A 71,581-nucleotide genomic window follows, 5' to 3' on the forward strand; every position below is an offset into this window, starting at 1 on the left:
AATCACTGTCTCCATCATTGGCCACCTGAAGCGCTGTTTCCCATTTACAAGGTGATAGAAAAAAGCGAGCGCAAGAAAGACGAAGACGAGAAAGGTAACAGACACAGCTGTGTCTGTTACCTTCCTAATCCTCCTCTTTCTTGCACTGGCTATTTTTTATCACCATGAACCAATACGAACTCGGCCAGCTTGCCATCTTGGTGCTTCCCATTTACAAGAAAACTTCTCGTGCGGTATATTCGGTGTCGGTCTTCGATGTAAGTCATGGTATCCTTTGTTTGCTTTAGTCGAGTCCTGGTTGGAATCATTGCCTTTCGCTCCAGAAATGTATTGGTAGTGGTTCCTTCTTTGTATTCAGTCTCTTCGGGAGAATAGTGGTTAGTTTCCATTCGCGTTATATCTTGAAACTTAGTGTTTATTGCATGTCGGTCTTCATCGCTTTCTGCTCTATGAGTGTGATTTGCGATTGATTATTTGTTACTTTCCAAATGTCTGGCCCGATTCTCCCGAGCTTGCTTCGTTTCAATAATTTTAAGTTCGAGCTTGGATTTTGCCCCACAAACTAGGTCGTCAAAGTTGAATGCATCTTTAGACTCGGCCTCCACACTATCAAAGCTTACAGTATCTTCCACTTCTCGGTTAACCTTGCGTAGTACATCATAATTTTCGGTCAACCTATTAGCACGATCAGCCAATTCACTTATTGGTGGTCGTGTGGTCGGGAGAAGGTCTTCAACCTCGCCGATGATGGCCGTGATGCCTTGTCGGACGACGCGTCGCGTTTCGAGAAGGGTCTCCATGTTCCGGTCCAGCGTCGCGTCGATTGTAAGAGGTGGCGACCGAGCTCAGAAGGCAGTAGTCGGCGTCGTCTCCGCGTCGGTCTTGTCTCCTCCCACGGGCATCTCGTGCTGCGTCGGAAAGACATCTCTTACGGCTGGGCTGGCTCAGTCTTCTTCTTAGACTGCTCCGCTCTTCACCCAATCGGCTCCTTCCATGTGCGGCTTCATTACCGATCTCCAGATTTCAGAAGGCGGTCGAACAGAAGCGAAATCCGCTTTCTGTAGCCCACTTTTGGAGGTCCCTACAACCGGGTTCCGCGGCACCAAAATATGTGGAGAAAGGGACGAGCCGTGGAGACCGCTCCCGATGCTGTCTTTAATTGAACACACTTCTGATGATGATAGTGGGGCACGAGAGAAGGATATCTACTTCACAACAGGCGCAGCGGCAGCCACGTTTATACACACAGCTGCAATGCAGATACGAACTACCCGTTTACTTGGTCCCCAAATCAACGCAACGCCCCTTTGTTGGACAAACAAAGGTCTGCTCAAAATATTTTAGTCGCCCAGTGTGTTCTGGTTCAAATCGCAATGACGTAAGCGCGCATGCCGCAAATGTGCGGCATCAAGTGTAATGCAAACGTAAGATGTAATTAAGGGTCCTCTGTGCATACACGGAAGAAAGGGCATACAGCCGTTGCGGTGCGAATATGCATTTCAAGTGCCCATTTAAACGTGCGCGAAGTTAACAAATCGATAACAGAAATTGCGAATCAAGCGTACGTCAAGGGCGCGGTCACTAGATTAGCTGGCCTTAAATTTTTTTACCTAGCCGCAATTTTTTTCTCGTAACAGCCTCAAATTGCGCTGCACCGACCAAGCACATATTACGCATCAAATCACTCCAATGTCATAACAACGGGATTATAATACCACCAGGGTCGCTAATACAAAAAACATGACTTCACGCCACAAAGAGCTTACACGCACTCGGAACGCACACGCTACATTGTCTGACTTAGGCTGCCGTCGGCCAAAACAAGCGCGAATTCAGGTGAGCAAGTCTCGCGTCACGAAGACCTTACGACAACCGACTGAACATGCTACGCCGCTGATTAGAATGCTGGAAGTTAAGCGCGCACATGGCAAATACACGGCCTCTTATCGAAAGCAAAGCTTACGACGGGACGAACTCGCCGCTGCGCGCAATGCCCACTCAGAACAAAGAGCGGTCCACGGTCGCGGAGGGAATACGCATTTCTGTGTAAGTGACCGCTCAAGCTTGCGCAGAATTTAACACAGCAAGAAGAAGCATTCAGAAACTTACTTCGCAAAAGAGTGATGGCAGCGTCGGCCTGAAGTATATCTCTTCAAATCTATGCAACTAAACTTTTCTCCTTTCTGCGTCGCTTTTCCCGGACGAAATAACGAAGTCTTTTGCCCTCCCTGACGATATTCGCGCTGCCGGAGGCACAGCACATCGGCGCCAAGAAGCAACATAAAGCGACACCGATGCGACATTTGTTCGGAACGAGCAGCTAATTCTTACTTTGCTGTTAGCTGGCGCCTCCGATAAAGCCGGCTCTGAAGCTCCGTGGCTCGGCAGCCAGAAATGGCGCGCGCAGCGGTGGCGTTGCGCAATGTCCCAGCCGGCGGCAACGTTTATAGATACTTTAGGCCGGCGAGGCGACCCGGCGGCGGAGGCAGAAGAAAAATACCACGTGACTTTTCTGTTGGCCAATGGCGGGCGGTGCTGGCCGGAGAAAATGAAAATAGCAAAACACGGAGGAGGAAAGTAGCGCGGGTGAGGGCGAAAGGCGGCGAGATCATAGGATGGCGCTACCTTAGTAAATTTAGGGGCCTTAGTTGGCCCGCGATTGCAGCGCCATATTTCCCTCTAGTATATATTAGTATGAAACTCTGTGTGTACCACATTACTCTCTCCGCCTCCAACTGGGCAGCCGAGCATGCTGCTGCGGCGCTGTTGTTGGCCCCAGGAGGGCGTTCGAACCTCCTCTACCACTCCATTTGTAGAGCCCACACAAACTAAGTCGCAGATGACAGAAATAATTGCCTATGGCAAATTCGCTTCCATTTTGTAACGATCCCGTCATACGTACTGATTCTGGTTATGTAGGTGCACGTAAGATTTCGGCTCTAACATGGCTGCCTTCACAATTTAAGCAATGTAGTCAAACGACAAAACTTTTCTTTAGGACCACCTGCTCTGGTTTGCTACGGAAAAAATTGGCCGCGTATCTGCTCCTTTCGTTGCAAATGTCGTCAAAAGACTCTTTGTAGACATTTGCCAAGGAAATGCCCCCCTTTGCTTTACCGCTCATCTCTCATGCTGTTCCTGTATCGTCGCGCTCATCCCAAGGTAAACGCACTAAAGGTTTGCGCAAGGCGATTTGAATTTACCGCGTTCCACTGCTACAGACCGGGTTCCTGGATGCCAGCGCTGCAGTAGAGCGGAGACGCCAGTGAATGGAGGCGGCCGACTACAAGGTTTATAGAACCGCGTGGCCGTGCTCCACGTGCGTTCCAAGCAGAACGTAGAACCTAACTAGTGGAACCTTTCGTTGCTGTTGCCGCATGATTTTTCATATGCCGCCAAGAGGCGGCGGTTTTCTGCAGTAGATGCAGAATATCATGTGCTATCGAAAAACCAAGCATCCATGAATTTTTAATAAAAAAACACTGTAAATATCCCTTGTATACTGATTACCTGTCTTATATTTGCGTAATGTCTGGTTCTTGTTCAACAAAGTTGACAAGTATGAACACATAAACCGGGCTTAGACGTTTAAATTTGGCTGTGAGTATATAAGACTATTGCGCAATATCGATTTTACTTGGCCGGGTGGCTCAATAGAGTCACAGACAGACAGAGAGACATACAGGCAGACCAACATTTCTGAGTTTAAGTAGCCCAAGAAAGACTATCGTCTTTGCTTAACACAGGCACACATATCTGAACGGTGAAGCTATGCGAACTAGCCGAACTGTGCGTCCCAAGGGGTCGGTAAGCTTCGCCCCGCGTTGACACGGGCGTCCTCTTCACGTTGGAGGGTCCCAATAAATGTATTGTTACGAGAAGAAGAACAAGAACAAGGCATCCCGTAGCGCCATGTTCACCCATCACTGACGACGACGAAGGAGCGGGCGGCACGCAGCCTGGCCCAGACTGTTACAACCGTTGAACATAGATGGAGCTTGTAGACGCATCGCTTCATTATCCACCCTAGTGTGTTTTATTTATTCTGCCGCCACGTGATGACCGATGTACCCGCAGACGCAAAATGCACGTTTTAAAAATTTATTTATCGGTGAACCTTGCGCATGCATGCGCCTCTTTCGATTATTACTTTTGGAGATTGAAGCGGCTCGGCCTTGATGCTACCGTCAAGCAGCGGACGCTGAGTCAGAAGTTCGATAAGCCATGGAACCTGGGTCAAAGTGAAAGTCCAAGATCTACACTGCTTCGACCGTGTCGGAATGGTGCAATCCGATAGACGCCGACATCTTAACGAGAGGGACGCACGTTCGATTCCGCCAACGAAAAGTTTTTCTTTCTTGAGGCGCTTGATTCGCTAAACCATTGTTGACCGACACCACGGACGACCTTCCAGGGCTGCTGCAATCACCGGTACGCAGGTCACCACGCCTCCCCTAAGGGGCCTTTAAAGGCTCAATAAAATGATTGTCCTCCTCCTCCCAGGTGGTGGCCCTTCCGGAAGTGTTGGCGGAGGCATCGCGTTCACAGTTGCCGCTAGATGCCGCCGGCAGCGGTCGTCGGCGCTCGCGTCCGTAGTCGACTGTAGGCGCCCTTGTGAAGGGCGCCTGTCTTCAGGCGCCATTCACAAGGGCTTATACGAATCAAGCCGTGCAGTGGTAGCCCGATGCCACGGGCGCTCCTTCACGCCCGGGAGGTCCTTGCAGAAGGGCTAAAAGGGGCAGGGCTCCGTCCATCACTAGTGGTCCGCACAAGTGGAGTCCGGGCAAACCTCGCCTGCTGTATATCGGGAAAAATCCCCCGGATCAGTTGCTCAGAGGTGTTATGTACAATTATCCGGGTCCATGCGCACCCCTCTCCGCAGGATTGATCGTGCAGTGAATTCATGACATTCGCGATCTCGAAGACACGTCTGGCGGGACATTGCCGCATTGCCGTATATACACTTGCACGTTAACAATAGCAGGTGGGCAAGCTCGCAATGAGCAGCGTCACTGTTACGAGATGTTTGCAGGCCATATTCTTCTAGAGTAAAAACACTAGAGGGAAATCTGGCGCCACTGACTAGGGGAGCCGTGCTTCAGCGAGCGTTCCGTCATCTACCAGGCAGGCCATTTCCACTTCTCCTTGGCATGGCTGATGAACAGACTGAGAAGTCTTTTTGGGCTGCAAAAAAGCAACAACACTACTGTAAAAGATTATTAAATTTGTTTAGTTATTTTAAAAATAAAGCTCCAGAAACATTTATTTACCAGTGATGATTTAGAAAAAAAGAAAGAAAATGTTACCTTTTTTTTGTATTTTGGCTTTGAGACAAAAAAGAAGCGATGTGGCTAACCAAGCCAAGTAGGCGAGGAACGTCGCTATCTGCAATGGCGGCACCTACGACAGCACGCGATTGCAGCGCCAGATTCCTCTCTAGTATATATTAGCATGAAACTCTATGCATATTCAATCATCGATTCGTGTCCGTAAAATTTGTTCACGAGGGTCGTTGTCGTTATGGAGGGGACGCCGATCAAAAGGTTGTGCATTTTACCATTTAGGGAAATCATGACGCAAAACTAGCACCTTGTTACGCAGCGAATTTCAGAGCTGCTGTGCAACACTAGGGTAGAGTGAACTAGAAGTCTAGTTCACTCTAACTGGGGCCACGCTGGACAGGAGTGGTTGGCGGTAACGGGGACATGACTCCGTACTGCGGTGGATACGAATAAGCTGAGAATCTGTTGATGATGGCATGGTCAGGTACAGTTCTCAATTGGCACACCTCAAGCGGGAGCCATAAATGGCGCTGAATAAAGTAAGTATTTTATTACAAGTTTCTTATTTATTTATTTATTTATTTATTTATTTATTTATTTATTTATTTATTTATTTATTTATTTATTTATTTATTACACACGGCTCACCACAGCACGTGGTCCAAGCAGGATCGGTAATCACGAGTCACAATGAGCAAAACGGTGACCTTTGTGACAACATGAACGCAATAGATAACTAAGTGAGAACAATTAGGACATATATACAGTGCTACATAGAGGAATACTCAAAATAAGACAAATAAACATGCTGTGCAAGGCCATCACACCATGACAAGGAATTCCACTGAGACACTTTGTGTGGGGAAGAAAGAGAAAATTGATAGGTATCTGTTTTGTAAAATATGGTGTTTGAGACCATGGCTGGTGATGTGTAGTTCTTCTCGACAAAGGGGTTAAATACAATTAAAGGTGAATCGCAAATTAATGGTTAAGCAAAGAACTGAAGAAGTCCAAGCGGAGTTGCGTTCTTCAGGACTGAACTAGTGGAATGTTGTTAGCTGACATTTGTTCCGATGGAGAGTCCGTGCCAGGAAATTTAGAAATTTAGAAAATATAAAGCGGGGCATTATGGAGAGATTTCTTATGGAGCGAATTTTATCGATTAAAGTCATTTGGATGCCTTTATGAAAGTAAAAATGGTGATTAATGAACTGGAAGCCCAACATATGCATTTAGACAAATGCATCTGTATGTTTTGCTAGATGTCGCCAATTAGGTAATTTTCTGCTTAAATTTTAGCTGCGGACGTGCAGAAATCAGGTGATTAAAAAATGTTGTTTGGTAGACACCCTGTTAACTATAAATTGTATTTTAGTACCGATCAGTTGAAGCAGAGGCAAGTACATTTCTTCTGACATTTAGATGCCTTTTATCAAAGTAAAAATGGGGAACTAGAAGTCCAACATATGCATTTAGTAAAATACATATGTACGTTTTGCGAGATGTGGTCAATTAGGTAATTTTCTACTTAAATTTTAGCTGCGAACGTCCAAAAATCAGGTGATTAAAAATGTTTGGTAGACACGGTGTTAACAATAAATTGGATTTTAGTACCGATCAATTGAAGCAGAGGCATGCACATTTCTTCTCAAAATTTGGAGGTAGTCACACCCGATTTCACGCCTTGCGATATTGCAGAGGCGAGAGCTTTGAATGAATTCTACATGGCACCTGATTCCTTAATACTTCCATAAAAGGCCCGTTCTGAGAGTGTTTATGGGCGGGAAAACTGAAACACCTACATTTGATGCTTGGGCGATTTGGTTTTCCATATTGTGAGTTTGGAAGTACACAATACAGCAACAAGGATGAGATGTAGAGCGAGACACACAGGCTCTGATTCCCGCTCTGAGTCTTGCCCTTCCTTTTTTTTTTTTTGCACTGGAAATTTAAAAAAATTTTCCTAACTGCTATTGCTTCAGCCACCGGTCACCGTTTTCCTTTTCTTTCAAGGATGTCGCCAGAGCAGCCTGGAAGAAGCCGTCCCTGGGCACCACGCAGGTGTGCGTGGGCGTGTGCGCCCTGTTTCTGGTCGTCGTCTCCGCCCTGTTCGCGGGCACCCTGGCCTTCCACATTGTCAGGCGGGTGGGCACCGCCGGGCGCCTGATCCGCCAGATAATGGACAAGCCGAGGCAAGGGGCCGACCGCGCAGCCAACACCACCGGGACTGCAACGTCCAGTGCTTCCGCTAAACGATCGCACTCTTGGGCTTGGCCGCGAGCCGTAGTGGTTGATTCCGTCACGGCTGATGTGGCCGACTCGGTCCCCGGAGAGCTCGCCCTCGAGAATGGCACCCTGGTCTACCGTCGCCGCCGCCGCCGTGGGTCGTGAAAAATTATGGGCTGCTACGATCCTACAAACCATATTTGTTTCCTTTCTTGTGACAGGTACGGAAATAAGGTGTGTAGGCTGCATAATTGGTGCTTCATTTTGGCAATTTCGCCTTTTTCATTGCCATGTAAGCGTCGTCGTTCGCCATTGTCCACCTTCAGTATCACGGCTCGTGCGTCGCCGAGTACATATGCGAAAAAACAAAATGCTTTTGCCGGCTTGCTTTGGGGACCGAACCCGGGCCCCTGTGTTTCTCCAGCGGAAACCACAGCCACGGAGGCACGACTACCTGATCGGTTATCCTTCATAAGGTGTAGGTAATTTTTGGGCCTTGCATTCACGTTTTGAAGCCTGTCTGAGGAATTCAGGGGACTGGAGTGCGCAATAGAGCCTCTAGTCTCCAGAGCAATGCCATAATTACCACCTATAGTTGCTGTATCAATCCGACGGTCGCATACACAGGGGACGAGTCAATAAAATGTGCACATGGGACCGCTAATTTACAGTGTACCTTGTGCGGGATTGTCAAATTCTTATCATCAAATCACCAAATCAAGAGCCCAGAGACGATTTTCATACTCGGAATTGTTCTCTTGATTAAAAATTACACTACACGCTGAATGATATACTGTTTTAAATGATCGAAAGCTTTCGGATGTTGTTTGTGTAGACGATGTTTCTTGTGCTCCGAAATCGCGAATGAAATCCCTCATTCCTCTCCCCTGTTTCACTTCATTGTTTTATTGTTGCGAAGGGTCACGTCCCAAAGACATCCCGGGTGTTTGCAGCAAGAGAGGTACTTCCGCTTAGCCGAAGCAGCAGCAACAACTCGCGTGATTTCCCAGCAGGCCTTCGAACAGTGAGACACGTGGTTACTTAAGCTCCCCATAGATTGCTCCACAAAAATTAGTTTTAATTTAATACTGCCCTTGGGGAGGGGGGAGGGGGTCTACCAGGTTACTTGTAGAGCTCAACTTTTCGGGGCGCCTTGGGCCACATCTTGTGAGCCAGTATGTACCGTCAAGAACAGCGGCCATGTGCCACACCATGGGCCACTGCAGCAATGCAAGGCATCAACGCTGCGCTCGTAGACAGCTGCGGTCGGAGTAGAAAAAGGGGACCGGCAGGGACAGGACTACGCAGTGAATGTGAGGACGTAGGAGGCTTCAACACCCCTTGCTTATATTTAGCGGCATTATATTTATTCGCGGTTTATACATCTGTAACCTTAAAAAAACGCCTCCCTTTTATTTATTATGGGACCGAAGAGAACAGGGGGCCTACGCTACTCTTATCTGGAGCGTCGTTTAAAGTTATGGAAAAAAAATCGGCCGCTTACGTGCTCACTTCCCTGAAAATGTCGTCGAAAGACGGTAATCTTCCGCCGTCCATGAAAGGAAAATGTTTTCTCCTGTTCCCTCCCACTCACCCCTACGCGTCATTCCCCTCCCGTATCGCTCCTCCCATGATACGGACAACGGAGGTGTGCTCAAGTCAATTCAATTTTCCCGCGTTGAACTGCTCGCGTGCCACCGGTTGTAACCTTTCGTTACCGGTGGACTTGAAATGCCACCACGACGTGTAGGCTCGGACGCGAGCTCTTTCTGTATTCCCCGGTCAACATATTTTTTCAACGAATATTTTTTTTATTTGTATAGCAACAACATCTGGTAGACCGAGCGCGACAAGAGCCAATACCCAGGGCTTCCTGGACTAAAGAGGTCCCCCACCTAGCGGTCAACCCAACAACCTTGACTGAGCTATTAAACGTTTATTCCTCCTCCTGTTCCTATCGCAAATATCAAGTGCACATTCATTTTTAAATAAAAGCAGATCACTTAGTACCCGTGTTTTGCCTCAAATATGCCTAATATTTTCTTTTTGGTCACCTTTTCGGCGACATGTATGAAGTATAGTGCCAGATTTTGTTCGTTCGTCATCGCGCTGTGTGTGTGTGTAAAGCGAGGGTCAATGGATGCTACCTTAAAAGAGGACAGTTGCCCTCAGAGGTACAGAGTCTATTTGAAATGAGATTTTTGTGGTTTTCACAGATTTTGCCGTTATAAACTTTTCGTTTCAGGATTCTTTTATCTCTTGGCGGAGTGGCTGAATCGCGGGACAGACAGACCAAAATATTTGCGTTCAGTAGTCCAATGAAGGTTTCGTCTTCCAAAAAAAGCCCCCATATTATCGTCTGAAGGAGACGTAATTGCATGCAAAAACAGGTCGGGCCTCCCATTATGCGGAACTATTGCAGAATTTCGTTATTGCATCAAGCTCGCAATATCAATCAGGCAGCGAGTTGCTTTGCGTGAATGATGCGAACATTTATCAGATGTATCTTTGCGAGTAACGCCATCTGAAGTTGCAACCCAGCCATGGGCATGACCAGCAGCACGGGCAGCCGCATGTTTTATTGTGCTGTTCTTCTGTGCTCACTGTACAAGCGAGCGCCAGATGGGCGGGTGCTTCAGCGGCACGACACATCCGTGATACTCCTTCCTGCTGACGCCGTGTGTCCACTAGTGTCGCCACCGCCGGCTTAGCCACACGTTCTACGAATGCCAGGTGTTCTGTTAGCTCGCCTTAGAGCTGCAGAAAAGCAGGAGCTAGCGTTTAGCGTGCGGAATTGCTGCGCCCGCCATAGTGTGCACGCGCAGTGCGCAAAAGCAGTTGCGAGCGAGCGGGTGCCGCTGTACGGGCGAGACTTTATTGCACAAGAGGACCTCCCCCACTTTGGCGCCGGCGCGCGCGCGCCGCTCGTGCACCGACGATCGCGCGTTTCTAGCAGCTGTTTCCGGTCACACAGAAGACTTGACTGCATCGCTGTGCCAATCCGTGCCGAACACAACCGGTGCAAGGGATACCGCCGCCTGCGTTGGCTCGCGTTCGCACGGGACGTTGATTGGCTTGCCAGACTGTGCTTTCCAAATGCCTCTGGCGACTGTTCTGAGCTGTACGTCCTGGGTATACTTCGGCAGAGTTGCGCGTCTCATTTCCACGAGCCGCCGTGACGCCGGCTCCACCGTGACAGGACAGGCCGTTTTGAGTGCTGCGCACCAAACTGCTTTTTCAGTTGTGCGCAGGCCGCCGGTCGCGGCTATCCCGCGCAGCCATAGAATTTTATACTACAGTGTAACCCAGTTCATACGTTTTTCACCGAACCAGGAAAACAAAACGTAGCAATCAGGAAAACGCAGCAGTGAGGAAACCTTTGAAAATGAACGAAACCAGTGTAGCTTTGACTTTCAACCATGTATTTCTGCAACTGTGGCTTTCGACCGTTAAAAAAAAACTCGCGAATGCGCGATTACCTTTTTGTGCGATCGGTGAAAAACAAGCGCGACAATGCAACGTTCCTAGCGATGTCGACTCTGTCCCGCTCTGGCTGCTTGTCTACTGCGTTTAGTACGTATAGCCTTTCCTGAAGGGAAAGCGCCTCCCGTTTTCGCGACGCCATCAAGGTACGACAAAGTTCGCGGTTGCAAGTTATACGGTGTTCTCAAAGCTTGGAGCGCGCGATGACGAGCAGAGCGCTTGTTGTCCTTGCGGTGGTGCTTTATGGCACACACTCACGGCATCCCGAAGTGAAACTTCCGTTGTAAGCGCACTGATGATGGTGATAGCATAGAGTAACATAGGGTCATCTAGTGGTGACGAATCGCACCCGCGTGCGGCTTCATGCAGCCAGTTCCGTAGCCAAGCCTGGCCAAGGCTCATCAAACGTCAAAATGGCGGTCCGCGCGTGTTGGCCAGGCGGCTCCAGAGTGTCGGATGGCGACGAAGCATCCGGGAACGTACTCGAGCCGTCAGAAATAATTGGAGCGCGTGAGCTGTGGCCGAACCGCATGCGCCGTGTAGCAGCACCAGCGGTAAACTAAAGGACTAGAATACGCGTGCGTGCCTGCGGACGCCGATAGCCCCTCTGTACTTCTCAACCCACTTCTTTATTGAGGCTTCGAGCGTTGTTGCAGAAGTATACTGGTCTCGGCGCTAACGACAGCCACCTTTCGCTTCTGCCCGGTTTAGTTCTTTCCTGGGGAACGTTCCGCTCTGTGAGGCGCTTGAAAGGCACGTAGCTGAGCAGGGTTTCGAGCGCTCGTGCGCCTTATACAGTCGTCGTCGTCTTTTGTTAGGCGCAATTAGTCACAATCACGCACTTTTTTGTCCCATGTGCCGACGCCCGATTTCTTGCTATTGGGGCGCCTACTCATCTAACATTTCTCGCGATCACCAATATGGTATTCCATCTTGCGCACCACCATACATAAGGTTCAGGGTATGCCGTTCGTGTCCTTGTTTAACCAAGCGGGGTATCTCAGAGATCCTTCCGTTGAAGGTGAAGGCTGGCGATACTTAAGTATTCGGCATCGTATTTGCGCATATTTTTTGGCTTTCGTTTCTTTCTCTTCTGGCATGAACTACTTCGACTGGCTCGTTTTTGGTGTACAGTGTTTACGCTACAATCAGGGTTTTGCGCGGTCGGTGCGTACCTGTGATAGTGACGTGGTGTCACGTTCGAATGTCACACGGCACGCACTATTTCAGTTTTCGCATTGCCAATTGACAGTTTTGTGAATTTTATGAAGTGAGCACATTAGCCCCTCAAAGCTCCCAATTGCGTGCCAATTCTTTAATTGGGTATGTCGTACGAAGAAAGAAACGATAACTATCTGTTTTACGGACTGCAACATTGTGGTATAGCACAGTGGGTAGTGCATCGGGGAACCACTCTGGAGAACTGTGTTTAAATACCACCGGACCACTGACGTGTTTCTTTTATTATTACTCCTTACAACGGCGGCCATTGTCTCTACATAGCAACAACAACGCCGCTTTTTCGCGGAAAGGGACAGTTAAAAGTTTGTGCGCTAAAGAGAAATCATTCCGGCTGAACTATCTATTGGTGAATGGCATAACACGGTTTGTTACCCATGTACTGAAGGTTCTTTTTTTTAGTAACCTTTTACGCTGAATCTGTAAATTGGAGGAATAAAATCAACATAAAAATTCTGAAAAATTCGTGTCTATGTATCGAACCAATTCGTAAGAATAACGTCAAAACCAAATTTTTGCTTCGTCCAGTCATCGCCTGCAGAAATATTAAAGGCCAAAGGCCAGTAGTGAAGTTTCGGTTCAAGCGGAAAGATCCCTTCCCGCATTACTACAACGTGGTGACCAGTCAGTGCCGTTTTTCGCTATCATCGCGTTCTGTATCGTTGGCGGCGTCGACCAGATCCCGCGTGGGCAACATGTCCTCGGTTTGGAAGCGGCGTGGCCGCGTGGCCGTGTGGCCTTGGCCGCGTGGAAGCGGCGTGGCCGCGCTGGCCGTCTCGTTGTGGCCGCCCCTGCCCGCGTCCCGGACGATCTGACGCAGCAAGTTGCTGACGAGGTTCACGCGGTTCACGGTGTGGAAGGCCAGCGTGGTGGCGAACAGCGCCGACAGCAGGAAGATCGACACGGCGCACAGACCGCCGCACAACTGCGGCACGCTCCAGGCAGAGTGGCGGCCCTCGGCGGGGACGGCCACGACCTGCGGGTGAGGGAGCGGAGTTGGCGCGACATGGATGACTTTTGCAGCTTCAAATCATTTACGTATTTGCTTGCCGCTATGCCGACACTGTACGAAGCAGCTGCAGCGACATCTGCCGGCAATGATGTGCTAGTCGTCAGCCTCAAGGTGACCTGAAAGACCGTCGAAAAGCTGTCGAGCCAGTTCCACATTCACATCGGAATCCAGGCCTTGGCGCCGGGTATCCGAACCTCATTCCCACCCTGAGTGCTCTGCCTCGCCTACTTAAACCACACTCGTTGGTACAGCTATCTTCAGTGGCCACTGCTGGTAGCATTCCGCATCACTCTTTATTCAGGAAAGGGCGCGTATAGCACAAAAGATGTTGGGAAAGCGTTTCGAACTTTGTACGCGTGTCTGTCAGAAGCGTCATTCTTACTTATGTCCTCACTCAGAACGGACAACTTGTCAACATAGTTTCACTCATCCGCTCGTTGCAGTACTTGATTTCTTAGATGGTATGACTTCATTGCAGATTGGATGCATTAAAGCTTTAATTATGCCCGTATCTGTGCATTCGGCTGAGGTTTCTTTCGTTCTGACAATTTTCTTTCATTCTTTCAGTCTGCAAATCAAGCTGCGTGCGTACACTTTTTTAAACTAGCAGGAAATGTTTACCGAATCATTTTTACGCGCCTTGTACTAGTAGCGAGCGTCTTTCATTTCGCACCAATCGTTATCGGTTCTTATACTCCTGCCGTACGCTTTTGATGTCCTGTGTAATTATCGCGTGAAGCCTGCTTTGGGAACGCTCCCAAAGCAATTGCGGTTGTACTGAATGAAGCGCTTTTTTGTAACCTATAGATACCGTGTTCAGGTTACCATATATATAGATAGCATGCGCAACTAATTACCCATTTATTCAATTGATTATTCAACACAGCACGCAAATATTTTGTTCTTCATATAAAACCAATCCTGAGTGAAAGCTCAATCTGTGCTCTTCGAAACATTTCTATTCCCTGTTTAATTGCAGAAAGGTTATCCGTCGTTGAGCAACCGTTACCGAATAAAACCGGTCCCGTGGTTTATCAAAACGCACAGCACCGATCTTGTTATTCCGTATTCTTCTGCTAAACAACTTAGAACAAAATGTATACGTCAGCAATACCCAAGCTATATTTATAGGTAACGCGTCTTGCACACTAAAATTCCTATGGCATTTTGCAGGGTAGAATACCGGTTCTTGCGCTCGAAATTCCGACGTACATATTAACGACCTCTTGACACAATATGATTCCCACTTTTTAGCACATGTTCAGTAATCTGTTGTCGTTTGTTGCTTCTTCTCGCTCCATCCTGTGGAGCATCTCGCCACATTTAAAACCATTGATGCTATAACTATTCCTGTAAAGTTGTAGGATTCAGTTATGTCCGCTATCCCTGCATCGCTAGCTTATTACTCGCGATAGCCGGCCATAATTTTTTTTTACCCTATAATACAGGTTATTCCTTACTTTGCCCTGGTAACATCCAGCGCGGATATTTAGGCCCGCAAATGAGAAGTAAGCAAATGGCTTTGCCAATTCTGACTTTACCTAGAACTCAGAATGATTTTCCGGCCTCAGTCTTAAAGGGACACTGAAGTGAATTTGTCAAGCTCCCGTTTTTGCTTGCACTGCGTAGACTGGCTCAAATTAGCACACTTTTCATCGTTATTCGGCTGACAAATCGGTAATTATTTTACAAAGCGCGAAAGAAGAAAAACTACCATGCGCGGTTTGCGGCGGCCGCACCAACTAAAGCTGTGACGTTAGGAGGAGGGGGCGCCGTGATTGGACGATGCCCAAGGTGAGCAACCAAACAAGTTTCGGTTTCGGTTTCGGTTCTGTAAAACACAACCGTTGGCGTTGTTGGATGGGCATTCTCAATATCTCAGTAATCATCGTACCGCGCTTCTGCCATGTTGTCGGCTGTAAAATGCACAAGATAAGCCTCCCAGGACGGCTTGTAGTCGTAGCATTCACTAGCCGAAACCTACGCAGTGCATGAACGCCCTCCGCGTACCCGCAGACGCCCAAATGTGATGCGCTTTTCCCCCATATTCGGAGCTTGCCTCCCTCATGCCTGTGTCGTAAAAAGCGTGTTCGCACCAGGCCAAGGGTCTGTTCATTCTGGCCTGTGCCCACTGCCTGCAAGCAGTCGGTGCTTATGGCAACAGCACGCCAACGAGAACTCGCTAGCGCGCCAGTGCCAGCCTGCGCGCGTTTTGTGAACTAGTTCGTGGAGCCATGAACGTTGCGGCCCAAAAAAAGGTGAACTCAATATAGACAAAATCGGTGGAAAACGAAAAAGTTAACTTACAAAAAAAAAAAAAAACACGTACCCGCGGGGATTCGAACTCGTGACTTGCCAAATAGCAAAATACTCCCGGTTGCATACCTAGCAACCCAGACCGCTCGGCCACGGAGCGGGCTCCGCTGCTTGGTAATATAGGGTATATATTGTACAATCAGTTTACACTTTTATTTAGTTTTGGCATTTCAAGCAGTTTAGGTGACTATTTGTTGTATTGCGCTCGTGCAGTAAGCGTCCCCCGAGTTTCCACAATAGCTCACGTCTAGCAATTGCATTTCGTAGACGGAAAAGCGTTCGCAGATGCGTAGTCGTGCTGCTGACCGCTGTGCTTGTTCGCCCAGCTCAAAAAAGTGCTTCCCGCACCCTAGTTTTCCGCTGTACGGTAAAAATATCAGTTGATTTTATTTCCTTAGTACCTATATTGACTTCGCTGACTCTTCTCCCGCCTTCAAGAGGCCTTATATTTTCCTACTGGCATACCAGTCAGCGAAGCGTCGCGTGTGCGCTTGTGCAGCGCTTGTGTGAAGCGACCTTGACTTGGAGCTAGATACAGTGTACAAACTAACCAAGTAAAGAAAGGCAAATTCTACCATTCACAAACGTGTCCTGGCTTCGTTTCAACTGAGCGAACGAATTGCGACGACCCGTCGGCGGCCGGCGGACGAAACGCTGGGCCGACTCACCACAGACCACAGAACCACAGCCGTGCAGTAGCGCAGCCAATTGCCAGCTTATCCCCTCCTGACGTCACATGAAAACGCCGCAGAAAATGGGCGAGCGTAAAGAAAGGAGGACAGCATTTTCGAATTAATTTTTCTACTAAATAAAATCGCGTAAACGCGCCCAGGGTGGTCGAAACATGGCCTGGGGACTCCGGACTACAATTTGCGCGAGTAATCCTGCAATGTTTACATATCACTTCTGTGTCCCTTTAAAATTGGGTTTGAAGTCTATTTTGATAAAAAGAATAAAACCTCGGTGAACACCGTCAACCTCACTCTGTTAAATTTATTTCAAATTTTATTTCACCCGAGTTTCAATCGCATAGAAAGTCGGGCGTCGTCACAGCGAACGACTAAGCAGCACAAGACCAAGCGCACTGAAGTAAGAGCACAGCGACAAAGTGAGGGGCCACCAAAGGGCATGCATCAGGACAGGGCTTTGACGAAAAGGCAGAGCGACAAAAAAAAAAAAAAAAAAAACAAGAGCCACAAACACCGCACACTGGTGGGAGGTATCAGGGGCTCCCATCTGTAACATCCTAGCAAATTTCCGAACATTTTTAAATCTGCAAAATACTTGTTGCGAGATACTATCTGAGCTAGGCGCTGTTTCACTAACAAATCTGTTTTGATTTCCTTGCCTTCAGAGGACGCCGCCACGGGAGTGTTTGACGAGCTATTAAAGCAACAAACCTTTGGGCTTTTTCCTTATTAGTTCATACACGTCAGGTGTTCTACACTTTTGCTCGGAGCATAAAACACTGTTTTGTATTTTTGATGATGATGATGGTTGGATTTTTTTGGCGCAAGGCCAGCTGTGGAAAAGAGCGCCAAACAAAAGAGTTTCGAATTCTTGAGTGATCTGCCTAATCCGACACTTTTTTTGTCATTGATATTCAATGTAGTATCCAATATTTATAGTACTTTAAAGGGGTCCTGAAATACCTTCCGCCGATGCATGGATGTACATGTAACCAAATAAGACAATGTATTAGCAATCTCCTCCCGCAAGAATTTTGTTAAAGCGATGAGTATTAGCTGAGAAATCGTAAATCAAAAACCGCTCATTATCGTCGCGCCGCGTTTCCTCCTGTTTTCAACTGTTGACGGCGCGCCAGCACTCCCTCCCATGATGCTGCGCTAGTCAGCGGTGACGTACTTCCGCATTACGCTCCTCGGACTGCCGTCTGCTACGGGCAAGTTTTGTTGACACCATGAATTCCGCACTCCGCTCAAGGATGGATAAGCGAACGAAAAATCTGGCCGCATGTGTGCGGTGGCCTGGCCTTGCCCTTTCGCGGTGTGCGTTGCTGCAGTGCAGCACGTGACTTTTAATCGGCGGCGAACTCGCAGCCGCTGGGGAGGATCTTGCGCTCGGTCCCTTTCATGCACCGCGCACTGTTTATCCAAAAAGCGCCGTATCAGATGTGGCCCCGCTGGTGCCGGGTCTTATTTTGCGGTGGTGGTAATTCCTGCCGGTGGCATGTGAAAAACACATTTTAAATCGATACAGAACCCGTGCACAAAACGCTTCAATCATGTGACCAGTTCAGCTTGGGGCGACGGGTGGTGGAGAGCGGCAACGTTGGCAAAACATGCTCCGGCGCGGCTCTGAGCTTTCTAGCGCTGGAGCGAGAGCCTTTCTTTGACGATCTCAAACATCGGTTGCCTTGGCAACAAGGCACAAACCGCCCCAGAAGTCAGTTACGACTGCGTGATCCCGGTTCAGCTCTGGGCCCCACCTCGCGACATGTGGGCACAGCAGGCGTACCCCACTCACTCTCATTAGGAAGTGTGAGATCTGGTGAGATGCGTTTGGCATTACAGGAGGCGATGGTGTGTGTGTTGTGGACGCCTTTGTTTGGCGATGAAATGCGACGTTGTGCTTCTGCGGGTGGATAGTGCTTCCCATGGTCTGGATTATCTTTCTCAAGCGGCGTACGACTCAACCTCGCATGGCGTATGTGCAGTGTGCGTGGCTAAAAGCCATCTCGGCTTGTGCGCCAGAGTTAAGTCACTTGCTGTTCGTCCCCGCAAACCGCGCGCGAGGTGAGTGCCGAATTTACGAGGGGCAGGAGGAGGCAAATCATCGTCTGTCAATCGCGGTTCGGACTTGCAACGCATGTTGTGACGTTGTGTTCGTTCCAAACGCATCTCTGGATTGTTTGGAAGTTGAATAAAATGTACGCGTCAAACCCGGGCATTCGGCTCAGGGCGTTCTCTGCGATTGCAAGAAAGAAGTGCCACGGGGCTTCAACGCTTTCTTTATGGAACGTACTCCGGTAAGAGAATATCCATGTCGTGTTATGGCCGTGTTGCATTCAATACGAACGGTTAAGAGTTTGTTTACACTTGTTTCGTTTGTCGTAAAATGTTCAAGCACTCCGACACTCCCCTGGCAGATCAGCCGGCGAGTCGACGCTGAGCAGACGACTCATATCTTTGCCGGAAGTGCGTGAAAAAGCCGCCCAATAGCAGGATGTCTAGCTCATGACGAACATCTGGGAATCGATGATGTAGACATGTGAAGATGGCGGCGTCCAAAAACACGAAGGAAAGGGTGAGAAAAAAGCGACAAACTTTGCAACAAAAGTGTGAGCTTTCCGCTGCGCGTAGAAGAGTAATACTTGGCCCAGATGACCTTGACGACCCAATCTAACGATTGCGCTACTTCATTTAGTGTGCTCAAAATGCCTTTCAGGGCCCCTTTAAAGTAGTCTCATCAAATAGCTCATACGATTATGATGACGTTGATGATGTTTTTGACCTTTCACATCGTGCGTCTGAGAGCTATTTGCTCTAAAGTACGAAATACTGGAAAACAAATAAATAGGAATGTACAAGCTTCTTGTGTTTCAACGAGGATCAAAAACAAGTTGCCCTTGAAAACGAGCTGAAGTCGCCCATGTCATGAGAAACTTCCAACGGATAACTATGAGGCATTCAAGAAAACGCCATAATGGTTAGCATCATTCGTTTAGACACAGCGTCTGCACTGACCACACTGCAACACGTACTCGCAAGTGGGAACGCCTGAGCGACGCACTCAGGAGGGTCGTGTCCCCGACGAGTTCAGGCTCACTCTGCGGACACGCAAGATTGCCTGACGGGCCGGGCTCCTTAGCTAAGGGAGGAGTTCGGGCCGGTCTCTTGTCAGGTGCCAGCGCCAGCCTTGTGCCAGTGGACTGTAACAAGCGAACAAGGGTAAACCACGTTGATTGTGCCGTGTTATATGAGCAGGAGGTTTATATTCTGTTAAAGTGTGTTTGCAGGTGACGTACAAGAGAATGTGCCTGTGAAGACGTCCCATAAGTGTACTCCCGGAAGGAAACATAGGTGAGGGAAATTTACGCCGCAAAAGTAGTTTTTTTTTGTTGCTGTACCAAATTGAAGGAGAACACAGGGCGAGTAAACTTCACTGTTGTTTGGTGACTTCCGAACTGTGGATATAAATTACGCCCTGCATATCAAAACGTTGCATCTCTAAGCTTGCTATGCTGATGTCGAATTGAGACGTAGCAATGCTGCCGCTGCCACTGTACGGTTTACGTTGAACACACGCTAATGCGTTTGGTTTATTTTTTTTTTTGCTCATGGTTTACGGTTTACGTACGGTTTACGTTGAACACACGCTAACGCGTTTCATGTATTTTTTTTTTTTGCTCAGCATGTTTTTTTCTGATCAGCTCCGACCTGTCACACCAGCGACGATTGGTGGAGAGTGCATGGATGGCCAGCATAGCCCAAGGCATCCCGGAGTAAGGAAGCCTCCCACCGGGTGGGTGCCCTAATGTCAGCACATGGTCTCAAATAAAGTTTATTCATCATCATCATCATCATCATCAGCAGCAGCAGCAGCAGCAGCAGCAGAAGCAGCATATGCCTTACGCGCCGTGTTTCAAGCCTTGAAATATATTGTCACGTAGCCAAGGACGAAGCAGTTGTTTGGAAAAGAAACAAGTTTATTGGAGCGAACTTGTGCTCCCCTAACAACTGAAAAGAATACAGAGGCGGCGAAGCAGTGGTCAACAAAGTGACGTACGTGCGTCGGCGAGCGTCGCAGAATCGAATGCCCCGGCGTCCGCACTGCAGGCTTTTTATCTTTCGGCGCGCGTGGTTCTCGAAACGTCGATTCGCATCGAGAACATAGTAGATCCAAGAAGATTATTCTGGGCTGTTCACGTAAGATCGGAATGCTCTCCCTATCACAACAGATAACACATGCGGCACAGAAAGAAAGAATGGAACACGCGCTTCCCTTGGCGCAGAGATAACGCAGACCGGCGCAGCCGGGCGGTAAAAGCAAAACACAAATAAACAAACCCAATGTATGGTTCGCGGCATTACCCCCCCTCTAAGAGTGCATCGACCAGATGCTAACATAAGCGACAGTCCCAACCAATGAAAATAAAAGTTTGTCATCGTCCGTAGAAAGGTTTTAGGCGAACCACGTGGACGACTTCAGGCCGCCTGCGTTGTCGTGATGTGCCGGAGTCACCATCAGGGATCACTTCGTAGGTAAGTTGGCCAACACGTCGTAGAATCTGGTAGGGTCCGAAATAGCGTCGCAGGAGCTTCTCACTGAGTCCGCGTCGTCGAATGGGAGTCCAAACCCACACACGATCCCCTGGTTGGTACTCGGCGTCTCGGCGTCGGAGGTTGTAGCGGCCCGCATCCACCAGCTGCTGGTCCGTTATACGAACTCGAGCGAGCTGGCGGGCCTCCTCCGCACGTTGAAGATATTCGTGGACGTCGGCGTTGAGATCGTCGTCTTCTACGTGCGGAAGCATGGCGTCGAGCATCGTAGTCGGCTTTCTACCGTAGACAAGCTCGAACGGCGTCAGCTGCGTCGTCTCCTGGATAGCCGTGTTGTACGCAAACGTGACATACGGGAGCACTTCGTCCCAAGTCTTATGTTCAACGTCAACGTACATTGACAGCATATCTGCGATTGTCTTGTTCAGACGTTCTGTTAGTCCGTTCGTTTGGGGGTGGTACGCCGTCGTTCTTCGGTGATCCGTGTTGCTGTAGCGTAATACTCCTTGCATCAGCTCCGCAGTAAATGCCGTTCCGCGGTCTGTGATTAGGACTTCCGGGGCTCCATGTCGCAGCACAACTTGGCTTATAAAGAACTTCGCCACTTCTTGTGCAGTCCCCCTCGGAAGAGCGGCGGTCTCTGCGTAGCGCGTCATGTAGTCTGTCGCTACGACAATCCACTTGTTCTGTGATCGTGACGTAGGGAACGGGCCTAAAAGGTCCATTCCAATCTGTTGAAATGGTCTCGATGGGACGGCGATCGGTTGCAGAAGTCCGGCGGGTCTTGTCGGCGGCGTTTTTCGTCGCTGGCAGTCACGGCAGCTCCGGACGTAGTGGGTGACGTCAGAGGTAAGGCCGGGCCAGTAGTACCTCGCCTTGATTTTTCCAATAGTGCGGGCTGTGCCGAGATGTCCGGAAGACGGGTCGTCGTGGCACGCTTCCAAAATTTCGTCACGAAGGTCCGCGGGGATGACGAGAAGGTAATTCGCTCTTGTTCCGGGGCTGAAATTCTTCTTCACGAGGATGGAGTTTCTCAGGCTGAATGCTGGTAAGCTGCGCTTGAAGGCCCTAGGAACGGCAACGTTGCATCCCTCGAGGTACTCGATTATGACGCGTAAGTCGGGGTCGGCACGCTGCTGGGCGGCTAGGTCGCTCTCCGTCACGATCCCGAAGAACGCGCTGTCTTCATCAGAGTCTTGTGGTGGTGGGTCGACGGGGGCGCGGGACAGGCAGTCGGCGTCGGAGTGTTTCCTGCCGGATTTATAAACGACTGTAACGTCGAACTCCTGCAGGCGCAAGCTCCACCGCCCAAGACGGCCAGAGGGGTCCTTCAAATTGGCGAGCCAACACAGCGCATGGTGGTCTGTTACAACCTTGAATGGCCTTCCATACACGTATGGGCGAAATTTTGAAATCGCCCATATAATAGCCAGGCACTCTTTCTCAGAGGCAGAATAGTTTTTCTCCTCCTTCGACAGACCACGGCTGGCATAGGCGATTACCCTTTCGCAGCCGCTTTGCTTTTGGACAAGGACGGCACCCAAGCCTATATCACTGGCGTCCGTGTGCATTTCCGTTTGGGCATTTTCGTCGAAATGAGCGAGCACGGGCGGGCTTTGCAGGCGTTTTTGCAGCTCGCAGAATGCTTTTTCTTGGTCGTTTTCCCAGCTGAAAGGGGTGCTGTCTTTCGTCAAGCGCGTGAGTGGCTCTGCAATGCGTGCGAAGTTTGCGACGAAGCGCCGGTAGTATGCGCACAGCCCGAGAAATCTTCGCACGCCCTTCTTGTCTTTCGGCCTAGGGAAGTTCGCGATAGCTGAAGTTTTTGCCGGGTCAGGTAGGACTCCCGCGGCGTTGACGACGTGGCCCAAGAACTTGAGTTCCTCGTATGCAAAACGGCACTTTTCAGGCTTCAGCGTCAACCCCGACGTACGAATGGCCTCGAGTACAGACTCCAACCTTGCAAGGTGTTCGTCGAAAGTCCGGGCGAATACCACTACGTCGTCGAGGTATACGAGGCAGGTGTGCCACTTAAGGCCAGCTAGCACAGTGTCCATGACTCTTTGAAACGTCGCTGGTGCTGTGCACAGCCCAAACGGCATCACCTTGAACTCGTATAGGCCGTCTGGGGTTATAAATGCAGTCTTCTCTCGGTCTCTCTCGTCCACTTCAATTTGCCAGTAGCCGGTCTTCAGGTCCATCGATGAAAAGTACTTCGCGTGGCAGAGGTGGTCGAGGGCGTCGTCAATTCGGGGGAGGGGGTACACGTCCTTTTTCGTGATTTTGTTCAGTCGCCGGTAGTCAACACAAAACCTTAATGTGCCGTCTTTTTTCTTTACGAGTACGACGGGCGCAGCCCAGGGGCTTTTCGATGGCTGTATAATGTCGTCGCTGAGCATGTCGTCGACTTGAGTCCGGATGGCTTCCCGTTCGTGTGAAGAGACGCGGTACGGTGACTGTCGGGTAGGTCGGGCTCCATCTTCGGTTATTATTCGGTGCTTCGCTAGAGGGGTCTGACGTAGTTTTGTGCTCGACGAAAAACATTCGCTATAGCGACGTAGCAAAGCCAATAATTTGTTCCGTTGTTCTTGCGGTAGCGCCGGATTGACGTCGAAGGGCTGCGGGAGCTTGAATGTTTCTACGGGTGTGCGTTCAAAGTCGGCGACCGCGATCACATCACTTGCTTCTTGTGTTTCTTCGAGGAACGCAATTGCAGCTCCCTTGTTTAAATGCTGGTACTCTTCGGTGAAATTAGTGACCAAAACGTGAGATTGGCGTTGCTTAAAGTGCGCAGTGCCTCTTGCGACGGAGACACCGCGGTCGAGAAGCAACCTTCGATCACTTTCTACGATAGCGTCGATGTCAGAAGCAGCATCCTCACAGTAGACGGCGATCATCAAGCTTGCGCGGGGTGGCAGGGTGATGTGATCGTCGGCGATCCTGACAGCAGCACGGTGATCGGGGTTCGGCTGCGGCGTCGTGGAGTGATTGGAGGAAAATGTTATCGACTTGGTCTGCAGATCAATTATTGCGCCGTTGTCCGTCAAAAAGTCCATTCCGAGAATCACGTCGCGGGAGCAGTTAGGCAGAACGACGAACGCCGCAGGGTACGTTGTGCCGTCTATGGTGACGCGCGATGTGCACGTTCCACTTGGCGTCACGAGGTGGCCTCCTGCTGTGCGTATGTGCGGACCGTCCCATCTGGTCATAACTTTCTTCAGTTTAGACGCAAATGGTCCGCTCATTACCGAATAGTCAGCTCCCGTGTCTACGAGGGCGACTACGTCAAAGCCGTCGATGGACACCTTGACGTCAGATGCAGTCGTCCTCGAGTTCCGGGTTCGTCGGGGCGTCGTATCTCTGCTTGTACGTGTTGATGGTCGGGCACTGTGCATCGTCGTTGTCGTCGTCTTCTCAACGGACGTCTCGGTCAGGTCGGGTACGCGTCGCGCCGTGTAGCTGTCGTCGTGTTCGGGAGTCTCGTCAGGGTTAGGTCGGGTCGTCGGGATGAGGGCATGTCGTGAATCACTGTCTTCAGCGCGTCCTTGCGTCGTTGGAGGGTTTCTAGTTTTTCGCCGTAGAGCAACTTCACCTCCAGAAGTTGCCGCCTTTAGTTTCCCCCGCGTGGGCTGGGGGACCTTCCACGGGCGAAGTCAGCGTTGCTACGGCGGTTCGGCGATTGGTAGGGGTAGGGCGACGGCGAACGGTTGAAACGCGCTGGGCCACGGCTGGTTTCAGATAGATACTCGTCGATCTCACGTGGTCGTTGGCCAGGGAGAGGGCGAGGTGCGTCGACGGAGAAACCACGCAGTCCGAGTCTTTTGTATGGGCAGCGACGGTAAATGTGGTCGGCCTCTCCGCAGTGGTAGCACAGAGGACGGTTATCGGGAGTTCGCCATACGTCCGTCTTCCTCGGCGTCTGGTTTCGGGCTACCGGGGGTCGGGCGGGTGACAGTGGGCGGCGGTACGGCGGAGCCTCTTGACGGCGTGTTGGAGCAGGGCGGGGTCGACGAACAGCCGCGGAGTATGTCATAGCTTGTGGCTCTCGGGGTACCTCGGATGGCGTAGAAGTTCCCAACGCTTGTTGCACTTCTTCTCTAATCACGTCGGTGAGGGAAGCGACTTGGGGCTGCGGCGGCGTTGGGAGAAGTTTCCGCAGCTCCTCTCTCACTATTGCGCGGATAGTCTCGCGTAGGCTGTCGGCCGGGATCCGCGTGCTGCTAAGGTCGTTCGCATTGGCCGCGCCAACAAAGTTGCGGTCATACTGCTTAGCACGCATTTCGAGGGCTTTCTCAATGGTGCTGGCTTCGGTCACGAATTCGGCGACGGTTTTGGGCGGATTTCGGACAAGTCCAGCAAACAGTTCCTCCTTCACTCCGCGCATTAAGAAGCGCAACTTCTTTTCTTCCGTCATTTCGGGGTCCGCGCGGCGAAATAGCTGCTTCATCTCCTCAACGAAGATCACGACACCTTCGTTGGGGTGTTGCGTGCGCGTTTCCAACAAAAGGGCGGCTCTTTCTTTTCGCACGACGGTAGTGAAGGTCTTAATGAACTCGCTTTTGAACTGAGCCCAGTTTGTCAAGGAGCTCTCGTGGTTCTCGAACCAAGTGCGAGCCGAATCTTCCAAGTAAAAGAAAACGTGCCGGAACGTTTCTGCGTCGTCCCACCTGTTGAATTTCCGGACGCGCTCCTGTTTCTCCAACCATTCTTCTGGGTCTTCTGCGGGGGCTCCTCGGAATGGTGGCGGTTCCCGTGGCTGCTGCAGAACGACAGGAGGGTTGGCTTGGTTGAGCATGGTGCTGGTTGCGACGTTTTTCTTCTTCGTCTTCTCCGGTAGTAGACCGAACTCGGGTGGTAAATCTTGCACGCGGAGGCTGGCTCTTGTTGGACTGGCTTGGCGGCTTCCAGAGGTTGTAGTGGGCATGAAGGGTGCGTACCCCGCACCTCCACCAGATGTCACGTAGCCAAGGACGAAGCAGTTGTTTGGAAAAGAAACAAGTTTATTGGAGCGAACTTGTGCTCCCCTAACAACTGAAAAGAATACAGAGGCGGCGAAGCAGTGGTCAACAAAGTGACGTACGTGCGTCGGCGAGCGTCGCAGAATCGAATGCCCCGGCGTCCGCACTGCAGGCTTTTTATCTTTCGGCGCGCGTGGTTCTCGAAACGTCGATTCGCATCGAGAACATAGTAGATCCAAGAAGATTATTCTGGGCTGTTCACGTAAGTTCGGAATGCTCTCCCTATCACAACAGATAACACATGCGGCACAGAAAGAAAGAATGGAACACGCGCTTCCCTTGGCGCAGAGATAACGCAGACCGGCGCAGCCGGGCGGTAAAAGCAAAACACAAATAAACAAACCCAATGTATGGTTCGCGGCAATATGAATAAAGACCTTACTAGCCGCCTACAGTATACGTTACGTGTATGATGGTTCAGACCCGGTGCGTCGCTCAGTGTCTAAGGCGTTGTGCTGCTGAGCACGAGGACGCCGATTCGATACCGGGCCGCGGCGACCGCTTTTCTGATGGAAGCAGAAAGCAAGAACACCCGTTCGTTCGATAATGCGGCGAACGTTCAAGATCCCCAGGTGGTTAAAATTAATCCGGAGTCCTCCACTACAGCGCGCCTCATAGTCGGCGTGCAGCGTCGACTGCAGCGTCGGCGTGTTAAACCCCACCATCAATCAATTATTCTATGATGGTTCAGGGGCGGCCGTGCACCCTAGCGAACAGTATCTCAACTCACCCATCTCGTCGATGCACTTGAAGCCGCTGTCGAGCCCTCAAAGAGGCTGATTTCTGTCAACTACTACATGCAATGCTCTTTACCCGTATCACCCTCGGAACTCCGTACTTGGCCCTAAAGCCTCAGGTAATTTCAAAGACAGGCGTTCTCTTACATAAGGCTCACGAATCTGCTGTCGCAATCCCAGCTTTGGCGTCTACACAACGTCTATTACAACCTGTACTTCCTTACTCGCCTCCAGAGCTAATGGACTGATGGAGGCACGCACTAACAGCTATTTGCAGCGCCTACGGCAGACAGCAACTGAACGACATGTAGCAAGTGAAGACACTTTCTCTTTCCAACGGTGGACACTACACACCGACTATCGTGTGCTCATCGAAGCGCCATACGCACAATCGCGATAACGAGACACGTGCACCGCCCCTAAAACGTAGGTCAGAGACAACATGGCGCCAGATTCCTTTCTACACATAACGCCAAGGTCCCAGACGCCTACTTTATTGACACCGCTCGCTGTTGTACTTACCCCGCACTTGTCGCTGCTGAAATCCAAGAAAAATGACGACCCTTCTCACTACCGCCAAGTATCAGAGAAACAGCAGCCAATGCTGCTTCTCACACAAGCCCGTTAACACACAAGCTAACACACAAGCCCGTTAACGCAAGCCCGTTACTTCGCGTTACCCTAATCACAGAATCGCAACTCGCCTCTCCAAGCTTTGCCTCACGAAGTATGGCTTTTCTTGCAGCGGCCATATTGTCTTTGCGGGCTCAGTTACAATGTACCCTCGCATCGTATGCATCCCTGCCCACACGACTCATTTTGGGGAGATGTGACAGAAGCAATCGAGCGTCAGATTGAATAAAATGAAACTGTGGTTGCCTTTGTGTGTGTTTACTTTGTTGATTTATGTGACCGCCAGTCACCGTAAGGTGAGTCAAAGTCACGTGATTTACTTGCGACGGAATCCATTTCTAGGATCGCCGTTATTCCTCTAGTTGTCGCTTCAGCGGATGAAGGCTCATGATCATGGAGGGAAAAAAACTTCCATAGCTGTGGTCACCGAATGCAGCCCCACCATCGGCCAGGTGGGGGAAAATACCCGCGCGACGTCCGCATGTCTGAACAAGCCTGACGTGGGTCGTTCACACAGTGGCTTCACTGACACCTGTGGTCGACGTCGCATGCACTTCTGAACTGAGGAGGCACTCCCTCCGAATACCTCCCTGATTAGAAGATTTACTCCCTCTCCTACCACCCTCCAGGCGAGGCTGCCCGGTTAAGCGATTTATCGCCACACTGGTGACTTTTAGAGGCTGTTTTAGAAGCTGTTGTCTGCCACTTTGAGCACCGAACATTTTATTCCTTTTAGTGCCCTTCTGGCCCCTCACGCTCCTAAAAGGAAGCGCATTCTCGTCTTTGTGTGTTCACCGCAGGGATAACATAGCGTCTACGAGTTCATTCCAACGGCCTTTCATTGCTTTTAAGCGAATGAGAACAGGCTTTTAGGAATATAGTGGGCTATTTGGCTAAGTCGAGAGCAGGGCCCAAGGAATCGGCGTAGCTCAAAGCACACCGGAGCACTCCGCTACTCAGCGGCTCGGTGGGAGAGCTGTTGCTTTTTTTAACAGCGGAGCTGTTTAAGCTTTTTTCTCTTCGTACCGATCGTTAACAGGAAATTCCGCTCGGCGAACTGGAGAGGTGGGAAATGCTAGGCCAAGAAGTGTGAGGGAAAGCGGCGAGGAGGGCCACGAGCAGGTGTTAAGAACGCGCGCCTCAAAAAAAAAAAAAAAAAAAGTTCCCCGTGGTGAGAATCGAACCTGTGTCCCCCGCGTTATGAAATCGGCGTCTTTCTGACGGCGCTATCACCGCATATTTTTCTTAATTGTTGCGCCATCATCGACTTCGAGGTGCACAGCATTTCCTTCGGGTTCGTAACGCGGGCGTTGGCTTTGAACTTTGGCGGAGTTGAAGTGAACTTTGGCTTCTGACTTGGGTTTGTGTGAGAAATGCAACGAGTTTTAACCATCTTTTTCCTAAGAAATGGGCACAACTAAGAAAAGCGAAGTTAAAAATAGTAAGGCCACGATCTCTGCTGTTTCCTCGGTCTTCGCTTCTCAATTGCTTGGGTGGCCAAATGTTTTTAATGCCTGGCACCTGGTGTCGTCAGAACCAGGCCAGAACGTTCAAGCTGCGCCGTCGGTTTAAAGAGAAATGCTAGGCAGTAAGCGGTTGCTCCACAGTCAAAGCGAAGTTGGGGGAAACGTGTTTGTTTGTCCCCTATTGGCAGTGAGCGCGAACACAGGCGGCGCTGCGAAGCGCGCCTCCGTGACGTCAGCTTAGGGATTCTCGCATTTGTCGTCTGCTTCACTCAGGATCGCTCTCCCTGCTGTTTCTTTGCTCTCGGTCAACGTCTGATGCTTGTCCGCACCAGAATTGGCGTGTGGGTAACTTTTTATCATAATAATAGGCTTAAAATCGCATACAATAGCTCATGGTGTCAATTAAAGTATAGTTTTGGATACCGCTACGGGAGAAACATTGCCGGCGCCACCCCATTTCTTGCGAAGCCGGTCCTGTGCGCAGCGCGAAGAGTCGGAGCTAGGCGTCAGCTTCTCATGTAAGCATTCGAACAAAAGGAACAGTCAGCTGCTAATAACCGACAACAGCGAAAATGGAAGACCAAAACAAATTCTAGGCCTTCAGGGCTGTCGGCTTTGGCAGAAGGCATCACGATTCCCTGTAAGGTAGTCAGTTATGTAAGGTAAAACGTATATGTAAGGTAAAACAGTTTTTGCAACCTTGCCGAACGCTCGAACCCGTTCTGTCACATCACTTTACGTTGTCGAGGCATGAAAGTTTGCCGACATGCACTATAGACTGCAAAAACTGTAGGTTGAGTTCCAAATAACCCAGTGTGTATTTACGCGCGTGCTGATTCTATACCAGGCATATAACCAGTGTGGAGGTTTTTTGAGCAAAACGAGTCACATCTTCGTTAAATTTATAGTAACACATATATGTTTGTTAAGACCTGGAGGGATATTTCGGAACATTTTGCACAGCCATATCTTCCCGATATTCGGATATGCGTTATAGGAAAACTGCACTCAAGAGGAGGAGGAGGAGTAAGGGGAGGAGGGGAAAACTTTGTTTAACAATTAAATCGATGTGGTTGGTGGGCCGGGCTCTCAGTCCAGGAAAATAGAGTGAAATTAATTTTCTTCAGATCGTAGAACGCCATCCCGAGTGGAATAGGATTTGTTCTTCGCTCCTGGAAGGGTTGAAAAGCAATGAAGAGCTACTTGGAATTCTTCTTTGGTTTCGAGTCTTGTAATACATGCAGGTATACTATTTATTACGTTAGTTAGCGAGTATATCATGCCTTCAACACCGTAATCATGTCATCATTGTTCGAGTTGAGAGTCAGTTCGTTATGATAACGATATAATTACGATAGAAATTCGGAGCACAAAAGCCGCCTTCGAGTACTGTGGACCACGTTGTCTAGGGCGCGATCGCGGTGGCGTAGCACAAACCTTATCATTGTATTTGCATGTGAATAAACAAAGAACGCTGCGGATATGCGCCTTCTTGAAATCCAATTTGTGAAATGAAATCCAATTTGTGATGAAGGGAATGTATGCCATACAAAATGAAGAAATATCCACACGACCTTTGTGAGGCTTCCAAACATCCCGAAGCCTCCTAATAACAAGTTGGTGACGGCGCAGAAAAATTAATGCGTTGGGCAGAAAAAAAAAGCAAGAAACATTAATCCAATACAAGACAACAACGAAAGAAACAGAAGAAAGCCGCTTTATTTCCTGCTGTGCGATGAGCGTGTAGAGGCCGCTGCTTGGTACGTAGTATTAGACTGTTGAGTCTTCATAGGAGCATCTCAAAAATACTGAAGGGAAGCCTACGCATTCTGAATACTTATCGAGAAGCTCTGATCTCTGATCCTCGCGAATAAGCAAGAAAGGACGAGTTACACACGATCTTCTGACCGATACTCTGAAGAAAGTTGTTCTCTATCTCTTCGTGTGTTGCAAACTTGTGGGGGATACAGCTGCAAATTATTCAGATGCGTCAGAAGCTGGCAAAATAACTGAGTCGCTAGAAATACGCTTTTTAACGCACTTCAGCAACGAAGCGGGCGATTTCTAGCCCAGGCACTGTTGCCCCTCACAAGCGGAGTGTAGCAGACGACAGCGGCACGAATCCCTAAGTCGACGTCAGAGCCAGGGGGCGCCACTCAAAGATCTCACCGCCAATTGGCGGTGAGATGTTTGAGTGGCGCCCCCTGGATCTGACGTCAGCTTAGGGACCCGCTCCGCTGTCGTCTGCTACACTCGCTCCGCTGCTACCCCCGCGCCGCGGTCGTCCGGTTCTGACTGGCAGCAGTGCCTTTGCTAGAAATCGCCCGCTTTGATGCTTTGGTGCTTTAAAAAGCGTGTTTTCATCAGATTCTGACGGCTCTGAATAATTTCAAGCTTTGTCCCGCACAATTTTACAACACACGAGGAGAGAGAGAACGACTTTCAGAAAGCATCGCTCAGACAATCGTGTGTAACTCGCCCTCGTCCTATCTAGCGTATTTGCGAGTTTCAGCCCTCAGAGCTCCTCGATAAGTATTCAAAATGCGTATGCTTCCCTTAACTATTTCTGAGATGCTCTTATGAAGACTCAACAGTCTAATGCTACGCATCAAGCAGCGGGTCGCACAGCAGGAAATAAAACGGGTGTTTTTCATTGTTACATGAACGTTTTGTTTTTTTCTGTGCCCAACGCATTCATTTTTCTGCACCGTCCTAAACGTCCTAGGAGGTTTGGGGATGTTTGCGAGGCTCACAAAGTTCGTGTGAATATTCAATGCAATAAGATCTGTGCTACGGCGCAGATAACGTTGTCCACAGTACTCGAAGGCGGCTTTTGTGCACCTAATTTCTATCGAACCATCGATATCGTAACGAACTCGATCTCAACCCGAAAAGTTATGACATGATTACGGTGTTGAAAACTTGATATACTTGCTAACTAACGCAATAAACAGTATACATGCCAATTTTCAGTATAACACAATTCGAAACCAATGAATATGTCCAGACAGCTCTTTATTGTTTTCCAACCCATTTAGTCGCAAAGAACAAATCCTGGCCTACTCGGGATGACGTTCGGTGAATTGAAGAATGAATCTTACTTTCTCGTCTTGGACTAAGGAGCCTGCCCACTAACCAGCTCGATTTTACTATTAAAGTTTTCTCCTCCTCCTGGTCCTCCCCCTCTTGAGTGCAGTTTTACTATAACGCCTATCTGAATATTGGGATGATATGGCTGCGGAAAATGTACCGAAATATCCCTCCAAATCTGAACAAACATAGCCTTACTGCATGTTTGCCTTACAGGTTACTCGTTTTGCTCAATAAGCCTGCATACTGGTTAGAAGCCTGGTATAAAACCAGCACACGCCTATACACACAGCAGGTTATTTGGAAATCAACCTACATTATTTGTGCCCCATAGTGCATGTCGGCACACTTTCATGCCGTGACAACGTAAAGTGACTTGATACAATAGTTTCGAGTGTTAGGCAAGATTGCCAAATCTGTTTTACCTTACATACGATTAGCTGGAATCGTAATGCCTTCTGCCAAAGCCGACAGCCCCGAAGGCCTGGAATTTGTGTTGGTCTTCCATTTTCGCTGTTTTCGGTTGTCAGCCTGCGGCTGTTACCTTTGTTCGAAAGACTGCTGAACACAGAGGCTGACGCCTAGCTCCGACTCTTCGCTCTCCGCACAGGACCAGCTTCGCAGCAATGCATGGGCGACGCCGGCAATATTTTTTTCCGGGGCGGTATCAAAAACTATACTTAAAATCACGCCTTCAGCTAGTTTACGCTATTTTAGATCTTTTGTTACGAAAAAAAAGTTGCGCATTCGCGAGATCTGCTGCGGACAAGCACAAAATTTCAACCACGCGCAAAGAAACAGCGTAGAGAGCGAGCCCGAGTGAAGCAGACGACAAATGCGAGAATCCCTAAGCCGACGTCACGGAGGCGCGCTCTGCAGCGCCGCCCGTGGTCGCGCTCACCGATAATAGGCTCCGTGCAGTCAAGTTTGCCGAGCGGGCGCAGCGCCATCTACCGCGCCTCCGCGCAACACTGGGTAGGCCGAGCGCCGCACCCACGGAGTTCATCCTGCTCCGTGGCCGCACCGTCCTGGCCGGCCGCCTGCTTTAGGCACTGTGCACGCGCCCTTACAAAGGCGTCTATCAAGTGGTTAGGTGCGCATATGTTTGCGGAATATGCTGCAACGGCGACAGGATGGAGTGTTGTCGACCGAGAGGCTTTAAAAGAAACAAAGCGCAGAAGGAACGCTACAGCCTTCGCTGCCCTGAATCGTCCGAGTTGGGAAGGCTGGTCACAAGCCTCACAGGCGGCACATATGTTTCCGTGAAATTTTTAGAAAATACAATGGCAATGACTGTTGCTGTCAAAGTAAATTATATCGGTTTGTTAGGTGTTAATAGTCGTGAGCTTACCATAAATTTCCCCTCTTAGCGAATACCGCGCGCATTGGCAGTATTTGCACGAAGGTTGGTTTCTCTGCGCGCGTGCGTCTTCCGTGGCGTTTATAATGGTAATTCACGCGGCACGCAACACTCAGCCGTATTTTAATTGTAAGAGAACTAATTGATGGCTGCAATATCTCACCCCCTTTTTGGAAAAATATGGTTGTTTTTAGACAAAGTAGGGTCATTTCTTTGAAAAAAAAAAGCTGTCAAAAAGTCGAAATACCTGCGTCAGCACAAGGTATAAAAGCAACGCATGTGGGATTTTTGCGCTGCAAATAAAAGCTGCTCAATAGAACAAAGTCGTTTTAACGGGGCTCACAACACCAACTTCAGAGAAAAATAAAAAATAAACGGAGTTCATGATGATTCTAATATTTGGAGGCTTGACCGATCGTGCACGGAGCAAGAAAACGTGCTCGCTCTGTAAGCTCAGGGTGGGACGAACTGGCACCAGCGGAAACGAACTGTCAGGGGCGAGGAGCAGGCGCATTCTTGGAATATTTGGCGATAATTCAAGCCGTCAAATTGAAAATCGTCGTCAGGCTCGTTTCCCGGCCGCAGCGGCCGCTTTTCCGACAGAGGCGAAAAGAGAAAACGCCCGCGTGTTCGAGATTTCTGCGCACGTTAAAGATCCCCAGGTGGTGAAAATTAATTCCTATCCCCCCACTACGGCGCGCCTCATCGCCTGTCTGGCGTCGGCGCGTTGAACCGCAAAATCAATCAATCGAAAATCGCCTCCAGTTTCTGCACAGTTCTCGATGCTTCCCACTCGCATGATCTACATTGGAGCCCGCGTAGTTAAGGTAATTATACTTGTTTTGAAGTCAATGCTACTAGCACGTAATGCAGCGTACAGACCGCACCTCACCCAAACAATCGATCCAGTGAGACGGAGCACCGTATTCGCGATACCACGGCGGTCCGATTTCAAGTATGCGAAAAAAACGGCTTCTTTCCAATTCTGTGAACAGCTAATAATTTGTGCTTTATAGCGGAAACACAAATTCGCTGAAAAAACTATGTGAAAACGTGAAAACGTGCGCACGAAAGGCTCCACCAGCGTTCTGGCTACGCGTGGCACTGGGAAGTCAATATCGCTTGCCCCCCCTCTTCCTCCTCCGTATGCGTAGTCAACAGTTCAGTCCTTCAGTCTATCCCTAGCTCGGTGCGGCAGAATTACTGTAGTATGTTTTAATTAATCTAAAACTGAAAAATTGCGTATACTACGTTTCATCCGGGGCCGCCAAGCAGGTGCGCAACCGAAACCCGAGCACGCTGGCGAGCGGTGGCCGACCCAGTATTTTTCTTATTCCCCGATGGCAGCGCTGGGTGTCGCGGCTCAGTGTCGCCCTCTGTTTGCGAAATTACAAGGACGAGAACTCGGAACTCACGGCGTGCCGGTGTATGAGAATTCACATTATCTGAAGATTAACCGGAAAACTTACAAATGTCTCGCTTTCTTTATGACATTACAAAGAGACTCCGCTGCTCCGCGCCGTAGGAAAAGCCTAAAATTTTTTATTCATGTTCTGACTGGTCAAAAGTCATTCTACGTGGTCAGTGGTTCTTTGTGCCTTTGTGGTCCTTTGCTTATATTAATACCATCAAAGTGTAAGTAGTTATATTGGCTTTCCGCAAACGGCTGCAAAGGACCATTTCGCCAGCTCGTAATGAAGAACCAGGTTTAGGGTGGTGACATCGTAGGCTGCTTTCGGCAATTTTCTAGCGCAAAAGGGTTGCAAGTTGGGTTAGTTGGTAATGATGAATCTTAAAAAGCAAACTGCGCGCAAATTAACGCTGACAGGAACAGGTGGGACACACGGACAGGAACAGAGGAACACTGTGCTTGTGCTGTCTTCATGTGTTCCTGTCCGCGTTGATTTGCGCGCAGTTCGCTTTTTGAGAGGCAGTTTTCTGGCGGCTGTTTTCCTGACAAATGCCAACCCTCTCCCTTGACGTGCAGGAATTGTTGTTGTTGCAATATTTTAATTTGACAACACGTATGCCTCGGGTTGACGCAGCGCACGGCTAAAGATCTGCTCGCATGGAAAGTGTTCGCGTATAAAGTGATTGCGTGTGGTTTGCAAAACAGCACAAGTGAACGCAAGTGTCTCCGGGCGTGCAGCTTCGTGTGGCTGCGAGAACTGCTTGTGTTCTTTGGATACACCTTATTCGTAGCGGTATCTGCGCAGACGTGTTCATAACAGTCACACGGACTGTCTCCTTTCCTGCTAACTCATATGGTACAGCAGTTTTCATATGACCAAAGCGGCCAGTGGCTTTTGTCATTACGTCTGTTGCAGGTGATAACATAAGGAGTAATGGTATTTATAGCGAAGCTGCTTAGGGCCAGTGTTCAATGGATTTTTCGTGTCCGTTCAACTAATATGGATAACCTGCCGAGAAAACAAAGAACTAGCGACGTGAAAATTCCCGTTTCTTGCTCACCCAACTGCCATGGCGGCATGCGCGTATTTACCCAAACGCTAAAAGTTTGGTCTGATTGTCTGCTTGTTGAGGCGATTCTTTGACAAATGTGCGTATAGGTAAAAATGTTTCAACTACTAAGTGAAAAAGAAGCTTGTGAAAAAGGAAGCTCTGGGGTACGAGGAACACAGGAAGTTTACGGGATACTGCTGGGGGCGCAGTGTCCCGTATACTTGCTGTGTCCACCGTCCCCACAGAGCTTTTTTTTGTCAGAATGAATGACCAACTCTCCAAAGGAAGCACACTTCTGAGGGATATACACGTTACCTTTCTGCGCCGCCAAGGAAACCTCAGGCGTGTTTGAGGGGAAGATGGCAGTGTACAACCGACAGGAGCTACCTTGTTTCATTTAAAAATACAGGTTAAATTGGTTTTTACGGTAGAATACAAGCAAAAAAAAACAACGCATAAAGAGTGAGGCACGTAGTGTGCTCTCCCACCAGATGAAAGACGAGCAATGTGGAGCGCGGAACAGTTGAATTAAATTGAGAAAATCGGCATTGCATCAAACCTTAGAGCAGTGGAAGGGAAAGGACAGATTGCAGGGGTGGCAATCGTCTTTCGAGGACATGTGGAGGGGAGAAATCAAGTACGGAGCAAAATTTCAACTGCTCTCGACGCGGTTTTGCAGCAACAAAATAGGCGACACCAAATGAGGCAGAAGGGAGCCGTAGGCGGGTAAATGCATACAATGTCTTTGAATACATCCGCATCGCAAAACGATTTATAGCGGGATCAGAACTCTGTCATGAGAGGCCGTAGGGATGTTAATAGGTCGTACTCACGAGGAATATTAACAAGTTTTTTAAGTTTACGGGGAATAAAATATCCATTGGAAAGGCATCGGACCAAGCGCAGATATGGCGTAGTCGCAGTGGGCAAACATTTTGCAGTTTGTTTTTACGGTAGGCATCACGCAACGCACGTTCCATCGTTTTGCCGAAACCGTATCCCTCCCTTACATGATCATGTATGTGACATGATCGGTGCGTGAAAATTTTATAAGGTCACTACGAAATAGCTACTATTTGCAACGATGCGAAAATTGCTGTCATTAGAGAATTGTTTCGGCGGCAAAGAGAAGCACAGAGTCTATACCTAAGCGGCTCTGGAACACGAGTAAATATACAACTACCGATACGAAAATCTGTGTGCTTAAAACGTGTGAGTGGGAACAACATACGGCGGTCAAATACAGGACAGCATACCATTGTTGATGACGCCTTTGCAGTGCGCTCGTTGTTTTGTTTGTGCACTGGAGGAGTGAAAGCAGCACATGAGAGGTCGGGGCGCGTTGAGTTTACGGGTGAGGCATTGTCGACGACTATTTTGTGGCCAGAAGGTTTTCGGCTCGCCGAGTTTGGGTCAGTCGGACGCATGTTGCAAGTTCTTCTTCCTCGTCTTCACCTACACAGGAATACCTTTCGCCATGTAAGATGCAAAAATTAACTCAAAACTTCCCCTCGTCCGTATAAGCGGAAAACACATAAGTGCTCACAGAGCATAGCGAGCATCCAAATCACCGTGGACGTGCCCTTCCCTCAGTGCAGGGAGATCCAGACACCTTCGCGGCACAGGCCTGCATCCTGGGAAACCCCCTGATCTCCAGCGATGGTTGTGGGGGCCCCACCACCGCTGTCTTCGGGATTTCCTCCGGGAAACGGGTGCCAACTTGTGCCTCTAAGACTTTATTTCAAAGGGCATACTATCGCAAAAAATTCGCCCACCTCCCCTCGCGGGAACCCCTGTGTAGATGCGACGCATAGGTGGAGCGGCGAAGGGACCGCGTTTTATAGCGCGCATAACGTTGAGGGGACTCCGTAAGCCGGTCCCAGTCGATGACGACGTTGGCGTACTTGTAAAGCGCCGTGGACTCTAGGTGTTTGAGCCAAGCGTGGATGTTGCTTCGCCGGAGAAACGGCACACCGGTTATATGCGCAGCGCGCCCGAAGGAGAGGAAACCGCGGAAGAGAGAGTACTGCACATGCGCCGGCACCAGCGCGTCCGCCGCGGCTATGACGCAACACAATCCAACACAATCCACTTTAATCCAATCCAATCCAAATCCAATCCAAGCCAATCTAATCCAATGCAAGCCAATCCAATCCAATCGAATCCAATGCCCCTCGCGAGAGTGTTCGCTATCGGAGAGGAGAGGGGGTGAGCGGCGGAGAGCGCAGCTGGCGCGGCGAGGAGAAAGGGGGAGAGGTGGACAACGCAGACGACGACGACGACGACGACGCCGGAGGGACAAGGCGAGTGAATCAGATGCTCTGCATCTAAAAAAAGCATGCACACCGTAAGCGCGCTTCAAATGTGAAAAACCGGAGGCATGAGGGGCAGGGGGGAAGGAGGCGGGGCGATGGGTACGGAATGCCATGGGGATAGATCTTTACGTATTGTTTGCTGTAGGACGTCCCAGACGTACACCGTAATCCTCTAGTGCATAAAAGCTGGTGATAGTGTGTCGGTTTTTCTTGAGAAGATGAAAGTCCAAGAGTCTGCGGCTGAGTAATTGAGACATGTTGAACGATTGCCTACTCTGACATATTTTTGATATACTGAGAGACTGACATACTGACTGACATACTGAGTCGTGTGTTGCTTTTTGTAGATATGGTGGAGTCTGGAAATTAAAAAAAAGTAGTTACACCGCAAAGGGTAATAACGAAGACAAGAAAGGTGACGGAGTAAGCGCAGACGTAAAATTTGGTAGGAAAACTTGCACTTTCTATGCCTAACAATCAGGTCAAAAAAACAAATAAATAATAGTCACATTTGACTTCGTACACGCACGGCGCTGCTCCTGCGCCGCTCAGACACTTCGCACAATCTGACGGTACTGAAACCAAGGCCTTATTCACATCACACTCACGCGCAGCACGTGTCCGATGGCAATGCAATCTCTCTTGGGGACAACGTTATGGGCGCCTTGCTGACCATATAATGCACTTTTCTAAACTTATGCACAGTTTCATATACTCTCCTTTATGTACACTCCCCACATCCAAAGCTGCGCTGCCCACCCGCAAGACTTGCGATGGACTACGAAATTTGCGCTAACTGGAAATATAGAGGGTTATATTCGTATATTCCACTTTACTACGAAGCCAGAGGCTGCAAGGGAGCGGGCGCCGGTCCCCGCCACTGCCCTGCTTTTCGGGCGCGGGGAAAACGAGGGAGAGGGTGATCTCTTGGAAACAATAAACGCTCCCCCGATTTCTACCGGGGGAAGCCAGTCGTCTCTACGCCAGCATTGCGTCTGCTCCTTCTTGGCGGCGCTCAGCGCTGCCGCCCTTTCTGGGCGCCTTCGTAACGTCCTAGCTTCCTGGGTTTCCCCCGAGACGATTATACCACAGAGTAAGGAAGAAAAACAATGCGCAACTGAACCATTTATTTGCAGGAAAAGAAGATGCCTTAAATAGGCTTCTAACACAGCATAAACTCATAAAAGCAGATAGTAAAAGCGATACAACACCACGATACTGAGATCCCGCCTACTGCATGCTGTCTAAAAAACAAAATTCACTGCTGAAAATGATTATGACGGTTCACTGCTGCAGCCCTCGCGATTTTTTTGCATGGAGTACCCTTCTGAAAGCTCGTGGGCCACAGTGTCATGGCTTCTGTCAATGATAATAGTTTCTTTGAGGCACGGCGTACAACCACAATCACAGGAATGAATGGGAAAGTCAGACCCAGTGCCACTCTTGACTGATAAATCGTGTTCTCTGAGGCGATCATTAATGCAGCGTCCACTTTGCCAAATTCGCATGTCAGTGGTATCTAATAAACAATTCCAACTTTGCATCCCACATACCTCATGGCGTGTTTGTTCCCGCATGGATTAGGCTTCTTTTTCCGCTATACGACTGCACAAACCACCTAGTTTGCGTGGGGCGGATAATACAAAGGGCACCCTATATTACAACGACCCGCTTGAGGTTGTGAGCTACTGTGTAGGAATATGGTACCACCTCATGTGGTAGAAGCCTATTTGAGGCATCTTTTTTTCCTGCAAATAAATGTTGTGAGTTGCCCATTGTTTGTCTTCCTTCCTGTGTATGTCCAGTTAGCGCAAATATCGTAATTCATAATGCACCAACTAGCCGAACAACACATTTTACTTACAATGGGTCAGCATGCAACCATCAGTTTTAGAACTTAAACAACAGCGCAAATGACAAGAACTAGGAAAGAATCACAGACAAGCGCTGACAAACAACTGGGCGTAATTTATTGCGGCTCGCTTATAAATACACTTGTCACACATAAAATACAACAAAAACAGAAGATTTACACGAACATGATAAAACGTAATCACATCTTGTCGTATCTACAACCACACGTTTACCCATTCAGGTAATTTATCTCTTTTTGTGTTAAAGCCACCGACGGCTTACTGACGCATTTTTCTTTCTTCATCGCAATTTCGAACACGTCGTGTATCTCCCTCGTGTCTGTACCTCTGTACCTCTTCAAAATGGCGCAGTCATCCAGAAGGGGCACACAGCCGCATGATGTACAATGAAGAGCGAGCTTGCTCCCCGTGCGTGTCTTTATCGAGTTGGCGTGTTCACGCAGCCAGTCATAAGCGAGCCGCAATAAATTACGCTCAGTGGTTTGTCAGCGCTTGTCTGTGCTTCTTTCCTAGTCCTCCCGGGCAGCACAGGACTGTTCGGCCTAAAACAGGCCGGTGTACTTTGGCCGGTGATTTTCTGTCCGGCCGTTTTCCGGCAGCCATGTTCGGCCCATGTCCAAATGTGGGCCTTTTGGCCGTATACGGCCGTACTCCCATGGCTGTCCAACGGCCAGTATCCGTCGGCCAGTCGACCGGCTTACGGTCATGCCGCCAGATTCCAGCCGTAGGGCTCCGGCCATCCCAAAGCCAACCGTGTACGGCCGAAGTACGTCCGCCGGAGGACAGCCGAGATGCGGTCGTCGGACTCCAGGCGGACTAGAGCTACCGGAAATACGGCCGTGCTACGGGCATTGGAGTTCAGCCACAGTACGTTAGCTGTACTGAGGCCGGTCACTGCATGTCGCGCAAGCAGATGACTCATTCGCGCAGTGCAGAAGCAGCACAAACCCAGCATTGTGGGTCCAATGCAGCCACATCAAAGCGAGCTCGCGCGCAACCACCAGCCGTCAAGCTTTCAGCGCAGCCTTGCTTAATTACCAGCCTCAGTAGACAGCAAAATTCGTTTATTAAACAGTGCTCACAAATTGTCGTTCCTTTAATTGCTGTGCCTCATTTACTGCCGAATAGATGTATTGTCCAGGTCCTGATATCCTCTGTGGGGCGGCTTACCTGTAATAAACGGGGAAAGAGGAGGGGGGGGGGGGGAAGGCGCATACTTTAGTGGGTTGAATTTCAGAGAGATAAATTGCGCCGCTTTTAGCCAATTTCTTTTAGGGCAATATTCCGGAACACTTTCATGCTATGACTACATAAACTATTTTTATAACAGTTGCTTGACCAATTTTGATGTATATAAAACCGGCGTGAATGCCTTTACGAAGCGTTTTGGTTCTCAACAAAACACTCAGGAGCATTTAATATAACTCCTTCACAAAAAAGTATGTCCAGTTTTTGCCCATTTTTCTTACAAAGACATTTTCTACTCGATCAACTTTTCTGATGATCGTGCGCAGGGCTGATCCTAAGAAGGAGCGAACAGGTGCTTACATTTTCAATCTATTTTAATGTTGTTTTCATGAGTATACGTCCACACCACTTAATAGTCCAAAAGAGCTTAATTTTCTTCTAATGTCATACTACGTTAAAAAAATTCTAGACGCGTCGCGAATGACGCCCTGCTTCAGGTGGCTGCAGTTGTATCCCTTTGTGTTCACGCAACGAAAGGCGTAAAATTAGAGTTACATAATTTGTTTCAAACCACTAACATAGCAATGGTAGCATGTATACAGGAAACCTTGCATACTGCAACGAATAGGGCAATAAATATTTTATTGGTCAAGGTTGAATGCGTAGGGTTCTCAACCCGTCGGAGGCAAACTTGCCCCTCTGGAATTTCATTTATTTATTTATTTATTTATTTATTTATTTATTTATTTATTTATTTATTTATTTATTTATTTATTTATTTATTTATTTTGATTTATTTATTCATTGTTTTATTTATTTATTTATTTATTTATTTATTTATTTATTTATTTATTTATTTATTTTTATTCATTTATTTATTCATTGTTTTATTTATTTATTTATTTATTTATTTATTTATTTATTTATTTATTTATTTGATGCCTGCTTGCCTTTGCATGCATTACAGAAGGGAGATACATAACACTAAGGATTAAATATGAGACAAAATAACAAAATAATTCTACAAAGCGCGCTGAAAATCGTCAATATAAACAGTTAATACAATCATACGTCGAAGATAATTACACTGCAGTATTGATGTAAAATAAAATGAATCGCGCAAGGCGTCACCTTTAAAGGAAAGTTAATAATTCGCTTTAAGCTAGCGGTCCCACTTTGCGATATGTAGAATGGCGCTTGGACATACTTCTCCCCTTCTACAACAGTTTTCGAATGATAGATATTACGAAAAAAATTAAACCTGTGGTTTCGTCTGTGATCTTTCACGTCCTGCCATTTCAGTTTATTTTTACTTTCTCTCATGCTAAGTTGAGCGTGCCAATTACCTAATACGAATCGCACTGACATATTCTGTATGTTTTCGAGCGTATCAACGAGCTCTTTGGTGTAGGGATCCACGAAAACAAATGCGTACTCCAAGATTGAGCGCGCATGAGTTAAATACGGTTGTTCTTTTCAGTTAGATGGAGGTTCACTGAAATTTCGTCTCAGAAAGCCGAAAACATATGCAGCTGTAACTTTTACGGTGTGCACCTGCCTATTTAACCTCTAACCACTCCCTAAATAAACTCCTAGGTATTTATATTCCTCGGCCGTTGTCACAGCAGCATAATTTACGGTATACGTATCCAATTGGAATGAAGGTTTTCTTGTAAAGGTGCCGTTAACAGACTGTTTAACATCCAAAAACTTTTCTGAATCAGCACACCAGGATGTTATTAAATGCCAATAAAGCTGCAGGTATACGGAATCACGTTCATTCGCTATAGTCCGGTTAACTACACAGTACTTTTGAACAAAGCTATAGGACCAATAGTAATAACAATGCAAAAACCGATTCATTCAGTTCATAGGATGAAATGTACTACGCAGAGGGTGATATGCAACACCATCATTTGCTTTTCTGCAGTCCAAGAATATACAGTCAACCACTTTAAGCTTATCTATTTCAAGAGCCAAATCGTGCGTGAACTCAACAATCTGCGTTGAGCGAGAAAATCCTGACAAAACCCGTGTTTGCTAGGATGCTGGCGATTATGTTTACACAAATGGGTCATATCCCAAGAGTAGCTAAGCTCACCTTCAAACATCGGAACTAAATGAACAGCTAGGCTTCGTCAGTGACAACGCTCTGTTGTTATCGCAAATTTAAAATAATTTTTTTTCTAAATAGGCAGTCATAAAATCCCCTGAAGTAACATAGTGCAGGGCATGAAGTTGATCCTACCAATGCACGAGCGAGTCTCTTCTACGTTTATCACCAACAACATAGTGCAACATTGCTTGTCGCAGTTTAATTGTAAGCAGAATAACTTGCGCTTTTGCTCCCACTTACCTTTCTTTGGTGGGGAGTCCTTGACATGGTGGCGGTTTAGCTCCTGCGTGGTTGCCGCTTGCTCGACGCCCTTGAAGGCCAGTTATTTTGGTGAACCATCTCTATCATCTCGGATCGGATATCTCTGGCGGATCGATGTCTCCAATGCTCTCCATTTCTTGAGCGGGCGAATAGCCTCGAGATGATGCGTCGACGAAGCCGGCGGCAGAAGCGTGGTAGCGGCGATGACTGGCGAGGCTTAGCTCACCCGTCGGTATGGCACAGTCTTCTTGTCGCAATAAATGACATTTCGATGGCCTAAAAGGTTCCCTGCTAATGTCCAGTGAGTCCATGCACCTTGCCCGTTCACCGAGAACACTCATTACTGTTTGACAAACGATGTTCGTTCATTTAAAACGTAGAAACACGGAGCGGATGAAAAACGCGTCCCCGTCGTTCGGCTCCCTAACGGCTTTTTGTCCCCCCAGGAAAAAACCGGTCGGTCTCCTTCCAAACACGTCTGTGCATGAATTCTCGGCACCCAGGCGCGAGCCGTTGTTCGGCTGTACGCCGTTTGCCGAAAAAAGGACGTATAACCAGATACCTTACTTAGGCCGGTCTCCTCTTGAACACCGGTTGCCAAATATTCTGTTGCCATTCGCTTGCCGTAATTCGGCCGAGGACAGCTAACCGAATGCAAAACGTATATTCTGGGGCCGTACGTCCGCCGGACGCGCGGTTCACCGTTGAAACAACGAATGCACGGCAGCCGCGCTCCGGCCGGTCTCCTTTCGAACACCAACTGCCGCAAGAATACGCATATTCTGTGGCCGGTCGCCTGCCGTGCTTCGGCCGATTACCGCTTCCCGAAGAAAAAACGGATGCCCTAAGGCCGTACTTCGGCCGTTCTCTTTCTCAACATCGGCAGCCGTAAGAGAACTGAATATCTGGCAGCCGGTTAGCTGCCGTTGTGCGTCCGGACACGGGCGGACGGAAAAATGCCGAAGCGCTGGTTGCCGAATGTTGGCCGTTCAATGCATGATCAGTGGCTGCCAGAACCTGGATGCTGGCCGGACATGCCAGAAAGCGGCCATAGACGGGCCGGTCTTGGGCCACACTTTCTGTGCCGCCTGGGCTTGTCATTTGCGCTGTTTAAGTTCAGAATGAACCAACTGGCCCCAGTCGAGACGCTAAATCAGTTTTAGATGCGAAGCATCTCATGCTCGCGGCTGTGTCCCTCCTTCCCTTGTTGTCGTTGTCCGCCGTCCGCACTCTACTGCACATGCGCGTCTCTTCAGCCCCGTCAGCGTTTGAGCTCATGTCAGGGCAGTCCACTCTAAAAAGAAATAGTAAGGCGGCGCCCGGTTTCGATCCCAGGGCCCGTTTGCCCGAACGCGATAAGTGTGGGAATAAGTTCTCAACTCCGACTTTAGTGCGGTCTAGGTAATAAGTCGTTTCCCGAAACTGATACAAACGCTCGGTTAAGGTAGCATTTCCGTCGGGCTTTCTGGCAACCGGCTTATTTGCCGTGGCCGACTTCGACTTATTGGCGTCTTATTCGTAAGCGGGAACTTAATCGGGAACTTATGCGTACGGGCAAACGGGCCCAGGACTCTCTGGACGCAACGGGAGGTACGTGGGGCTCTTCCCACTGCGCTACAAACCGAGACGGGAGCATGTGCTACGAACGCGCCTTATGTCCTTCACTCATTCAAACTACGTCAAGAAGCTACTGATACAACGAAGGCACGCCAAGCTGAACGTCAACGGAAACGACGAACTGAAAACTAATGGGAACTTTAGTCGACCCAATGGCTGCTTAGCATACTACTCAGGGTTCCCCTACGGGAAGATGGTGTAATTTTTTTTCTGACTTCATTATCATGCTCTCTCAACGGGTTATGGGAGCACCGAAGGGTTTCACCGACGTAAACAGACCTGTTATTTAGCAAAAGGTGATAATCAACTCGCTCAACGTATGCGATATACGGCACACCACGGTATCTGGCTTACGAAGTCCTTCCTAGCGTCTACCTAAAGGTACACCGTTAGGCGTTTCACAATAGATTAAACAGGCGTGTCCTGTCGACATCTGTAATTTTGACGCAAATTTTATATAGCTTTTTATGCAAAAAGAACATGTATCAAGCTATTTGGAGACAAAAAAAATTCCTTTCGAACAAAACCCCAAAGGAGGCTGGGGTTGCAGGCTTGTTGGGCGAATCGCACGTAATTCTAACAGTAATTGCTATAAAATACAAGTATTTCAGCTACTGCGGCACGTTTGTTTATATAAAGACTTTTCATACTTATAATGAGCTGGCGTACTCATTTTTGATATGCAGATGAAATTATTTGCAATAAAAATAAAAAATATCACACATTTTCAATACTTTCAAGAATGTATACTTTTTTCTCTGAAGCTATACGAGGTTCCCTCATACGAGGGAGTTAAATGTTTTCAGAAATATTTCTCCATCCTTTTAAATTCTTCATGGCAATTTTAGTTTATGTGGGACGAGTGCTTCAATTCGAAAAAGTCTACACTCTATTGCGCGTCAGACCCCCAGTTGGCTCTGATTTTAAAAGCAATACAAAACAAGGCTCTGCTTAATTTTTGCAAACGGTTACGAATCAAAGCCACAACTGTTTTCTATCACATGATGAAAAACATTTTACGCCATTTTCGCACTTCTGTAGCTACAAAGCACGAAGAGGAATCTCACGTCTTTGCTAGGTCCAGTTTGCTTCTTTTTTCTGATTTTTTTTTCTTGACATAACCGCTTAAGGCCGCTGGATTAATACACCCCTGGGATTTCGCTGACGTTAAAGTTTTGATTTTTTGTGCATTGTTGAGGTGTCTATATAGGGGTGTACCCTTAAATTCTTGGGATTCGTATTTTTTGCGATATAGTTTTGATATATTTGCATTTTTGCGTTGCCTTTTGAAGTACGGCCCCCGTGTTGAGCAATTATTCTAGATTGTTTATGTACATCATTATTGCACGCCAGACTAACCATGATCGGAAATGTTTACTGAGTTGCTTAAAGGTACCACGCAATAATATTATGGGAATTTTGTTCATGTATTCAAGCTGGAACAGAGGAATATCAATTCATACACGAACTGGAAACCCAAAGGGGAGGAGCGCGCACTGTGCGTCGAGATAAATGAATCCTGTAACACTGTGTTAAACTTTCTTCTATATCTGAAATTCTATCAGAGCGTAGTCAGCGAGCACGGAGTGTCCGTATAATAATCGCGCCCAAGGTACCTCATACGAAGATTACGGCTGTATGCCCATCAGAAAACCTAGAAACGCGCTCAAAATATTTGTTTCTTTCGCAGTCCTCGAGTTGTCCGCGCTTTCGAATGACGTCATTCGAGCGATGTTGCCCCTGTTTGCCGGCTTCTTTACAGTTGCAGAAATAAACGAAGTCGAGTGCCGCTGTAAAGACAGTTTTAACAAAAGTCAGGATGCAAACGGCGACGAGAGAATGCCGCCGTGCACCTGTGAGCAGGTGATAACCACAGCTTTCACGGTTGTACTAGGCGGGAAAGAAAGGGTGAAATCGGAAGTTTTGCTAGTTAACGCCCCTGCTTCATGCGATATACCGAAGTGGTTCGTGTCTTGCCAGACAAAAGGTACATCCCGTGTCTTTGTGATATCACTGATGAATGGGCATTCTGATTGGGTATGCCCCAGTCACACAGCATAATCATCACAATCATCATTACCGCTGGTGCCACAACCAATACAAGATTCATCACCAGCGTCATCGTCATCGTCATCATCGTCATCGTGGCAGGCAGGCCGCGGCGCCGGCCGCCATGGCGATCACCTACGACCGGGCGCGGCGGTGCCTGTCGGCAGCGGCCGAGGTGTTCTTCGTGGCGGGCGTCATCTGGCTCGTGCTGCTCACCATCTCCTCTCTCGTTGGAGCCAGCACCGGTGCGGCAACCAACCCGACGGAACAGATGGGGGGCATGCTCATCGGCCTGCTCTTCATGCTTCCGGCGACGCTGTTCTTCCTTATCGACGCGCAACGACGTCGAGCTGCCAGGCAGTCGGAGGTAGGTCTGCTTGCATAAGAAGCTAGACGATTCGGTCTCGCGACGTTTCTCCTTGTTGCGTCGAGCAAGCTTTCGCTGTCCTGCACCCCTGCTGGCTCAACTGGGTTTGATTTTGCAAATCACTGGAAATTGAATTAGGGACTCAAAGGTTGCGGTCATCCGGGTAGTTTTTGAGGTTACGGTTATTTGTGGGTTCTGTATTCACGATTCCATGACCTGTTATGTGTTATCGACATGCCTTAGCTGGTACAGGAGGAGTCGTTTGTAGCTCCCATATGTAGGCTTCCGAACACTCCACTAAGCTGAACATAGGCTTTACTGTGCTCTTTACGTGATAAGGGAACGTAGCTTGTGACTAGTAGTGTGCACTGGTTTGTCGTCTATATAACACATTGTGCCTTCAGCTGCCCCAAAATTGCCTACAAGTTTAAATCTACCGAGATTGCTGCTTACCCCTGTGGGGTGCCGCGTCGGTAGAAGGCAGCATCCGAACGTAAAACATAACTGTATATTAACGTGGAAGCAGCAGCGGGGCAAGCATGCCGGCCTGCGCTCGAATAGTTAGAGGAACAATCATTATCTCGAGCTTAGCGGCTTGGGTTTTATCGACCCCAGTGGTGACGTAAGCCTCCGGCGAAACCGCGGTGTCGCTGTCCCTTATCGGAAACGTGTTGCAGCGAGTGGCCGTGTCACGCTGGGCTAAACAGTGACGAGACGGAGGCTGCGCAGGTTTGTGCGCAGTGGTCGCCACATCACCCCCCCCCCCCCCCCCGTGGAGTACAGAGCCCTCAGGGTCTGTAGAAATCTGGGAGGCGTACCAGACGTCCAGAGCGTGTCGTGAAAGGAGCGGGCTGCGACGTCGGCGGCTGTGGAAGGGTGCCTGTGGGAGGAGTGGCGCTGCCCGGTTCGTTCGCAGCGATGTATGCGGGCTTGAGTCGGTCAATCGAGACGCGGACGTCGTTCCCGTGCAGGCGCACTGTGAAGTTCTTGTCGTCGCGACGAACGACTAGGTGGGGTCCGCTATAGGGTGGCTGGAAAGGCCGGCGGACGGTGTCGTCGCGGAGGAAAGCGTGCGTGCACGATGCTAGCTCCTTGAACACAAAAGGTGTAGGCTTGCTGTATTGGGCTGCAGGTGGCGGGCATAAGGTGGCGATGGTGCGTCGGAGCCGGGCGACGAAGTCGGTGGGGTCTGACGGCATAGTGCTGGATGGCAGAGCTGCGAGAAATTCACCTGGGAGACGGAGTGGTTCCCCGTAGACGAGCTCTGCTGGTGTAGCGTGGATGTCCGGCTTGAAGGTGGCGCGAAGACCGAGGATGACGGCAAAGATGGCCTCGAGCCAGGTCGAGTCCGGGTGGCACATAATGGCTGCCTTGAACTGTCGGTGGAAACGCTCGATCATGCCGTTGGCGCAGGGGTGGTAACTGGTGGTCCTCAAGCGTTCAAAACCGATAGTCAGCCCGAGGAGCCTGAATAGGTGCGATTCGAACGGTCGTCCTTGGTCGGTGGTTACACGGCGGGGGGCGCCGAAACGAGCAATCCAACCGGTGAAGAAGGCCGAGGCGACGTCTTCGGCGGTGATTCCCTCGAGGGACCATGCCTCGGGCCATCGAGTGTATCGGCCGATGGCGGTGAGAGAGTAGCGGTAGGGTCCAGCCTGGGGAAAGGGTCCTATGATGTCGAGGTGGACGTGCTCGAACCGACCAGAGGGCTGAGGGAATGTTCCGAGTGGGGACGTGACGTGCCTGGTGATTTTGGCACGTTGGCAGTGAATGCAGGAGCGCGCCCACGTGCGACAATCGCGCTGCATAGAGGGCCAGACATAGCGGTCAGCTACGAGACGTGTAGAGGCGCGTATGCCGGGATGGCTGAGGTTGTGGAGCTGGTTGAAAACAGCACGGCGATGGGACAGGGGCACATAGGGCCTGCTTCGTCCTGTCGACGTGTAGCAACAGATTGAGGTTGCCGACCCTGGAATGGGGACTTCTTGTAGCTGTAGTGAGGACGTGCCCTTGAATAGTTCCTGCAGTTCGGCATCCGTGGTCTGAGCCTCGGCGAGGACGTCCGCTGTTATCTGCGCCGAGCTGATGGTTGGCTACACGTGAAAGCGTGTCGGCGACCACGTTGTCTTTCCCGCTGACATGTTGGATGTCGGTGGTGAACTGTGCGATGAACGAGAGTTCGTTCTGCTGAACAGGCGGGAGTTTGTCGCGACGTTGAGAGAAGGCGCAGGTGAGAGGCTTGTGGTCGGTATAGATGGTGCAGTTCTGTGCTTCGAGAATATGGCGAAAGTGTTGCACTGCTTCGTATATCGCCAGAAGTTCTCTGTAGTAGGCTGGCAAATTGGTCGGGGCAGTGGTCGTGGTTTCGTCAGTAGAACTGGCGACTGTAGGGGTCGTTTTCGGGGTTGCGAGTTTCTTCGAGAAGAAAGCCAAGGGATGCCAGGTCTTGTCCACGCGTTGCATGAGGGCGACGCCGATGGTGAAACTAGATGCGTCCGTGAAGAGTCCCAAGGGAGCGTCTGGCACAGGGTGGGTGAGGAGCGTGGCGGTGCAGAGGGCGGCTTTGCAATCTTCGATGGTTTTCGCTAACGTTGGTGTCCACGTGACGGGTTGGTTTCCTCGTAGCCCAGCCAAAGCATCGTGGAGGTGAGCCTGGTGTTCGGCTGCGTGTGGCAAAAAACGCCTGTAGAAGTTCAGAATGCCGAGGAAACGGCGAAGGTGTTTAGCGGTGGTGGGTCGAGGGTAATTTTGCAGGCCCGAGATGCGTTGGGGCAAGGGCCAAATGCCCTCAGACGAAACTTCGTGGCCAAGGAAATGGACGACGGAAGTGCCTAGCGTGCTTTTTGGGATATTGACGAGTAGACCGTGGTCATCGAGGCGTTCGAACAGCAGGCGAAGGTGCCTGTGGTGCTCTTCGGGGTCGCGGGAAAATACCAGTATGTCGTCAAGGTAAACGAAACAGAAGTCGAGGCCGTGAACGACATCGTCGATGAAGCGCTGAAAGGTTTGTCCAGCGTTCCGCAGGCCGAAGCTCATGAAGGGAACCTCGAACAACCCAAAGGGTGTGATGATAGCGGTTTTCGGGACATCATCCGGATTCACGGGTATCTGTGTGTAGGCCTCCACCAAGTCTAGCACGGAGAACATGTGGCAGCCATGAATGTGATGGGCGAAGTCCTGTATGTGGCGGACGGGGTACCTGTCCGGGATGGTGCGAGCGTTTAGGGCGCGCTAGTCCCCACAGGGCCGCCAGCCTTCGGTCTTCTTCGGGACAAGGTGTAGTGGTGAAGCCCATGGACTGTCAGAGCGGCGGGCGGTTCCTTCGCGGAGCATGGCCTCGAACTCTGCTTTGCCTATGCGCATGCGGTCCGGGGCAAGGCGACGGGCACGGCAGAAAACTGGGGGACCTGATGTGGTCCAGATGTAGTGCACGGTGGTGTGCGCCACTTTGCGTGGCAGTCCGCTCGGGCGCGTCAAACCGGGAAATTCGGCGAGGATGGCATGGTACGGCGAGGGATTGTCAATGCTGAGCCCCTTGATACTTGGCTGTTGGGCGGTCGTTCGCTGGCCTGGTGTGGAGTGTCCCGTTGTCGCGTCGATTAGCTGGACGTTGCGGCAGTCCGGAAGGAGGTTGTAGTGAGCCAGAAAGTCTGAGCCGATGATTGGCTCGGCGACGTCGGCGATGACAAAGTTCCAGTGAAAGTCGCGGCATAGGTTCTTGAGCTGGATATGCAGGCGCAGCGAGCCGTACGTATAGATTGTGGACGGGTTCGCCGCGCTGAGCTCGAAAGATGTCGACGGACGAGGGCCTTGAAGGTGGTGTCGCGGGTAGCAGCAAACGTCGGAACCGCTGTCGACCAGGTAACGCTGCTTAGTGATTTGGTCGGTGACGAAGATGCGATGGCCTCCGGGTTGGCAGCTTGCGGCCGTCTCTACGAGCTGCCGCTGTCGTTTTCCGCATATCCCACGGAACAGGGTGAACGGCACTGCCGGGCTTTGTCACCGAAGCGTCGGTGGTAGTAGCACGGACCGTTGATGTCCGGTTGTGGTGATGAGGTGGTGTTACGGTCGCGGCTTTGCGAATGGCGGCGCTGTGGCGTCGGAAGACGTTCATCCAGGTGTTGTTGGATAGAGGTGAGCCGTCGATCGATGTCGTCGATACGGCGTGTAAACTCCGTGGTGTTCAGCGGTGCGGTGACAGCCTGGATGGTGGGCGACAACTGCGGCGAGGAGGCCTCGACGACGCGATCAGCAATCTCCGCAAGTTCGTCGAGAGGTAGCTTGACCTGAGCCTGCAGAATCGCCTGGGCGTGCGGCGGGAGCCGTTGAAGCCAAAGCGATCGCAGGAAAGAATCCTGGACTTGCATGTTGCCCGCGAGCGCACGCAAGTGGCGCAGGAGCTGCGAAGGTTTGCGCTCAGCGAGCTCTGCTGACTGCAGTTGTCGTATCTTCTGTTCTTCCGAGAGTGACAAGCGGCGGATAAGTGCAGTCTTCAGATGTTCGTACAGATTGTCCGTTGGTGGGTTGGCAAGGATATCCCCGGACCTCGTTGGCGTAACGTGCGTCCAAGTGAGCGACGACGTAATCGTAGCGGGTCCGGTCTTGCGTGATGCGCGCCAAGGAGAACTGGGCCTCGACCTGGGCGAACCAGACCTCGGGCGAGTCCGCCCAAAACGGCGGAAGCTTGACAGCAACACGCCAGGAAGCAGCGTGCGGGAAGGTTTCTGTAGGAGCTCTGACGTCCTCAGGGGAGCCGGTAGGCACGTCCTCGTTTGCGGGGGCGTTGCGAGAGTGTTGCTGTTGCTTGGTTTGTTGCAGTTCCTGTTGAAGTTGTTGTACTTGCTGGCGGAGAGCGGTGAGGGCTTCTGCGTCGGCCATGGCGGTGCGGTTAGTTCGTTTTCCGGGTCACCAGATGTGGGGTGCCGCGTCGGTAGAAGGCAGCATCCCAACGTAAAACATAACTGTTTATTAACGTGGAAGTAGCAGCGGGGCAAGCATGCCGGCCTGCGCTCGAAAGGTTAGAGGAACAATCATCATCTCGAGCTTAGCGGCTTGGGTTTTATCGACCCCAGTGGTGACGTAAGCCTCCGGTGAAACTGCGGTGTCGCTGTCCCTTATCGGAAACGTGTTGCAGCGAGTGGCCGTGTCACGCTGGGCTAAACAGTGACGAGACGGAGGCTGCGCAGGTTTGTGCGCAGTGGTCGCCACACCCCTACTTACGAGCATACTCTTGGTTATCAACTGCGTAAGCTTATTAAACTCTCAACTATTTCCATGACTGATAGGGCGATCTGAACTGGCGGAAGCTTTTTAAAAGTTGTTTTATTACTCTAGCTCCTAGAAAGTTTCTATGCGCAACTTTTTCATAATATGAAACCGAAGTAGGCTACACTTGGCTGTCTTGTATGCCGCTAGGATGGTGGCACGGCCGAACATACGACGCACGCGACGAGCCCGTACCTTGAAAATGCGGGGCATTCGATTGCACACGTGGAGTCTGCAATGTAACCGAAGGGCAATGCGTGCATTACCCAAACGCGCATGCATTTTATATTGCACAAGCCGGTCCGTGGCCGCAGTGCAAAAGACAGAACACCGAACATTAGACAACCATAGCGCCCCTGGCGTCGATTCTCCATATATTAAGGACTCGCTGGTCTGCGGAGACTGGGATGGGTGATAATTCCAATTTCAGCAGAAGGGAAGAAACTGGTGTCCGTGAGGTTGGTCGGCGCTTGCTTGAGCTCAAGCCGAGTGATGAGTTTTGTTAGTGCTAACTCGCCGCGGTGGCTCAGTGGCTAAGGCGTTGCGCTGCTGAGCACGAGGTCACGGGTTCGATTCCCGGCCGCGGCGGCCGCTTTTCTGATGGAGGGGAAAAGCAAAAACGCCCGTGTGTTTGAGATTTCGGCGCACGTTAAAGATCCCCAGGTGGTCAAAATTAATCCGGGGCCCTCCACTACGGCGCGCCTCATCGCCTGCGTTGCGTCGGCGCGTTAAACCCTACAATCAATCAATCATCAAATCAATCGAGTTTTGTTAGTGCTATGGCGGGTTGGTTTTCGCGGGCTAAGTTGTGATGGGCACCAGATATTTGTTGTCTGCGCTTTGGGAGGCACCTAGCGCCACTCGGCTACCACCTGAAAGCGCAGATAACAAATTCCTTAACATCAATACCAGAGAAAGTGGAGGCAAAAACAGCCCCGCCGGTAGCGTAGTGGTCATCGCACCAGAGGCGTGTTCTGTAGGTCGTGGGTTCAGATCCCACCCGGCGGGAATTTTTTCTCCTCTTTTTTTTCTTCCAAAAATTCTTTATCTGTTTCAATGACCTACCGCATCCTCCCCTTTTTTAAGTTAATAAAATCTCACGTAATTAATAAAAAAAATAATGTAACGTCACTAACGGTAAAAAATAGTCTAACCATTTCCCTATGCCTTCTTTGGCGTTGTAGACTGCCGGCATTTCTTTCTGTATATATAAATATATATATATATATATACGTATACGGTAAGTAGAGACAGAGACAAACAAGAAAGACATTAAAAAAATAAAAGTTTACTGACGTTTCAGGAGAAGGACTTTCTTTCTTCACGAAGTCCTCTTCCTGAAACGTCAGTAAACTTTTATTTTTAATGTCTTTCTCGTTTGTCTCTATCTCTACATTTTCGTATTTTTTCGCGCTCTGTGTGAGTTTATATGTTTCCCGACTATATATATATATATATATATATATATATATATATATATATATATATATATATATATAGCGATGAATAAGTTCCGGAATTTGGTTTCAACAATACCCGAGAGAGTAGACACACGTATGAAAACGATGATTGAACTCACGTTTCGACCGGGGTCCGGTCTTCTTCGTCAGAGTAAACTTCGGTAATTGAGCGCCCGGAATATATAGGGACGAAATGATAAAGGCTGACGAATAGTCTTGTCACTTTGCAGATACAAATCAACACACACACACACACACACACACACACACACACACACACACACACACACACACACACACACACGCACGCACGCACGCACGCACGCACGCACGCACACATTTTAAAAATAATAAAAAAATTAAAAAGGGCACACGTGGTGTTTGTACACGTGTGAATTAACATGAAGTTTTCAAATACAGAGCTCGTACGGAATATCGGATCGGGTCAAGGGGGATCAACACGTGCCCTTTTGAAACAAAATGATAACGTTCGAGGATTGCAGCTTAGCACTTTATACGCAAACACATCAGGAGCAGTATAGAGATATCAAAAAGCAAAGATGTCATCGTTACTGGAAACACTTCATATCGGTTCCGTAAGCCCAATCAAAGAAATCGGTAAAGCCGCATTAAAACTGGTGGCTCTGCTTCTACGGTTTCAATAGGGATAATGCAATGACGCCGGCATATCATCGCAAGAGGCACGTTAACTTTCCTTCACTTTCATTGATACCGCGTTTAACTGTGTTAAATTTGTGAATTAAACAAGACTCAGGTACTTCCCTTTCGTGATGCGAACGGAAACCTGATTCCAGTATAGTGGCCCTAACTTTTTCGAAAGAGTGACCGGTAATATTTACATGCTTAGACAAAGGAAGCCCAGGAGAGGAACGTGCGTGCGACCGGTGGTTATTAAAGCAGAGCATAAAAGACGTCTCTGTTAGGCCGATATACTGGAGTGCAAAGACTGAGCATTCTAGAAGGTATACTACATTCGACGTGTCGCAATTGAAATCGCCTTTAATTTTTAAGGAAACGTCAGAAGCTGTGCTGTTTACTGTTAGTGACGTGGTCATATGAGCGCACACTTTGCAACGAGGTTTTTGGCAGGGAGAACATCCATGCGAAGATGGCGATGCGATCGTGGAAGAGGTTAGCATGTCCCGTAGGTTTTTTGAGCGGCGATAGGCTACGCGCGGTGGCTCTTTAAGATGCTTCTCAGTCGCTGGCTTTGCATAAGGATATTATGATACTTCTTTAAAACAGCTGTGTCTTTTGGCGCAGACGCAGAGTGGGTGAGTACGAGATTATGTTGTGAATAAGCCGATGGGTTATTCTGCGGTTCGAGAAGCGTTTTGCGGTCCAGAGAATCCGCGCGCTTCAGAGCATCGTCAATTAATTCTTTAGGATAGTTTTGCTTGGTTAGAGATTCCCAGAGTTTGCCGCAGTCATCAACAAAATCTGATTGCTCAGAGCATATTGTTTTGAAACGAAGTGCTTGGCTGTATGGTATACTAGTTTATTTATTTATTTATTTCATGTACCCTCATGTCCCAAGGGCATTGGAGAGGGGAATGGTACAGCGTACATTTTTAACAGAGAACTATGTTCAACGAGTTTCTTTACAGACATAAATTAAACGCAAAAAAGATCGCGCTATTATCCAATACCATACAAGGACAGAAAAAAAGGGAACCACATTTGATTACAAGCAATGCAACAATGAGGTACTTCAACCGTACAAAAAACTAAAAAGATGTACGCAATGACACCAGTGCAAAGCAGGCATCTAATCAGCAGCCTGTACTCCAAAGTGCGCGCGCAGCCGATTTTTGAACTCTTCTAAATTGTTAGTTTCAACGACCGCTGCTGGAAGGTGGTTCCACTCTGATGACGTCTTTGGAATGAAAGATGATAAGTAAGAAGCACTACGACAAAAAGGCGTACCCACTTTGTAGTGATGATCCATGCGCGATGAAACGTTTAACAGGGCAGCTTTCAAAGTGCCGATGCTGATGCCTGTCAGTAGGCTTTCTATAGAGCTTAGTCGACAATTTTTCATTAACTATGGACACGGTTACGTCGAGAAAGTCAATTGTAGATTCTGAGATATTGTGCGAGAAGTTAATGGACGGGTGGGTGTTATTAAAATCAGCGATAAAGGAATAAAGCTTAGAATCCCCATGTTACCAAATTAAGAAGATATCATCGATAAAACGCTGGTAGAAAAATGGTTGAAGGGAGCGGTCAGCAAGAGGTTTGTCTTCTAGGACACCCATAAAGATATTTGCATAATTAGGGCCTATTCTTGTGCCCATAGACGTTCCACTTACTTGAAGGTAGTGCTCGACGGAAAATTGAAAATTGTTTAGTTCAAGCATTAATTTGAGCATGGTTGCTAGCGCGGAACTGTCAATCGGCTTGTCATAATCTGAGAGTTTATATCAGCGAAGAACAGCCTTTATGCCGTCTGCGTGCGGGATGTTAGTGTAAAGCGACTCCACATCAAGAGTTACAAGAAGTGAACAATGGGGAATGTTAAGATCGGCTATATAAGACAGGAAGTGATTCGTGTCTTTAATGAAAGACGCTAGAGTTGGAGGTATTTGGAGGTAGAGTTGGAGAGTTGCGCTGGCTACCACCCTCAAGCGTCAGAGACAGTTCTGCTAAATATAAATACCCCTGAAAGTAAAGGAGAACACAGTCGCCCAGATAGCCGAATTGGTAAGGCATTTGAGATCAAATCGAAAGGCGTCGGTTCGGTCCCCACTCTGGGCGCGTGTTTTTCTTTCTTTCTTTCTTGCGTACATTTAAAAAATGTTAACTTCACTAACCGCAGTAAAAAAAGAGCCTAACAATACCCCTATGCCTCCTTTGGCGTTGTAGACTGCCGACCTATCTTTCTGTATTTCGTCAACGAGCCCTCATTTCCTAACTATATTCTGCAAAATCCAAGTGAAGGTCTCGGTTCTGGCAGCCTTGATGCCAAAGTATCATATGGAGGCAGAGGGGAATAATTAGGCTCTTTTGCTACGGTTAGTGAAGTTAGCATATTTTAAATTTGCTTAACAAGGAAAGAAAGAAAGAAAAACACACGCCCAGAGTGGGTGCCGAACCCACGCCTTACGACTTGATCTCAAAAACCTTACGAATTCGGCTATCTCGGCGACTGTGTCATCCTTCATTTTCTGGGGTATTTATATTTACTTCAACTGTATCTGACTCTACAGGGTGGTAGCCAGCGCCACTCTGACTACATGGTGAGAAGGGGACCTCCTTTTCAACCTCCGGGGCGTGACTACAACGTCTACAACCGGTAATGAGAGGGCAACTAACGGGAAACCCTCTTATGCTAGCTTATCATCACGGCTGCCAGAACCGAGACCCTCGGTAGCCCTTCGCAGAATAATTTGGTTAAAAAATGACGGGCTCGTTGAGGAAATACAGAAAGATAGGTCGGTAGTCTTCAACGCCTAAGGAGGTATATGGGGAATAATTAGGCTTTTTTTGCTACAGTTAGTGAAGTTACATATTTTAAAGTTACATATTTTAAAGAAAGAAAGAAAGAAAAACACGCGCCCGGGGTGGGGACCCAACGTGAAAGCAAAGGGGAGGATGTTGTAGACCATTGAAACAGACAAGAAATTTGGAGAGAGGGAAAGAAAGTGGAGAAAAACCACATCATCCCCTATTGCTCTCCGAGGTTTTCGTGGCTGCCTGTCATTATTTCTGTATTTATTCAACGAGCCACTCATTTCCCATTCTGATTTGCTATATGAGAAGGTTGAAAAGAGAAGGCCGGTCCCCGGTCAAAAGGTTAAAACCAATCCTCTTTCGACGTGTTTCATTTTCTTCATTATACTTACCGCTGTCCAAGAAATTCTTTCCCGCTATAATATATATATATATATATATATATATATATATATATATATATATATATATATATATATATATATATATATATATATATATATATATATATATATATATATATATATATATATATATATATATATATATATATATATATATATATATATATATATATATAGTCGTGAAGTGGAGTCCTTAGTTGCTGCAGGAATACGCACAAAGTAGAAGTACGCTCTTCGGAGACTTTATTTCCAACGTTTCGACCTGAGACAGGTCTTCCTCAGGAATGAAAGCTTTGGGTAAAATCGTACGGACTCAGAGTGGGGGCGGCGCCCCGAAACACAAGCCACATGGGAAACAAACACACAAACGGCCACACACAGCATACAGAGCTTATTCTGCCAAAGGCAGGCGAAAAAAAGCCTTCAAAAAAAAAAAAGGCGAAAGGAAGAGGGAGGAACAAGGTGGCAAGGAGGAGGCAAGAAAGGGGCAAGGAGGAATACACTGCATGAACGCGGGTTGTGGGGATAACAGAAAATGCGACGAGTTCACGGGTGGCGAAAGGCCCAAAAACATCCGGTGTCTCCGGGAGGGAAAAACTACAAAGCACACGCCGCGCATGTAAACTCACTGCTCGTGGCGGCGTGTGCTTTGTAGTTTTTCCCTCCCGGAGACACCGGATGTTTTTGGGCCTTTCGCCACCCGTGAACTCGTCGCATTTTCTGTTATCCCCACAACCCGCGTTCATGCAGTGTATTCCTCCTTGCCCCTTTCTTGCCTCCTCCTTGCCACCTTGTTCCTCCCTCTTCCTTTCGCCTTTTTTTTTTGAAGGCTTTTTTTCGCCTGCCTTTGGCAGAATAAGCTCTGTATGCTGTGTGTGGCCGTTTGTGTGTTTGTTTCCCATGTGGCTTGTGTTTCGGGGCGCCGCCCCCACTCTGAGTCCGTACGATTTTACCCAAAGCTTTCATTCCTGAGGAAGACCTGTCTCAGGTCGAAACGTTGGAAATAAAGTCTCCGAAGAGCGTACTTCTACTTTGTGCATATATAAATATAAATATATATATATATATATATATATATATATATATATATATATATATATATATATATATATATATATATATATATATATATATATACATATATAAGAATAGGAAATGAGGGGCTCGTTGAAAATAACACAGAAATAAGGGTTGGCAGTCGAGAAAACCTCGGAAAGCAAAGGGGAGGATGTGGTAGATCATTGAAACAGATTAAGAATTTGGAAAGAAAGAAAGAAAGTGAAGAAAAAATGCCCGCCAGGTGGGATCCGAACCCACGACCTCCAGAATACCGGTCTGGTGCGATAACCACTACGCTACCGGCGGGGCGATTTTCCCATTCACTTTCTGGGGTATTTATGTTAGTAGATTTGTTTCCTGTGCTTGGGGGTGGTAGCCAGCGCCATTCGGACTAATCGGGGTGAAGGGGACCTTCTTTTTAACCCCCGGGTCGTGACTCGAGTGTCTACGACATGTCCAGAGTGGTCGACCAGCTTTGAACCCTCTTAAGCTCCCTTTGGCAACAAGACTGCCAGAACAGAGGCCCTCGCTATGCATGTAGCGAATCAGAATAGGAAATGAGGGGCTCGTTGAAAATAACACAGAAATAAGGGTTGGCAGTCGAGAAAACCTCGGAAAGCAAAGGGGAGGATGTGGTAGATCATTGAAACAGATTAAGAATTTGGAAAGAAAGAAAGAAAGTGAAGAAAAAATGCCCGCCAGGTGGGATCCGAACCCACGACCTCCAGAATACCGGTCTGGTGCGATAACCACTACGCTACCGGCGGGGCGATTTTCCCATTCACTTTCTGGGGTATTTATGTTAGGTAGATTTGTTTCCTGTGCTTGGGGGTGGTAGCCAGCGCCATTCGGACTAATCGGGGTGAAGGGGACCTTCTTTTTAACCCCCGGGTCGTGACTCGAGTGTCTACGACATGTCCAGAGTGGTCGACCAGCTTTGAACCCTCTTAAGCTCCCTTTGGCAACAAGACTGCCAGAACAGAGGCCCTCGCTATGCATGTAGCGAATCAGAATAGGAAATGAGGGGCTCGTTGAAAATAACACAGAAATAAGGGTTGGCAGTCGAGAAAACCTCGGAAAGCAAAGGGGAGGATGTGGTAGATCATTGAAACAGATTAAGAATTTGGAAAGAAAGAAAGTGAAGAAAAAATGCCCGCCAGGTGGGATCCGAACCCACGACCTCCAGAATACCGGTCTGGTGCGATAACCACTACGCTACCGGCGGGGCGATTTTCCCATTCACTTTCTGGGGTATTTATGTTAGGTAGATTTGTTTCCTGTGCTTGGGGGTGGTAGCCAGCGCCATTCGGACTAATCGGGGTGAAGGGGACCTTCTTTTTAACCCCCGGGTCGTGACTCGAGTGTCTACGACATGTCCAGAGTGGTCGACCAGCTTTGAACCCTCTTAAGCTCCCTTTGGCAACAAGACTGCCAGAACAGAGGCCCTCGCTATGCATGTAGCGAATCAGAATAGGAAATGAGGGGCTCGTTGAAAATAACACAGAAATAAGGGTTGGCAGTCGAGAAAACCTCGGAAAGCAAAGGGGAGGATGTGGTAGATCATTGAAACAGATTAAGAATTTGGAAAGAAAGAAAGAAAGTGAAGAAAAAATGCCCGCCAGGTGGGATCCGAACCCACGACCTCCAGAATACCGGTCTGGTGCGATAACCACTACGCTACCGGCGGGGCGATTTTCCCATTCACTTTCTGGGGTATTTATGTTAGGTAGATTTGTTTCCTGTGCTTGGGGGTGGTAGCCAGCGCCATTCGGATTTTTTTTTTTCTTCACTTTCTTTCTTTCTTTCCAAATTCTTAATCTGTTTCAATGATCTACCACATCCTCCCCTTTGCTTTCCGAGGTTTTCTCGACTGCCAACCCTTATTTCTGTGTTATTTTCAACGAGCCCCTCATTTCCTATTCTGATTCGCTACATGCATAGCGAGGGCCTCTGTTCTGGCAGTCTTGTTGCCAAAGGGAGCTTAAGAGGGTTCAAAGCTGGTCGACCACTCTGGACATGTCGTAGACACTCGAGTCACGACCCGGGGGTTAAAAAGAAGGTCCCCTTCACCCCGATTAGTCCGAATGGCGCTGGCTACCACCCCCAAGCACAGGAAACAAATCTACCTAACATAAATACCCCAGAAAGTGAATGGGAAAATCGCCCCGCCGGTAGCGTAGTGGTTATCGCACCAGACCGGTATTCTGGAGGTCGTGGGTTCGGATCCCACCTGGCGGGCATTTTTTCTTCACTTTCTTTCTTTCTTTCCAAATTCTTAATCTGTTTCAATGATCTACCACATCCTCCCCTTTGCTTTCCGAGGTTTTCTCGACTGCCAACCCTTATTTCTGTGTTATTTTCAACGAGCCCCTCATTTCCTATTCTGATTCGCTACATGCATAGCGAGGGCCTCTGTTCTGGCAGTCTTGTTGCCAAAGGGAGCTTAAGAGGGTTCAAAGCTGGTCGACCACTCTGGACATGTCGTAGACACTCGAGTCACGACCCGGGGGTTAAAAAGAAGGTCCCCTTCACCCCGATTAGTCCGAATGGCGCTGGCTACCACCCCCAAGCACAGGAAACAAATCTACCTAACATAAATACCCCAGAAAGTGAATGGGAAAATCGCCCCGCCGGTAGCGTAGTGGTTATCGCACCAGACCGGTATTCTGGAGGTCGTGGGTTCGGATCCCACCTGGCGGGCATTTTTTCTTCACTTTCTTTCTTTCTTTCCAAATTCTTAATCTGTTTCAATGATCTACCACATCCTCCCCTTTGCTTTCCGAGGTTTTCTCGACTGCCAACCCTTATTTCTGTGTTATTTTCAACGAGCCCCTCATTTCCTATTCTGATTCGCTACATGCATAGCGAGGGCCTCTGTTCTGGCAGTCTTGTTGCCAAAGGGAGCTTAAGAGGGTTCAAAGCTGGTCGACCACTCTGGACATGTCGTAGACACTCGAGTCACGACCCGGGGGTTAAAAAGAAGGTCCCCTTCACCCCGATTAGTCCGAATGGCGCTGGCTACCACCCCCAAGCACAGGAAACAAATCTACCTAACATAAATACCCCAGAAAGTGAATGGGAAAATCGCCCCGCCGGTAGCGTAGTGGTTATCGCACCAGACCGGTATTCTGGAGGTCGTGGGTTCGGATCCCACCTGGCGGGCATTTTTTCTTCACTTTCTTTCTTTCTTTCCAAATTCTTAATCTGTTTCAATGATCTACCACATCCTCCCCTTTGCTTTCCGAGGTTTTCTCGACTGCCAACCCTTATTTCTGTGTTATTTTCAACGAGCCCCTCATTTCCTATTCTGATTCGCTACATGCATAGCGAGGGCCTCTGTTCTGGCAGTCTTGTTGCCAAAGGGAGCTTAAGAGGGTTCAAAGCTGGTCGACCACTCTGGACATGTCGTAGACACTCGAGTCACGACCCGGGGGTTAAAAAGAAGGTCCCCTTCACCCCGATTAGTCCGAATGGCGCTGGCTACCACCCCCAAGCACAGGAAACAAATCTACCTAACATAAATACCCCAGAAAGTGAATGGGAAAATCGCCCCGCCGGTAGCGTAGTGGTTATCGCACCAGACCGGTATTCTGGAGGTCGTGGGTTCGGATCCCACCTGGCGGGCATTTTTTCTTCACTTTCTTTCTTTCTTTCCAAATTCTTAATCTGTTTCAATGATCTACCACATCCTCCCCTTTGCTTTCCGAGGTTTTCTCGACTGCCAACCCTTATTTCTGTGTTATATATATATATATATATATATATATATATATATATATATATATATATATATATATATATATATATATATATATATATATATATATATATATAAGAGAAGAAAGACTTCTAACAGGGTAAGAGCACGATTGTGGCCTACGTTTCAGCAAAGAGAACTTGCTTTCCTCAGGGCCCTGAGGAAAGCAAGTATATATATATATATATATATATATATATATATATATATATATATATGCGCTTTACTGTATATGTACTACGGTCCTGTCCGCAGGGCAAAAACATAAAAAAGAACAGCACGCTCACTGTAACACAAAACCGCTTTCAAGTAGACAGTCCTTCTCATTAAATGATTTCTTTGCGAGATAGCCAGTTTGAAGCACCACATTGCCCACACGAATAATTATACGCGTTTCAATCATCTCACAGGGGAGCCAGTCACGGTTTATGGCGAGTGCCTCAGTTTACCTAAATATTAGAAAACATTTTCCATCGCGGCCGTGTATGACAAAGTGCCCGCTGGTAAAATTGTTTGGTAATCTTGTGCCTCCGAAGCCTCTCTCAAGTGTACACCAGCCTAGCCGGTGTACAGTTTCTGACTGGACAGACGAGTTCCGCGGTCCATTCACCGTACATCTGGGTTAGTCGAGCCTTTTTTAAGTGCGAATGCACTTTATAAGCGACCCCGAACCTTCCGCCGTCCGCATAGCAACAGCTGCGGGTGCGCGCGCTTTTCGTCTTCCTTAGCAACGGGGGGAGATGGGCGCGCGCTGCCTGGCCGCTGACGTGGCACATACCCACGTGGGAGATTGGCCAGGAATAAGTGCGAATGCACTTCTTAAGCGAGCCTGAATCGTCGCGCTCGCATAGCGCCTCCTCTCCCCCTCGCCTACTCTCCTAAAGCCCCTTTACTACTCTCCAGCTCGCAACACCCTATCTCGGTGCGCCAGCCAGGCCACTACACTATATAAAAAAAAAACAGCATCCGGCGCCAGGTTTCGATCTGCGGACTTTGCGGCCGCAGCGCGACGCTCTACCGACTAACCCACGGACGCGACGTTGATATCAGTGTTAGTAACGCGTTCAAACTAACGCGTTCAAACGCGTTCAAACTCAAAGTAACGCGTTCAAACTTTAACGCATTCAAACTACGTCGTCAGCGGCGTGCGTTGGCGACTCAGCGGCGTTATAGCGGCTTGATAACTGCGTGGTGTACACGTGATACTACAAACCCGCTAGTTCTGCATTCTCTCACGTGACTGCGCCTCCTCTCCCTTCACTCCGGTCGGCGCTTCGCAGCTGCGGTGCGCTGCGGTGCGGTGCGCTCCTCCTCTCGAACATACACGTTAATTCACCAAGATTTCCGCAGAGGGACAAACGAGGCGTGTTAAGCCGAACGTGATCACGAGGGGGTGTTAATGTAACTAACGGGCAAAATGCCACCAAACTTCAACAAACTCCCCCTCATAGCATCACCCCGTGCTTCGCACTTCCTCATACTCCCCTTCGGGGAAATGCGGGGGAATTTTTTTTTCTAACTTAGCCTCTTGAGCTAACTGAATCATTTTAATCATTTCGATCTGCTGAGAATTTCTCACACAGTTCCCCTGGATTCTAGTGAGGGTTTCTCTTCATTGTGGTTCCCGACAGGCGCTCTCATTTCATGTGTCCATATCTTGTTGTGGGCCAAATGGACTGCACTTCCACATACCATATTTACTCACATAATGATTGCACTAGCGTAATCATCACACCACTGAAGTTTGTCGTCAAAATTCTTTTTTTTTATTTCCCACGCAATGAACGCACCCTGAACTTGCGGCAGCAGTATGTCGTATGTGTACGAAGTCTAGATGATGATGATCGTGCTTACCTCTGTTTCCTTCCCTTTCAAAGCGGACATGGCTACGTTATTGACGAAGACTTGCCGATATTAGCGATATCGGCAAGCATGTGTTCAATATTGATGCGGAAGAAACTCTCACTAAATGCGGATAATGTACTCACAAGATAAAGAAAAAAATTCACAGCATATCCACGGGGTGAATGATGATGAGTGGGCGAAGCTCCTGAGGGGAAATCATCGGTAAAACCGTGACTCTTCAGTGAAAGTTCGCCCACTACATCTGTGTCCGAACGTAACGTCTAGAAAGTCTCGCTTAAACCGCGCGTCGGCACCTTGGGGCTGAGCTCGCCTGATGCGTTTTGCAGACGCCTCACGAGCTCTCACTGCATCGGGGTCTGCCTGCCGATACGCGCGCTTTCTCGCCGCTTCCCGTTCTCTGTCGTTTTGGAGATCCTCTTCGCGCCGCAGCCGTGCCGCTTCGCGTACGGCAGGGTCCTCGCGCCGTTGCCGTGACGCTTGGGCCTCTCGTTCTCGAACGCTGGGATCTTGGCGGCGTCGTCGCGCAGCCAGACGACACGCTTCGGCCTCCCGCTCTCGTACGGCAGGATCTTGGCGGCGGCGTCGCGTAGCTTCACGGAGCGCTTCTGCCTCGCGGGCTCGCACATCTGCAGCCTTATCCATCGGGCGACTCCGAGCGCGCGCCAACAGCGAACGGATTTTATTACAACGCTCCCCGCCATCTAGTAAACAATCCAAGAACTAAACTAGAGGTAGCCACGCCATCTAGTAAACAATCCAAGCGCATCTTTTCATCATATACAAGTACCGCCATCTAGTAAACAACCCAAGAACTAAACTAGAGGTAGCCACGCCATCTAGTAAACAATCCAAGAACTAAACTAGAGGTGGCTACATACATGCGTCGAGGATGGACAGACCCACGCCCTAAGGAGCTTCGCCCCTAAAAATGCGCTCATCTTGCTGCGTGGGCCCCCATGTCCATTTTTATGTCCCGCACTGTGACAGCGGCAGCCACTTATTGGTCGTCCTGCTGTCACCTCCCAGCAAAATCGTTCCGGCACGTTCCGCAAATCATGAAAACACTGTATTTTGCGTTACCTCTCAAAGCGGCACACGGTGGTGTGCGGAGTTTTTATTGTTTTTATTTATAATTTTTATTATGTTCATGAAACCTATCGTAAAAATTTTGACCTGCAACGTGCTTGCCTTTTCTGTGCTCAAAAGGTTTTCGCGAAAAATTTACCCCGCGTAAAGAACGCACCCCTAAATTTGCATCAATTTTTTTGGAAAAAAGGTGGGATCATTACGGGAGTAAATACAGTAGTTTCCTCTTCTTGTGTTATAACCTGACTCATCGCAATGAAGCCGTGTTCGGGTCAGCAAATTGCTGCGTTTTAATTCCGTGCACAACAAGCGTCAAGAGCAGAGCACACTTCTGGCGGTTCTTCACTGCCTTTCCAAGGCTGCGCACTTCACCTGCGCAGCGACTAAAACGGAATATGTTCTTCACAACCCAATCAGTCTGTTTTTTAAACACAATGGCCTTTCTTAAGGCGCTGAAAGGCAAAAATTGTGGCGTGCGTGCCTTCTGTCCCTCTATTCAGCCACCAAACCAAAACTTAACGGAATAGTTGAATGATAAGTTAACATAGTCACACTTAACGGGGGCCCGCAGCTGCGTCAAGCTGTCCTTGAGATGGCTTTTTCTGCCGGCATCCGGCATTGTGTACTATGTGCATGATGTCAATAAAGTTCATTGTTCATTGTTCATTGCCCAAGCCGACACACTTCCTGCCGGCACACTTTATCCTTGTCAACATTGCTGAGTAAAAAGAAAATAGGCATATTTCAGGGAAAGCGTCAATACATAAATGTTATTTTCAATGTCTTTTTAATTAAAACTTGAAGGATAGTTGAATTTTGCGACAGTAAAACAAAATGCGCGTTGAAAAAAATGTTTCGACCCAAAAATTCGAAAAGCGCTCGCGCGCAAGTACCCCTTGTGACGGTATTCTCAGAAGTGCGACCGTAACGAAATGTTCCAGCAGATGACGCGCGAGCAGTGGAACGCGGCAAAATTGAACTGACCTGAGCAAACCTTCCCCGCATTTATCATGGGAGGAGGGATACGGGAGGGGACGAGCGTGGGAGATGGGCGGGAAAATTGAGAACGAAATAATTTTTGCGGTGGCGGCGGCAGAGGGCTATCGTCTTTCCACGACATTTGCAGCAACGTCATGAGATACGCCGCCTATTTTTTGTTCGCGCTTTCCATGAGTGGTCCTGCACTAGCGGTACTCATTTGAGGTCATGGTTTGAGTGGAGGGTTTTGGAAGCATGGGATATTTTGCTCCTCATCGCACGTATATTATTGCAAACCTGTGCCACGCTAAGCCGTTCGTACCCCGCAACAGAAGCACTATTGCAGATCGTGTATGTTCCACAGTGGGGCGATGATAGCTGTCTGCGCTCTGCAGTCCACATGACTGCAGTAGAGCTCTTTTGAGCAACGATACTACAGGATCGGTTGGTGGTCTACCGCAAAACACCCCGCTGGAAACGTTGCTACGCGGAATAAATTGGCTTACATCGGAAACATGAGCGTCCATGGTGTGCTCTTGCAGATGGCGGGATTGCGGCCGGCGCCGCGGCACCGTCGCCTCCCCGACGTCATCAATCCTGCGCCATGCGCGGAAGCGGCTTCTGTTCTGTCGCCGCCGTGGTGGGTGGAGCCGCCGCCCAGTTACGAGGACGCTGTCCGCTTGCCCATGCTCGGGGACCTCACGCCAAGCGTTCACTTCACGGCGCGCCACAGTGCGCTGTATTAGGTTCGTACGTTTACCCTGCCTCTGCACACGGAGTCGGCGGCCTCATACAGGCCAGCGGCGCACGCAGGAATCTCAAAAAGGCAGAGGAAGAACTTTACAGCAGAAACAAAGTAAAATACCCCGGAGGAAACTGGGAGAATTTAGAAAGCAAGAACGGAATCAATAAAAATTGATTACTAGTGAGAAGCGTCGGGATGCCCTGACCGTACCCTACCTGACCCTCCCAAAGTGGTTGTTGACCTTCCTAGTGTTTGGTTTATTTTTGGGCTGCTTTGGGAACACTTAAATATGGCTAATCAACGTGCACGAGAGGAGGACACCAGATCAGTACAATATTTTGTCAATGTTTTACAGGATGACTATTTCCGGTAGTCGTTATTTTATAATGTAGTCAGGAGTGTCCTTCATTCGTGCATTTACCAGCAGAGCTCCTAAGTTTAGGGAGGCCTCCTTGGCCCTTGCACCATCTTTGAACGCCGCTGATACGGCCAGTCTTTTAATACCTGTAGTTTACTTGTTTGTCCCCACACCTATGTCCCCTTTATCGAGCATTATTATACGGGGGTGGTGTACAGAAATGGAAGACGATGACAACTATTCACGAATTAACATTGTATGGTGCTAGTAAACAACAAAGGTATGTTCTGAGTACAAGACATCGCATATGTGATCAAAAAGTCTGTGCTATACATGACGTTAATCGACCAGATTTAGGGGAAAATTTCCAAGGTGTAGTAAGTTTCGCCGAAGGAAAGGTTGACATCCACCTACACGGCTGCATTCTTCGACTGCGAACTTTCCGAGAAAGCTGTATAGCTTTCCTTTGTAACCGTACGGCTGCATTCAGGCGGGTGTCAAACGTTCCTTCGCTATACATGACGATAGCAAAAGAAGTAGCGGAACCGGATGAGCATCAGAGGCATCAGTGTAACTAAAAAAATAAGGATAATTTTCTATTTCCATTGGCCAAAATGACAACATAAATGTACGAATAAGTATTGTCACGATATAGGTGGGAAATGCTTCATGGCCCTATGGCCCCCCACGGCGTGGAGCCTGCGCCTGTTATGTGATGCCCGCCATGTAAATAGTGTAACTATTCAAGGTGTTCGCATCTGTAAAGGAGCATATCCTGTATCTCGCCGCCCCGTAACAATAAAACCACGGGAGAAGCCACTAAAAAATACTTGGCATTTCTCGGAAATCAGTTTTACAAACGGATTATCTACAAAATCTGTCAGAGCTTATCTCTTGTATACAGCTTCTCAGTCAGTTGCACGACAGTGCATAAAAATTGCGACTAGCGATTTGTCAGGAGCGCGTTGTGATGCTGAGCCCGAGGAAGAGGGTTCGATCCCCGCCGTAGTGGCGACTTTTCAGATGGAGGCGAAAAGCAAAAAACGTCCGTTTGGCGAGGTTTTGCCGCACGTTAAAGATATACAGGTTGTCAAAATTAATCCAGAGCCCTCACCTGCAACGCACCCCACCGCCCATATGTAGCTTTGGCACGTTAAACTCAACAACCAATCAAATCGATTCACCTGGAAAAGCTGAATTCGGTACCATGAACAGACAGGTGCGCCCTTCGGCCACCTGGTGAGATAAACTTACAAATAACTGTTTGTGCTAACACATAAAGGTTAAAAGAGCCTCCTGCCGAGCGTCTTTGACTGGAGTGACTTGGTGAAGCAATTTCTGTAGTTGCAGCGCGGCATGGCTACACACCCGCCGCCGATACTCTGATACGCTGATACGGCCCGAGCGTCCGCCGATACGCTGTGCTGGAAATAAGGGCAGTACGCCAGGGTTGGTGCCCATGCGGGAAGATGCTGTTTTCTGGTAACCGTTGACGTATGCGCACTGTTGGCGATGCTTTTCTTGATGACTCTCTTGGTCACTCAGAAAAATGACGATAGCCTTTTTCCGAATGGAGCTGAACAAGCGGCCGTTCACACATCTACTTGCAACCACTTGCACCGAGTTGGTGTGGCGTAATAACTGGGCAGTGCATAGCGCTCTTAAATTTACGTCCGAGCGAAATATCCCTCGTTTCAAAGACACCATTCTGCTTTTCTCGTTCTTCACAGCCAAGTACACGGACAGGGTTTCAGCGATGTAAAGAGAGCATAAGATAATTCTGTTGTCTCTCGACAGCAAGCGCGTCAATTCGTCTATTTATAGGGGTACTGACACAAAATTTTGAAGTCGAGATAACTTCGGAGATTGATTGGTGTGTACACACATACATCATCTGCTACGTACCAGCGGCAAATACAGCCTAGAACATATTTAAAATCAACTTTAAAGTGCGCGAAACGCAACCGAGCAGCCAGCGGAAAACCTCGCGCAATCGAAATTCCCTGGATGTTGGGTAAATAATTAACATCCAAACACGTCACGAGTTTGTGTTGGCCGCTTCTGCACTACCGGCGTTTCGCCCCGGCTCGCGCTCCGATCGGAGGTCGGAACGTTGCTCTCGGGCAACGAACGATACGATCGTTGGTTTCGGAGGCGCCGCGATTTCGTTGGCTCATCGAGCAGCTGGCCGCGACCTAAGTTCTACAGAGCTTTTTATTACACTGGACGCGAAAACGTGCCGGGGTCATGAAATGGGCACTGAGTGAGCCGCACGGCTGCTGCGCATGGCAGCGGCCATGGCCTTGAAATGGCGCAGGCCGGCGCAGGTAGCTCGAGCGATAGCTTGTTACCGCTGCACGACTCAACTACCGAACAAGGTAGCACATACGAGGAAGGAGTTAATGATGCGACGGCGACTTGCATAAGAATCGCCATCTGCACCGCTTACGAGCGGCAATCGAATATCCGCCGCAGTGTCAAGTCTAACAAACCTTTAGGCAGACCTGTTGGCACACTATTAGAAAAAAGGGTAGAAAAAGGGAGAAAAATGCGAGTTTTCTCCACCAGCCCAGCGAGTTTCTCCCTTTAGCCTATTACGCGTAGCGCCCTCTGTTACGAAACACGGACACGGGGAGCATACATTCTACCCTTTCGTCTGCGATCTGCTGTCGGCGCCGACGCCAATAACGAAACCGTTCTTCGTTGCGCAACTGCTTTCACCGATCGGGCGTACGCGATTATTCTGTGCAACATCGACCCTGCAATGTGGTGCTTCCTTGTCCTCTCACTGTGTTTTTTTTTATCACCTGGACCTGGACCTGAAAAGCACAAAGCTTTATTTGACACTAACTCTGCTCCTCTGGGGCAGACTTCTGAGGCCACCCATCGTATCGAAACGGATCGTTCCTGTGTCGTCCGTCGGCGCCCGTACCGCGTTTCACCTAAAGAACGTAAAATTATTCAAGAAAACGTGCACGACATGTTGAAGCGAAATATTATTCGTCCTTCGGCTAGCTCCTCGTCATCACCAGTAGTGCTAGTTCAGCAGAAAGACGGTTCCGTGAGGTTTTGTGTGGATTACAGGGCGCTCAAAAAGATCACTCGCAAGGACGTTTATCCGATGCCGCGCATCGACGACGCGCTCGACACCTTGCAAGGGGCAGATTTTTTTTCTAGTCTCGATCTTCGATCGGGAAACTGGCAGATCCCCATGCAGGAAGCCGACAAAGAGAAGACAGCTTTCGCAACACGCGATGGCCTCTACGAATTTAATGTAATGCCATTCGGGCTTTGCAATGCTCCCGCTACATTTGAAAGAATGATAGACAATGTCTTCGTGGCTTTAAATGAAAAACGTGTCTCTGTTACCTGGACGACATTGTTATTTTTCCTCCTCATTTGCCGAGCACCTTCAACGCCTGGAAAAAGTATTAACTTGCCTCAGCGAGGCCGTTCTCCAACTCAATGCAAAAAAAAATGCCACTTTGCAACCACATCCATCAAATTATTCCCTACTGAAAAAAATCAAACGATATATGAACGATAACTCGTATACGAGATTATGGGATCGTAAGGTGAATGATATCATAGGCTTCAACGATATCATTGAGATATCGTAGTAGCTCATCGTATACGTTGGATCATACAAGTCGGATCGTTGCAAGCGATGTCGTTCGAGTTTATCGTACAGATTTTGCTGGGGTCAGCGACAATATGTATTCGATGTGTGCGTGTAATACAAGCGTTAAATGCGCAGGTGTTGATATTGTGCTGTGA

General features: G+C 48.8%; 2 protein-coding genes and 1 long non-coding RNA gene across 5 annotated transcripts in view; all 3 read right to left on the reverse strand.

Annotated features, from left to right (window-relative positions):
• Positions 1-12,855: 12,855 nt before the first annotated feature.
• LOC144164810 (uncharacterized) lies at positions 12,856-47,079 on the reverse strand. Its single transcript, XM_077695074.1, has 3 exons — positions 47,050-47,079; positions 19,283-19,450; positions 12,856-13,206 (listed from the first exon to the last, which is right to left on the reverse strand). The coding sequence occupies exons 1-3, from the start codon at positions 47,077-47,079 to the stop codon at positions 12,856-12,858; spliced, it is 549 nt and encodes a 182-aa protein (XP_077551200.1).
• Positions 47,080-48,140: 1,061 nt separating this feature from the next.
• LOC144164811 (uncharacterized) lies at positions 48,141-49,160 on the reverse strand. The gene has a single exon (XM_077695075.1). It carries the CDS (start codon positions 49,158-49,160, stop codon positions 48,141-48,143), a length of 1,020 nt encoding a protein of 339 aa, XP_077551201.1.
• A 22,169-nt stretch (positions 49,161-71,329) lies between these two features.
• The window catches only part of LOC144165014 (uncharacterized), an 8,271-nt gene continuing 8,019 nt past the window's right edge, over positions 71,330-71,581 (reverse strand). For all 3 annotated transcript variants that reach the window (XR_013321309.1, XR_013321307.1, XR_013321308.1), the window contains exon 3: positions 71,330-71,581. This exon is cut by the window's right edge and continues 173 nt beyond it. This is a non-coding gene — a long non-coding RNA (uncharacterized LOC144165014).

This window comes from Haemaphysalis longicornis, unplaced genomic scaffold (genome assembly GCF_048455015.1).
Source record: "Haemaphysalis longicornis isolate Haplotype H1 unplaced genomic scaffold, Haemaphysalis longicornis Haplotype H1 scaffold_14, whole genome shotgun sequence".
NCBI lineage: Eukaryota > Metazoa > Arthropoda > Arachnida > Ixodida > Ixodidae > Haemaphysalis > Haemaphysalis longicornis.

Bases quoted from the DNA above. Each gene is read 5' to 3' on its own strand.
- LOC144164810 (XM_077695074.1), bottom strand. From the start codon at position 47,079: ATGACGATGATGACGATGACGATGACGCTG. The intron at 19,451-47,049 runs GTGATGAATCTT...CGCTTGTTACAG, and splicing joins TGACGATGACGATGACGCTG to TCCACTGGCACAAGGCTGGC. The intron at 13,207-19,282 runs GTACGTGTTGCA...CCTCACCCGCAG, and splicing joins TCAGGCGTTCCCACTTGCGA to GTCGTGGCCGTCCCCGCCGA.
- LOC144164811 (XM_077695075.1), bottom strand. From the start codon at position 49,160: ATGCAGCGCGATTGTCGCACGTGGGCGCGCTCCTGCATTCACTGCCAA.